The sequence below is a fragment of the Corythoichthys intestinalis genome, chromosome 4 (assembly GCF_030265065.1).
Source record: "Corythoichthys intestinalis isolate RoL2023-P3 chromosome 4, ASM3026506v1, whole genome shotgun sequence".
NCBI lineage: Eukaryota > Metazoa > Chordata > Actinopteri > Syngnathiformes > Syngnathidae > Corythoichthys > Corythoichthys intestinalis.
Genome location: NC_080398.1, coordinates 7,231,305 through 7,300,607, shown reverse-complemented (window position 1 = coordinate 7,300,607; position 69,303 = coordinate 7,231,305). Strand labels below are relative to the sequence as shown.

At 38.6% G+C, this 69,303-nt stretch overlaps 2 protein-coding genes and 1 long non-coding RNA gene across 4 annotated transcripts in view; 1 reads left to right on the top strand and 2 right to left on the bottom strand.

Annotated features, from left to right (window-relative positions):
- Window positions 1-240, bottom strand: part of LOC130915251 (uncharacterized) — a 5,199-nt gene extending 4,959 nt beyond the window's left edge. The window contains exon 1 of the long non-coding RNA XR_009063072.1: window positions 1-240. This exon is cut by the window's left edge and continues 2 nt beyond it. This is a non-coding gene — a long non-coding RNA (uncharacterized LOC130915251).
- Window positions 241-11,232: 10,992 nt separating this feature from the next.
- On the top strand, window positions 11,233-48,331 carry mtmr11 (myotubularin related protein 11). 2 transcript variants are annotated; one of them, XM_057834822.1, is made up of 17 exons: window positions 11,233-11,826; window positions 22,446-22,512; window positions 26,118-26,254; window positions 26,326-26,395; window positions 26,808-26,947; window positions 27,010-27,085; window positions 27,176-27,323; window positions 28,558-28,645; window positions 28,728-28,816; window positions 30,661-30,788; window positions 30,856-30,934; window positions 31,006-31,076; window positions 33,927-34,099; window positions 37,151-37,321; window positions 40,567-40,785; window positions 42,018-42,317; window positions 43,576-48,331. In XM_057834822.1, the coding sequence occupies exons 1-17, from the start codon at window positions 11,770-11,772 to the stop codon at window positions 43,879-43,881; spliced, it is 2,319 nt and encodes a 772-aa protein (XP_057690805.1). In that variant the 5' UTR covers window positions 11,233-11,769; the 3' UTR covers window positions 43,882-48,331. The 2 variants fall into 2 exon arrangements, with proteins under 2 accessions (XP_057690805.1, XP_057690804.1); XM_057834821.1 differs by having other exon boundaries at window positions 27,010-27,094.
- Window positions 48,332-65,615: 17,284 nt separating this feature from the next.
- The window catches only part of rpz4 (rapunzel 4), a 9,828-nt gene continuing 6,140 nt past the window's right edge, over window positions 65,616-69,303 (bottom strand). Inside the window, exon 2 of the mRNA XM_057834597.1 lies at window positions 65,616-68,849. Coding sequence (XP_057690580.1) covers window positions 67,671-68,843 — 1,173 coding nt within the window. The 5' untranslated portion in view covers window positions 68,844-68,849 and the 3' untranslated portion in view covers window positions 65,616-67,670. The remainder of the gene's footprint in view (window positions 68,850-69,303) is intronic.

Sequence of the window (69,303 nt, the reverse complement as noted above, 5' to 3'; positions counted from 1 at the left end):
GGAAGCTTCTGGAAGGTTTTTTACTGTCTAACGTTCCCGCTCCCTAGTCTGGCTGCAGCCCTGAGCCCGCCTCTCTCTCACTGTACCCTGCGCGGCTCGTCTCCAGACTCTCTTGCTCCCTCTAGGTATTTTCGCCTCCAAATGTGTGGCCACAGCTGTATGGAGGTAGATTTGCCTCCATACAGCTGCCGCACTTGTCTCCCACGGAGACAGTTATTACAGTTAAAATGCGACCACGAATTCTCGAAACTCGCGCTTGCAGCCGCCATGGTTGTTAATAGATCTTTGCACACCTCCCGGGAGGGAGGGGGGGAGTGTGTGCAAATCACGTGAATGATGGCTCGTAAGCAATATGGAAGCTTATGGAAGCCCATTCCCGCCACTTAAAACAAAAAAACAAAGTATGAATTCCCCCCCCCCCCCCCCCCCCCCCAACAAAACAAGAAGCCCATTTCCGCCTGTTGTAGTTGTTTTTTTAACTTGCTGTTGCCTGTTTTCGCCACTGGAAAGTTTTCATACATTTTTTTTGGGGGGGGAAAATGTATTTATTTATTTATTTTACTTGCTGGTGCCTGTTTCCGCCACTGAAAAGTTTTCATACTTTTTTTTTTTTTTTTTTTTTTTTTGTGGCGGGAATGGGCTTCTATGGGGAAAAAAAAATTGTTATACTTTTTTGGGGGGGGGGGCGGGAATGGGCTTCCATATCCATAGAAGCCCATTCCCGCCACAAAAAAACATGGTTGGCCAACCTTACTTCACATTTGGTCTTTAAAAAAAATAAAACTTTTTTTTCTGCTGGCGCAAATGGGCTTCTTGTTTTGTTGAAAAAAAAAAAAAGTTTTCATACTTTTTTATTTATTTATTTTTATTTATTTTATTTTTTTAGTGGCGGGAATGGGCTTCTATGGTATGATATGGAAGCTTATATGAATATGGAAGCCCATTCCCGCCACAAAAAAAAAAAAAAAAAAAAAAAAAAGTATGAAAACTTTTTTCATACTTTTACCAGCAGAAAAAAAAGGTTTTATTTTTATTTATTTATTTATCTATTTATTTATTAATGAAATTACTTCACATTAAAAAAAAAATATATCTTTTACTTTTTTACTTGCTGGTGCCCGTTTCCGCCCCTGGAATTTTTTTTTTTTTTTCTTCTTCTCGGAGTCCTTACGCGCAAGCTAAGCTAAGCTACTTGTAGGCATAGACTGAGTTTGACTTTTGGGGCAGAGTGGGCACCGCATGTTGATGACCCCAAAATGCAATGTCAGCAATAAAATTAACTATTAACTAATTAACTATATTTATAATCATAAACTGAAAATGAGCGGGGTTTTTTTCCCATCATTGTTGAGGGGAATTCTAAATCAGGCTGCTTAGGACAGCTGTACCTTTTGCCAAGATCATCCATTGAATATGGTACGCCCGCAGGTGTCTTGCCAATGTATTTACCCCAGTCAAAAATTGTATCCCTTGGGAAAAAAAAAGTCACTTAAAAAAAAAAAGTGAATGCAAAAATGAATTTGAAACTCAAAAAATGCACTTGAAAGCTATTTTTCTTTGAAAGTTTTGTTTTTTGATCAAAGTCAATTTTTTTGGTTTAGCAACTTTTTTGATTAAGGTAATGTTGTTTTGCGTCTGGGCCACATTTTGGCTAGGACATTTGGACATCATTTTTGTGTGTCATTTGTGTCTAAATCATTCAATCCCCAAAAAGGTTGGTTCAATCAAAAAATATATATATTATCAAAGAAAAAAAATCATTTGAAAAATAAAATTGCCCTCCCCTATTTTTTTTTTTTAATAATATGCAAAGCAAATGACCGTCTTATGTGCTCGTCACATGATCTGTTCAAAAAATCATTTTGACCCATTTAAAAAAAAAAAAAAATTTTTTTGTTCATTTCATTCATAGTTGTTGTTTGTTTTATTGCTTTACAGCTTTTATAAATATAGGAAAGTCAATTACATGCAATGACACTTTTTGGCCACCCTTAGACCCCCCCCCCCCCCCCCCCTTAAACTCCGCTTAAGCTTGTAGGCTCCAGCTGATGATGTAGATGTGCAGATGTTGCACTCAACGGCAACGTTGTCCGTGACTTTGTGAAGGTATCGTATACTTTTTCTGGACAAAATGAAGTAAGTAATGTGTATGATATTGTAGTTTTATTCACCCAAGCATTGTGTACAGGTGCTGTGTAGCACTTCTTGTCGCAAAGTCAAACCAGAGGAACCCACGGAATATCCAAATGGATACAGGACGACGTAGATGAAGCTCTGGGACTTTCTGTGCTGTGCGTCGTCGTGTCAACTGGAAGTGGCTATATATATGGTTGGAAATTGAATGTTTTGATCACCGACCAGCTACGAAGCGCCAATGTGGATGTACCCCGCCATACGCCTTAAAGAGCATACGACAGGAGAAAAAAAAGTCTTAAATAGCATTATTATGTGAATTCGAATCATATTTTGAGACAATTCGACTATACACAACAATTTAGCAAAGCGCAGATGACGAGAAATTAGTCTTTTAATCTGCCGGTTAGCCACGCCTACCATTATAGGGCTCTAGCATCCCCAACAAGTGGATGACATCAGCGGGAGACTGGGCTCATCGGTTTTACTTTTCAGCCCATTGAGGGGGAATTCTTCCGAACGAGGAAAACGCCACGAAGAGAGCCGTAAAATGTCATTGTTTCAGTCTCTCTACGCCAATATTTTTACAGGATATTCTTTTTATCCAAGTATTTTCCCCAACTGCTAAATAAATGGCATGGTCATGACAAATAACAGTCGTGTGCTAAATGGAATATGAAATCATAAAAATGCACTTATTCAGGACGACATGGCAAAATTACTCCATAATTAGGGTTGCCACCTGTCCCTTAAAATAAGGAACAATCAGGAATTGGGAATTAAATGTTGCATTCTATATTGATATAATACGGAATATAAATGAATAGATACATTTCCATGCATTTTAGGAGTTTTGGGGATGTCCCTTTTTTTCTCTGCCTGTACAGCATTGGGCGCGAGGGGGGCGTCCCGTATTTCTTATTTCTAAAAGGTGGCAACCCTATCCATAAAGGTCAAAACCGTCGACTTCACCTTTACTGTGGCACCTCCTGAACGATATTTTATGACACCTAAATTGGACATATGTCATTTCCCTTCCCTGGCGTCGGAGAATGTAAACAAACCAAGAGGCGTGACAGCTAGCCGACATGCTAACCCGAACTGAGTGATGTTTCAAAGTCTTCAAAGCAGAAAATCACACATAACCAGCTCGGACGTTTTGACATGACAACTGGGTTGTCGATTGTTCTCGCGGATCGGCAAACCGCCCGGCGGAGAGCAATTTACAGCTCGTTCCGCGGAGGAGGGCGGCTGCAGTTGTGCAGCTAACATGCAGCTAATGTGCATGAGGAAAGCTTTTTACATGCCTATCAATGATCAAACGTAAGTAGTCCTTTATTTAAAGAAAGTTTATAGTGTTTACTTTGTAATCGGTGTATTCGTATTTGACATAATACAAAACAGGATGTTTACTCACTTCCTCGTAAGTCCAATGGTCCCCCAGTAGTAGGGCTTGTTTTGGCCAATATCCACGGTGAATGGGAACCTTTTGAAACTCCAAAAAGGCGCATACGCCTCTCCCTCATACAGAATGATTTTTCTGCAGCCGTTTGGCTGGCGTGATGCGAAAAATAAACGTATTCATCCAAAAAATCAGCTGAATCCTTAGTCCTCATACACAACAGTAGGCTGTATAGTGAAGAGGAGTCCTTCTCCCGTACACGTCACAGCACCCTCCTCCTCAATGCAAGACCGAAGCCGGAAGTCACTCATTTTCATGGCGCGGAAGTAAAAAAAACTAAATAAATATAGCGATCACTTCCACACACATCTAAGTGGTCCATATCATTCAGCAATAAAATTAACTTACAAGAATATTTACGCCCGTCCGTGTCATGCCAATGTAGTTACCCCAGTCAAAAATTGTATCCCCTGGGCGGAGCCATATGGCAGTAGATTTGTGTCTTTATTATTCAATCAAAAAAAAGTCGCTTCAATAAAAAAAACTAATTTTTTCTGTGAATTATTGTTGGAATGGAAAGACAAGACACAAGACGGACATAAACATTCAACATACGTATGTTGAATGTATATATCCGTCTTGTGTCTTATTTTTCCATTCCAACAATAATTTACAGAAAGATATGGCATATTTTATAGATGGTTTGAATTGCGATTAATTACGATTAATTAATTTTTAAGCTGTGATTAACTCGATTAAAATTTTTAATCGTTTGATAGCCCTAATATTTATACAATTTTTTTTGGGTGAAAATTTAAATGTAATACTTAAAATGTAGTGAAAACAAAAAATACACAAAAATAAAGAGTAACAATAAAAGATACCACAAAACATTATGAAAAACAACTAAAACGTCTTTAAATATTGAAATAATAAAGTAAAAAAAAAAAAAAGCTGAAATACATACTGAAAAATATATTTTAAAAATCTAATACATATTTAAACTGCATGCTGAAATAAAATTAAAATAAAGTTTGAAATACAAAGAAAAAAAACATCGTGAAGCATATTGACATTTCAAATGGGAATATTGGGGAAAAAAACCAAAAATAATGCCAAAATATGTATATGTTGTATTTAAATGCAATTTTTAAAAAAACAAAAAAAAAAGTCATTTCATAAGTATAATTGCTAGTTGGCAGCCAAATGTGTTCTTCAGCAAACGCCGGTGGTCTCGGGACCGATCCGGGTTGCCGCCATTGTTAAAGCGTCTGGCATTTTTGTGATGAGGCTCACATGACGTCTGAGTTTTTGTTTTGTGTTGGACGGAAGAAATCCGAGAGCCTAATGTAATATTGAACGCCGACAAATCCTGACCTCGCTCTCCGTCGGAAGAGAGAGAAGGGGCCACTCTTGCTTTCGGGTCTCAGCAATTTTCAGTATTCCTGCACGGAAACGTCCGGGAGTTTCATCGGATGGCCGTGGCGCTCACGAGAAGGAGTGATGTTCTACAAAATGGCTTTTGAAAAACGGTAAAGTTTTGGGAACGTTTTTCCGAGGTGGGTGGGAAATATTTTCATGTTGAAACCGGTTGAGAAATTTGTCTTCAAAGTTGCAAACAAATATGAAATAAGGTTAACTTTCAATTAGTCAAGGGTTAATTAGGCTTAAAAATGTAGATTTTTATGGTGAATGTTTTTCCAAATTTAGGAAAAATTTTGCTGTATAAGTGAACATTTTAAATGGGTTCAAATATTGGAATTTTGCACATTTTTTGAATGCGGAAAATATTTTGTAGGTAGTCAAAGGGTTCATTTGGGTTAAAATGTAGAATTTTAGGGTGAACATTTTTCCAAAATTGGGCAAATTTTTGTTTTATCAGTTTAATTCTATTAAGAACATTTTAAATTTTGGAATTTTCACACCCAAAATGTCGGAATTTGGCCAATTTTTGGAATGCTAAAATATTTTCTAGTTTCATTGGTCAAAGGTTTATTAGGTTTAAAAATCGGATTTTTACAGTAAACATTTTTCCAAATTTGGGGAACATCTTCTTGTATGAATCAATTAAAAATATTTGAAATAGGTTCAAATATTGGAATTTGGCAAATTTTTGGAAAATATTTTGGAGTTAGTCAAAGGGTTAATTCGGGTTAAAATGTGGAATTTTAGGGTAAGCATTTTTCCAAGTTTGGGAAATATTTTGTTGTATAAATCAATTAAGAACATTTTAAATGGGTTTTGGGAACATTTTCCCGAGGTGGGTGGGAAATATTTTTATGTTGAAACCAGTTTTTATGAAAAAATAAATAAATAAAATGGAGTACGGTTCATTTTGGGAAAATATTTTCTCCTTTCAAGTAGTCAAGGGTTAATTAGGGTTAAAAATGTGGATTTTTATGGTGAATATTTTTCCAAATTTAGGGCAAATTTTGCTGTATAAATTAAGAACATTTTAAATGGGTTCAAATATTGGAATTTGGCATTAAAAAAAATTGGAATGCAGAAAATATTTTGTAGTTAGTGAAAGGTTTAATTTAGGTTAAAATGTGGAATTTTAGGGTGAAGATTTTTCCAGAATTGGGAAGAATTTTTTTTTATCAGTTTAATTTTAATAACATTTTAAATATTGGAATTTTCACACCCAAAATGTCAGAATTTGGCCAATTTTTGGAATGCGTAAAATATTTTCTAGTTTCATTTAGTCAAAGGTATAATAGGTTTAAAAATTGGATTTTTACAGTGAATATTTTTCCAAATTTGTGAAATATGTTCTTGTAGGAATAAATGAAAAATATTTTAAATGGGTTCAAATGTTGGCATTTGGCAATTTTTTGGAATGCGGAAAATATAATTTTCACACCCAAAATGTCGGAATTTGGCCAATTTCTGGAATGCGTAAAATATTAACTAGTTTCATTTAATCAAACATTAATTAGGTTTTAAAATTGGATTCTTACAGTGAACATTTTTCCAAATTTGGAAAATATTATGTTGTATGAACAAATTAGAAATATTTTAAATGGGTTCAAATATTGGCATTTGGCAAATTTTGTGAAAGGGTTTATTCGGGTTAAAATGTGGAATCTTAGGGTAAGCATTTATCCAAAATTGTGAGTTTTGAACAACAAATTTTTGGAATGCAGAAAATATTTTCTGTTTTAAATTAGTCGAGGGTTAATCAGGGTCAAAAATGTGGAATTTACAGTGAACATTTTTCCAGATTTGGGAAATATTTTGTTGTTTACATCGTTTAAGAACATTTTCACACCCAAAAATGTCGGAATTTGGCCAATTTTTAGAATGCTGACAATATTTTCTAGTTTCATTTAGTCAAGGGTTAATTGGGGTTAAAAATGTGTACTTTTACGGTGAAAATTTTTTTTTTTCCAAATTTGTGAAATATTTTGTTTGAGAATTCGATTGAGAACATTTAAAATGGGTTCAGATATTGGAATTTGGCAAATTTTTGGTGTGCGGAAATTATTTTGTAGTTAGTCAAAGTGTTCATTTGGGTTAAAATGTGGAATTCCAGGCTAAACATTTTTCTAAAATTGGGAAAATGTTGGTTTTATCAGTTTAATTCAATTAAGAACATTTTGAATGTAATTTTCACACCAAATTAGTCAGAATTTGGCCAATTTTTGGAATCCGGACAATATTTTCTACTTTCAATTAGTCAAGGGTTAATTGGGGTTAAAATGTGGAATGTTACAGTGAACATTTTTCCGAATTTGGGAAATATTTTGTTGTTTAAATCGATTAAGAACATTTTAAATGGTCCAAAATGTTGGACTTTTCGCACCCAAAATTTTGGGAATGCAGAAAATATTTTGTAATTTCATTTTGTCAAATTTTGTGGATTTTTACAGTGAATTTCTTTCCCCAAATTTGGGAAATTTGAAACATTTCAAAGGGGTTCAAATACTGGAATTTGGCAAATTTTTGGAATGCAGAAATCATTTCCTAGTTTAATTTAGTCCATTTTTTTGGATTTTTACAGTGAATATTTTTCCAAATTTGGAAAAAACATTTTTAATAGGTTCAAATATTGGAATTTTAACACCCAAAAATGTCAGAATTTGTCCAATTTTTGGAATGTGGACAATATTTTCTAGTTTCACTCAGTTAATTAGGGTTGAATTGTGCTATATAAATAAATTTGCCTTGCCTTGCCTTGAAAACGTGAAATTTTATGGTGAACATTTTTTTTTCCAAATTTGGGAAATATTTAGTTATATATATAAATCCAATGAGAACATTTTGGATGGGTTCAAATATTGGAACTTGGCACATTTTTGGAATACAAAAAATATTTTCAATTTTAAATTGATCAAAGGTTAATCAGGGTCAAAAATGTAGAATTTTACGGTGGAAATTCTTCCAAATTTGGGAAATATTTTGTTGTATAAATCTTTTAAGAACATTTAAAATATTGGAATTTTCACACCCAAAAATATTAGAATTTGGCCAATATTTGGAATGCGGACAATATTTTCTAATTTCATTTACTCAACGGTTAATTAGGGTTAAAAATGGATTTTTGTGGTAAATATTTTTCCAAATTTGGGAAATATTTTGTATGAATTGATTGAGAACATTTTATAATAAGTTCAAATATTGTAATTTTGCTTATTTTTGGAATGCGGAAAATATTTTTTTAGTTAGTGAAAGGGTTGATTAGGGTTAAAATGTGGAATTTTACAGTGAACATTTTTACAAATTTGATCAGTTTAATTCGATTATGAACATTTTAAATGAATTTAAATACTGGTATTTGGCTAATTTTCGGAATGCAGAAAATATTTTCTAATTCAAATTAGTTCAAGGTTAATTAGGGGTTAAAAATGAGGAATTTTACATTGAACATTTTTCCAGATTGGGGAAATATTTTGTTGTATAAGTCGATTAAAAACATATGAAATGGGTTGAAATATTGGAATTTTCACACCCAAAATGTCAGTATTTGGCCAATTTTTGGAATGCGGACAATGTTTTCTAGTTTCATTTAGTCAAAGATTAATTAGGGTTTAATATTTGGATTTTTACATTGAACATGTTTCCAAATTTGGGAAATATTTTGTTGTATGAGTCATTTAAATTCTAAATTGGTTCAAGTATTGGAATTTGGCAAATTTTTGGAATGCAGAAATTATTTTCTAGTTTAGTCAAATTTTACCATGAACATTTCTCCAAATGGGTTCAAATATTGAAATTTTCCCACCCAAAATGTCGGAATTTGGCCAATTTTTCGAATACGGACAATATTTTCTAAAAATATGGAATTTTACAGTGAACATTTTTCAAAATTTGGGAAATATTTTGTCGTTTAGTCAGTTTAAATCAATTAAGAAACTTGGCGTCTTAAAAAGTTTTAAAAATTCAGATTTTCACACCAAAAATGTGGAATATGGCACATTTTTCAATATGGAAAATATTTCCTAGTTTTAATCAGTCAAAAATGAAAATTTGAGTTGAAAATGTGGAAATTGACTGTGAAAATTTGGCAAACATTCAAATTTGAAATGCCTTTTATTTTTTGACCTGTTTAAATGAAGGAATGCGGTCTCTCGAAAAGGTTCAAAATATTGACTTTTTTGGGGGGGAATGTGTAAATATTTCTAAACTGGTGAATAAATGTGGGAGGTAATAACGTGAATTATAATGTACAGTGCGGAATTTTTACGAATTTGTGTCATATTTCAGAGGTGGAATGATTCTAACCTAGGCTTTAAAATGTCTGACGGTGACATTTTTCGTTTAAAAAAGTGAAACGTCAGCTGAAACGTGGAATGTGGGTCATCTGGAACTTTTCCACATGAGCTTTTATTACTTTTTAACAAGTTTTATATGAGTGAAATGTAGTAAATGTGTGATTAACCAAAACGCACTGGCTGCCAATCTCCCACTCACAATGAATTGGACGTCTCTTGCCGACAATGGCGCTCAAACAGGGGCGGACTGGGACTAAAAAGCAGCCCTGGACTTTGACTCAGCCCAGCCCATAAGAATCGCTATACGAAGGGAAACACAGACCCCATAGGGGGGTCCGGGAACATGCCCCTCCCGGGAGAATTTTTTTTTTTTTTTACATTTTATTGTAAAATGCACCAATTTCGTGCACTTTGAGAGAAAAATGAAGAAAATGTGTCTAGACTGTGACTGTCTGACTACGGGCGCTCAAAGTACTGCAAGGCTGAACTGGAGTTGGATTCATTTTCTGTACTAGCTCTATGATCAACCTGAATAAACAAATGAAAGAATTTATTTTTCAAAGCAAGTTTTACGTATCCAATTGATTATAATATATCTCTATAGATCTCTGTCTATAAAATGACTTCATTGTTTATGCCATAATTCAGTGGTCTCCAAACTATTCCACATAGGGCTGCGGCGGGCGCAGGATTTCATTCCAACAAAACAAGACAAAACCTCTGCACCAATCTGGTGTCTTACAAGTGTAATCAGTTGATTGCAGTCAGGTGCTGCTTGTTTTAGCAGAAACTTCATTGGTTAAACTGTCGGTACTCGATCGGTTAAAACAAAAACCAGGCCCCACAGCGGCCCTTGAGGACCGGTTTGGAGACCCCTGCCATAATTAATCTTGCCATACAAATAATAAATTTCAATGAAAATACAATACACATTTCAAGACAAATCCTGTATACATAAACTTCATTGGAAAGTATTAACCAGAAAACAAAACGATATATAAATGATTAATAATGTATATAACATCAATTTAACTACCTAAACTTTAAAGTAAAACCATTCATTTTATTAATATTTTGTTATATTTCTTCTGAATTAATATTGCTATGCTGCGTGTGCATACATTGTTTTACGGCTAAAATATTTTTTCTTAGGAGAGGGATAGTAGGACTAGCATACTGTAACTTGACACGATTGCAAACGGGTACATCGACTAGCTGGCACTAACCCTTTAATTGTCATTTATTTCATTTAAAATGTAGCTACCTGATGGATAACAATTGCCAGTTTACAGAGCAAGTAACCCTCTTCATCCCAATTTACTTGCCCTGCGCTTGTCTGGGGAACTTCCAACAGTTTATCGTTGCCCCCTCCCTCTTCTTTTCTCTCTCCCAGCACCGTCTGTGCACGTCAGAGCGGCTGCAGCTCCCTCTCACCATCGCCGGGAGCTGAGCTGTTGTTACCCGACGTGGCCGTTGCAGCCAGACTGCTGCTTGCGAAAATATTTGTCGATTTATGACATTTTAATGCTTCACTCTCCAGTTTCATTTAATTTTTTCTCTCTAACCTTCTCCGCGCCACCCTGCTCTTTTCAGTTTTTTTGCCACCACCATCCATATTGTGCATTAACACTCGTCGCTATTTTGCTTCCACAAGGAAGGAACCAATGAAGGCTACTCTGTGCTTTCGTCGTTCCTAGTCTATCAGATTGGCGGTGAAAAACCAGGCGCATTGCTGCCACCTGTCGGATTGGATGCGAACTGTAGATAATCAGAGGATAGGGGGGATAAAAACAGTGATGCATAATGAATGGCGGCCGCCGGCCGTCCAGGGCACCGGCCGTTCTGTGATCCTCCAGAACCCACAGATTACCAGTCCGCCCCTGCGCTCAAACATGAGTGAAAGCCAATTCCGATGCCCGCTCTCCAATGAGTTAATATTTTGCTAAGAGAAACACTGCTCCCATTGTATGACCGCGACTTCCGGGTGCGTGTCCCTTTAAGAAGCGGACTCTTCGGTTTGGCTTGCGTTCGGAAACTTTGACTCGGGAATGTTCGGAAACTCGTCGCGTTCGTCAAATAATTACAAGTTAGCAGGAATTTCCAAGGCGCTATTTAAATGTTTCGCCCTGGCTAAGAAGGCGTCGACGTTTGCCTAGCTAGCTAGCCGAGTGGGCGGCTCGGCTGGTTTGCATCAGACAGCCAGCGCGTCGTTTTTTCGCTCCTAATAACGCAACGGACTCTGTTTTGTTGCTTTTCGCGGAGGAGTCGCCAGCGTCCACGGGGATGAAAAGCGCGGTCGGCTGCACGGAAGCCGCCGGACCTGCCGGTGTCGGCGGAGGTCTAGCAATTAGTGGGAAGATGACCGTCGCCGCACTTTCGTCATTTTTCACCTCCATTCATTACCTTCGATTTTTACCTACGAGTTAACATGGAGCGAGGACGAGCCTAGCTTGATTTTTTTTTTTTTTTTTTCCGGATTTTTTTTTCTAAACGTTTTGGATTTTTTTCTTGGGGGCAACCATGTTGACTGGTTCGAAAAGCACATTCAAAGTCAGACAAATGGGACCCGACATCAAGGTAAGCGCACCAATTAGCTTCACCTGCCCTTTCAAAATATTTTTCATTTAGGTTAACCTTCGTGTTGTGTTAGCTTTCGCTTATTTTCCTCAGTGTTCGGCTCGGTTTTACCATCAAAAAACAAATGTGTATGATCCAATGTGTTCCTTCTCTCTTAGTTACCTTTTTAGGCTACTTTATTCATGGAAATTGGTTAAATATCTTTCTTGTGCCCATTTTCTTTTGATGGCATGAATCCCAAAAGATTGACATAAATAACTGAAAGTTTGTCATGCTACCAGACTATTTTTAAGGAGTATTAAAACACATCGGTTAAAGGTCCATAGTTTCTTATACAGTATATTCATTGAAATACTAACTATACAGTGATCCCTCGTTTTTCGTGGTTAATGAGGAGTGCCTCCCCCTGCGAAAATCGAAAATCCGCGAAGTAGAGGCGGAGCATATTTATAGTAAACAAAAAATTGGTGTGTTCAATATATTTATTCAGATTTAACAGCATTGGAAATATACATATGTTTTCCCCTCGCACTCAGAAATATAATTTAAAAAAAGTACAACGTATGTATATTTTAATAAATGCTTTTTAGGCACTGCAAATGTAAGAATTATTATATATATTTAAAAAATGATCTGCACATATGTACATACTTATAGCTAAACATTTTTACACAAAATACCTTTTTTGGGGGAGGGGTATGCGAGTGAGGGATCACTGTAGTTTTAGTTACAGTACATAAGATACTATAAAATATGAAAGCAAGTGACTTTAAACTCCCAACAAACAATATTTTGGACACAAATCCGTCCCAAAAAGGTGACTTAATAGGCTGAATAATGAAATAAGATCCACACTTAAAAATACAAATTCAGTGTAGCGATGTTGTTCTGTATGGGACACTTTTTGTGACTACCTATTCATTTGGATGGCAATTTTGGGTCACTTCCACTTTGTTTTTTGGGGGGGAGAATTTTATTTTATTTTTTTCATTTCTTTAAATGTGCAATGATTAAAACAAAAACAAATAATCGAAGGCAAAAAAAAATTAGAATCATCATATAGGCAATGACATTGTGAAACCATTTAGCAGAAATAATTCATGCTAACAATGGACAGTAGTTTTAAATAAAGTCAATTGCATGCTTTTGTTCAAACAGTAGAAGTTTTGCATTGCTATTCATCAGGAAATCTAGGGAAATTGTTTCTTTCAAAGTAAAAGCTGATTAAAAGCTCAATTATTATTAATTTATATTATATATTATCTACATTATTATTATGTTATTGACCCTTTATTGCCAAATGGATGACATTTGATACTTGGTCTCAAAACCATGAAATTCCAATTCACAATGTTGAATTTCTGTCTCAAAAAAAATGATGGATGCAAGCCAACACATGCATCTGAAGGTTCCATGTGGATGGAAAAAAAACAGTATTTAGCAAGGGTTATAAATATTAGAGTACTTATTATACATAATATTCATTTAGATTTATTTTTTTTAATGATTTTTCAAAATTTGACAAAAAAATGTATCTATTATCTATTACTAAGACCTTATTGTTCAAATTTTGTCATTCTCTGACAATTGCTTTAAGGGCACTTACTGCCATTATGAATTTTATTATTTTGTTTCCTTTTTATTTTTTTAAAATATTTATTCAAAATATAAAAATTTTAAAAGATTGTATTTCTGGTGGTCTGATGGTGTTTTCTTTACTGTGCAAAAGGTAAAAATAGATATTCTCTTTAATAGTTGTTTTTGTTAACTCCTACACTGCTATAAAGAATTTAGTTTCCCCTACACATAAGAGATTGTGGCGCACCGCCACACCAAAATAAAAGCCGCTAAGCCTCGCAAATCAGATGTTTTTTTTGTTTTGTTTTTACTCTTTTTTTTTTTTTTTTTTTTTTTTTTTAAGGCCGTTCAAACTAGCGACAGCCGAGTGTGAAGAGTTTAGTGGCAAGCTATTCAGTGTGTATTGTAATGTCCGCAACTTTTGCGACTCCAGACATACTGTATCAATTTGTTTTTTGGGTAAAATAAGGCTCTTTTTTTTTCATTTTGGGTTGCCGACCCCTGGACTACGAGATGTAGGTTGTACGAGAAAAAAGGCGTATTATAATGTAAGGTAACGTTGCTGTAATTAGCTACGCATTTTATGTACATGTACCACAGCTGAGAGCTACGATGTTAGCCTGGCTAATGAAATAGTTCAAATATATCTTTGATATGGTTCTTGGGGGAAAAAAACGTGAAAAAAAAAATTGCAGTGGCACGAAATGGTGAGGCTGTCTTATGCAGCCCACCACCACAGCTTCAAAAAATCCTAGGGAAAACCCCGGAATGATTTTTTTTTTTTCTTTAATAAAAAATGTATTAAAAAAATATATTTACGTTTTTTTTTTTTTTTTTTATAACTACCCCCCCACCCACAACTTTAAAAACAGTACAAAACATTTAATTAATAAATAAATAGACTATTTACTGTTCTTGAATAGCTGTGTTTTGATGTATGACATAGGATTTATTTTTTAACTTGGAGGACAAAAATGTTGTTCAAATGGATACTGCTGAGCAATTTTCATGATGAATTTCTTTTTTTGGAAAGCGAGTTGTTGAGTCATGTTAGTTTGGGAGCAGCAGCAGCAGAAGAAAAGAAGCGGGATGAGTCAGAGCCTTGAAAAAGCTAGCCGTCAAGGTTCCTTCTTTTCTTCTTCCTCTGTGGTTATTTTCAGCGTCCGCAAGGGAAATGCCGTCAGATGCTCGTGTGTGCGTTTTGTTTTTTGCGCGCGTGACGGCGAAGAAGGGGAAGAGCACATCTGGCGGTTGCCAAGGAGACGGCGGTTGAGGAATCCTTTTTTTTTTTAAGCGTCCGATTACAAAATGAGACGCGTCCGATCTGGAGCGTTCCGGATATGGTCATGTGACTGAGCTTGTGCGAAGGCGGAATTTAGCCCAGATGGTGTGTCAGAAATGCAAATGTTTAGCCTCCATCTCCATTTGGGCAGCAATTCAGGACATGATCAGTTGGTATTTTCTTTTCAATCAAAATTTGGAAGAAATGATTAAAAAGCAACACGTGCGTATTTAATCCTTTGCCTTCACAGAGCGTTGCTCATTTGTAATGGTGCCGATTGATGAATCGCTGACTTATTGTTGCCTGTGTTGCCAGGTTTCTTTTGAATGATTTTTGTCTTTTCAGGAAAAAAAATGAATGAATAAATAAATGTAGATCCCAAATAGCAAAATATCTGCCATGGCTAAGCCTGTCGCAATATGCAAGAATTCCATTTATCGCACGATAAATAAAAATGAGGGCGGTAATTTTTCCACTGCGATTTGTCGCGCACGGGCACGCGTGCGGCAGACATGCTGTTAAAAGTTCGGATTCCTTGTTACCAACTGCGCAAAATGCATCTTCGTTCCAGGTCCGGCAAAAAATAGCGCCGGAGCAAATCGTTCCCATTTTATCCTATTGTTCAACGTATACCGGGCGCGTCAGTGCTCCGGATTGACTGGCGTACCATCTCCGGCCTGCCAGTGTTGTTGACATGTGGGCGCTCCTGTCAGGGGTGATATTTCACGCAGGGCGGCTATTTTTTGGCACAACCCCGGATATGTACAACGAAGTCCGGCAAAACATTGTTACCGACTTGGCTGCTACGGACAACCTCGCTTTGACAACGGACAGCTGAATGGACATCATGAACATTGTGTGGCAAATTAAGAGCGCTGTGCTTCAAACTCGTCCTGTTTATGAAAGTCGATTGTCATATGATCATATGCTGGTGTTGTGCAGTAATGAGCAAACGTGACTGTGGCGTTTGCTAACTTTTTTTAACGCGCGCGCACACACTAGATATCATGAACAAGCAAACTAGATGTGCTACGTCCCATGCCATTGGCTACGTGAGCCCAGAGTGATTATGGGACACGTAGTCCACATACTACATCGATGAATTATAAACTGCCATGTCTGAATGAATGGAAGTTAAGAAGGCCAAATCAATCCATACCAGTGACAAATATTGTTAAGTCAGTACGTGACACAGATGGATTCGGACCACAAATAGGATGTCTTGCTCATGTAGTAAACCTAGCTGTAGCAATCAACAGTGTGCCCCGCCTCACTTTACAAACAGTAAAGATTGTTCTCAGCACTTTTATGCTAAATTTCTTCAGATCAGTAAGACGTAAGCACATAGATATTATGCACTAAAATGCATGTTTATATGAAGGCAATTTAATTTTTGCTCGTTTGCAAAAAAACAAACAAAAAAAAAACGAAACAAAAAAGTTTTTTTTTTTTTTTTCAGAGCACTAAATGTATTGAATCAGATCGAAAATTGTGTCCCCCGTATCGAAAATCGTACCGAACCGTGACTTAACTGTATTGTTGCATCCCTATGGAACACCATTGCAGAAGCTACAGTGCCTTGCAAAAGTATTCGGCCCCCTTGAACCTTGCAACCTTTCGCCACATTTCAGGGTTCAAACATAAAGATATAAAATTTTAATTTTTTGTCAAGAATCAACAACAAGTGGGACACAATCGTGAAGTGGAACAAAATTTATTGGATAATTTAAACTTTTTTAACAAATAAAAAACTGAAAAGTGGGGCGTGCAATATTATTCGGCCCCCTTGCGTTAATACTTTGTAGCGCCACCTTTTGCTCCAATTACAGCTGCAAGTCGCTTGGGGTATGTTTCTATCAGTTTTGCACATCGAGAGACTGACATTCTTGCCCATTCTTCCTTGCAAAATAGCTCGAGCTCAGTGAGGTTGGATGGAGAGTGTTTGTGAACAGCAGTCTTCAGTTCTTTCCACAGATTCTCGATTGGATTCAGGTCTGGACTTTGACTTGGCCATTCTAACACCTGGATACGTTTATTTTTGAACCATTCCTTTGTAGATTTGGCTTTATGTTTTGGATTATTGTCCTGTTGGAAGATAAATCTCCGTCCCAGTCTCAGGTCTTTTGCAGATACCAACAGGTTTTCTTCCAGAATGTTCCTGTATTTGGCTGCATCCATTTTAACCATCTTCCCTGTCCCTGCTGAAGAAAAGCAGGCCCAAACCATGATGCTGCCACCACCATGTTTGACAGTGGGGATGGTGTGTTCAGGGTGATGAGCTGTGTTGCTTTTACGCCAAACATACGGTTTTGCATTGTGGCCAAAAAGTTCAATTTTGGTTTCATCTGACCAGAGCACCTTCTTCCACATGTTTGGTGTGTCTCCCAGGTGGCTTGTGGCAAACTTTAAACGAGACTTTTTATGGATATCTTTGAGAAATGGCTTTCTTCTTGCCACTCTTCCATAAAGGCCAGATTTGTGCAGTGTACGACTGATTGTTGTCCTATGGACAGACTCTCCCACCTCAGCTGTAGATCTCTGCAGTTCATCCAGAGTGATCATGGGCCTCTTGGCTGCATCTCTGATCAGTTTTCTCCTTGTTTGAGAAGAAAGTTTGGAGGGACGGCCGGGTCTTGGTAGATTTGCAGTGGTCTGATGCTCCTTCCATTTCAATATGATGGCTTGCACAGTGCTCCTTGAGATGTTTAAAGCTCGGGAAATCTTTTTGTATCCAAATCCGACTTTAAACTTCTCCACAACAGTATCTCGGACCTGCCTGGTGTGTTTTCATAATGCTCTCTGCACTTTAAACAGAACCCTGAGACAATCACAGAGCAGGTGCATTTATACGGAGACTTGATTACACACAGGTGGATTCTATTTATCATCATCGGGCATTTAGGACAACATTGGATCATTCAGAGATCCTCACTGAACTTCTGGAGTGAGTTTGCTGCACTGAAAGTAAAGGGGCCGAATAATATTGCACGCCCCACTTTTCAGTTTTTTATTTGTTAAAAAAGTTTAAATTATCCAATAAATGTTGTTCCACTTCACGATTGTGTCCCACTTGTTGTTGATTCTTGACAAAAAAATTCAATTTCATATCTTTATGTTTGAAGCCTGAAATGTGGCGAAAGGTTGCAAGATTCAAGGGCGCCGAATACTTTTGCAAGGCACTGTATGAGGGTAAAAGTTTTCATTTGCCTACATGCTTAATTTATTAACTGCAATTGTATTTTTTTTTCTTGAAAAACACATTTTATTTATTCTGTGTTTCTGTGCGGTATTAATATTGAAAAATTCTAAAAATTTGTTATCACGACAGGCCTAGCCCTGGCCACAGCTTTCCTCGATGCGTTCTTTGAACCTCCTCTTCTTAATCTTCATCCTCCTCATAATTGCCTGAGCATCCACGCCCACCCCCACAGGACCCGGGGGTCTTTTAAGCCCAGATTGGTGGGTATTGAAGGGCGCCAGATAATGAAGCCTTGGCATAAATAAGCCCTCTGATGCTCTTCAAGAGACAATTAGCTCTCATTTTATTGGCCTGAGTAGCTCCAGTTACACTTTAGGAGCAAATTTCAAAATGATGAATTCACATTAAGCTCCCACTCATGACGGTAAACGTCCAATTTGGACATCTATGGACTGGATAACACTGTATTTGCCGCACTATAAGGTGCATTCGGAGTATAAGACACACCCTCAATGAATGGCCTATTTTGAAACTGTTCATATATAGGATGCACTGAATTATAAGGCTTAGTAGTAATAGTGGTGGTGGATGGGGTTTCGTTACGGATCCGCTGGATAGAGCTGCACTAAAGCAAATGGAGCGAGTCTTTGCTTTATTTTACAGCCCACTGACATTCAACTGGCACCCAAGTAAGTCCATGGTATTGACGGCCATGTATGCCCCCCCCCCCACTCCCCCCTTAAAAATATAAGTACAAATCTGGCTCCATGGCAGCCTTTATGTCAGGGACTTCCGGTAAGAAATTCTAGCCACTTCAGGGGTAGATGATAAGGGAAATAAAGTTGACTGTCCCCACAATCAGAACCACTGGCCCAGGTCAGTGCGTCAGTTATTGATCCCAATAATCAGGAATAGGCACGTGCCGCTATGATATTCTGACGGTATGTTAACCTTAAGCCAAAATATCACGGTTTCACGGTATTGCAATTGCAGCTCTAAAACGTGTTACTTAGAGATATCTGGGTTAGAAAAAAAAAACAAAAAACTAAAAATCCATTGAACAGGATTTTTATTTTTCAAAACATATCAGCAAATTGGAACATAAGTATAATTTTAAGTTAAAATAAATTAAAATATATATATTCTAAATAAAATAAGAATACATGCAGTTAGGTGAGCCTAAACCCACAGCTCAACATGATTACCGTCAGAACCAAAGTAATTTAATTGTTTTCCATAAAAAGCACGTGTATGACTCGGATCATGTTTATATTATATACACGCACTTTTTCTAAAAAAATTAATTAATTTAAAAAAACACATTTTCCCACCGCTAGACACACGAAACACACATTTATATTGTCAACCTCTGCACCTGTAGCTAAACGTCCAATCCTTTTGAAGAATGAATGAATGAACGAACGTTCATTCCCACTTCAAATGTCAAGTAGTGATAAACTCAGGATGTTTGGACACCACAAGGCTGGACATCTGTCGTTGTCAATGGCACTGAAACATGATTATTAACTTTTAAGCCAAAACCAACGTTATTTTTGTGTAAACCGGCAGAATTTCGACTCTCAAACCTGAACTTTTCTTTTTTTTTTTTTTTTTTTTTCCCCCGTCCCACCACCTGAGTAATCAAACAGCAGCCTCATAAATGCCAAAGTGCTTCTCGCCGGGGTTTGCCGTAAACTTGACTGGTTCCATATGTTCGGGTAGGGAGGACTTGCAGTCATAACTTTGCGGTTTTGGCATTTTCTAACTGAGAGTGCTTGTCTTTGAGCACAACAGTCTCCGTTTGATACATTGTAGCATTTCATTGAAGCTAACCTTAGCGGAAACTGAAGTGTTGCTAATCTCTAGACTGGAGCAAAATATTTCAGGTTGCCTGCTGGGTGGATTACTTGACTTTATTTGTTGTCTTTTGTTGTTTTACAAAAAAAAAAAAAAAAAAAAAAAAAAACAACAAAAATAAAAAACTATTGAAGGAGATAGTAACTTTTCGCGTAGGCACTGTCTGTTAGCATTATTCTAGCACACTTAATATAATCAATCAGGGAATAGTATCTTTCCTCATACTTACTTTTTGACTGTTTGTATTACTCTAACAAACCCAATATAAAATAAATAGCACTTATACCATACAGGGTGACCCAAAAAAAAGTTTACACTGCCATAATACAACTTAAATGCCATGTTTATTCATCTTAGAATTAGAATTTAATCACAAATTATAAATTATTGTAAAGAACATGCACAGTACACTCTATTTTTCAATGTGTCCTCCCTTAAGTGTCACAACAGCCTCCAGGCGCCTGCGGAACGCTTCTTTATGTACGATGCTGTCATCTTTTCCCAAGATCTAACAATGGACCTCTCCAAGGCTGCCACAGAAGTTTGTGGCTTCTTACAGGCACTGTACTCCACAGTTGCCCATATGCTATAATCCAGGGGATTGAGATCTGGACTCTGGGGTGGCCACATATCACCTTGTCAATCAACTTTTTGGTCCGCACAGATTGGTGCTTCCAGACCCAGGTTTTCGTGAGGCTGTTCCAGTATCTTTCAGCTTCTTTTTAACTTTGTAGACTGCACATCTGGATATTCTCAGATTTGCTGCAATCTCAGTAGGTGTCAGACCGGCACGCAGCAATTCAGGTACAGCTAAAGTTTTCTTCATTTTCAGCAGAAGCACAGGAATTGTAGAGACGAGAGATTACCAGCTGCATTGAGTGACCTTAATGAATCACTTAAGCATGACAACCTATTTAGATATGTTTCAATGGCTTTTAAACAAGCAGTCAACTGAGTGTAAACTTTTTTTTGGGTCACCCTGTAGTTTAAGGGAAACAAGTAGAATATAGGGCATAAAAAGATTCACAGCACCTTCTTATCATGGAAGCCCAACGCGTGCGTCATGCAATTGACTGAGCTAGATTGTCGGACAGTCCAGAACAAATGGCGGGACGCCCTGTCCCAACACAAGGAACACCGGAGAACGCCTGATATCCAACTGATAACACGACTGCAAGAGCCCCTTTGACGCTGAGGTGGCAAAATCCACATACCTCGTTGCCCTGACAACAGTAACTCCCGAATCCTCCAGTCCAATCCACAAACGGACAATAACCCTCAACAGCCCAATCTGCGATAAAAGATGATCCTATATACACCCTTCTTCCTGCCCACGGCCCGCAACACGAGAGCCTTCAAAAGACTTTATGTTTAACTTTAAGCGTTGCCATTTTTCTCAGGAACCTTTTGTTGATGTATGATAGGGTGACCTTGCCTCCCTGCCTGGGTCTGTTTCTGTTTGGCCGTGCCGTTTGATCGCTGTAAATTGTCAATCGTGCTTCGAAGCCTTTTTCCAGCTTTCAAAATGGAGTCGGTACAAAGGGTTAAGACTAAGGCGAACGTGCGGAGTTTGGCGTTTTGGCCGGAATGTCGGAGTCCCGCCGAATGAACAGATATCAATAGGACGTGTCCCCCAAATGTCCCCGATTCCATTGACGCATATGGAAGTCAATGCCATTGACGTCCAAATTTCCCATTTTCAGTGGCACAAAAAACAAATGTCCCCATATCAATAGGAAATGACCAGATATCAATAGGACGTATCAATGACCTGATATGACCAGGACGTGTCCCCCAAATGTCCCCAGATCAACAGATATAGTCTGAAATGTCCCCAAACCAACCTCGGCGGGGGCTAAGATCTGTATCTCTTCACAGCAAAGCCCCAGAGTAATTTCTCCAGAAATTGCAGTTCTACTGTGTAATGAATTTAATTTATTGAAATTTATTTTTATTTATTTATTTATTTTATCTTTATTCTATCAGGCAATCTCATTGAGATTAATATCTCCTTTACAAGAGAGGACGTAAATGATTTGAAATTTAATCATTTTAAATGGATTTATTAAATAGTTCTGGTTTTCCTCTTTGAAATATATTTTTTCTAATGAATGCAACTTTTAAAATGTAAAAACAAATATAAAAGAGAATAAGTACTGTTTTCTTTTCCTCTTTTATTATTTTTAAATTAAAACTAAACACTGGAAAATTACCGGTAAATACAAAACATTATGTACAGTTTTTCATTTTGTTTATATATTTCAAATAAGTTTAAAAAAAAAAAAAGTACACTAAAACAAATGGAAAAGAAATACTATGTATGAGGTTTCTCCCTTTGGCCGTTTATACTTTCTGGGAAAAAAACACATTTTTAAGGTTTTTTTTTTTTTTTTTTTTTTTTAATTTTTCCAAATATAAATTTAGAAATGTAAAATTAATCAATAAATAGAAAATACAATACATACTGTTTTCCCTTTTTATTTTAAAATTAAATATTTAAAAAAATAAATAAATGAACAAAAAGGAATGCATTCTGTTGTTTCTGTTTTATTAAAAAATGGCAAATAATAAGAAAAAAAAAATATTTTTTTTTAGCTCAATGGTACGTCAAAACAATTGATTATTAAATAGTTGTCTATTAAAATTTGATTCTTGATTAGCAGATTATTAGTCCTGCTCATTTTGTCTTTGTCTCCACCCCAGGAGAGGATGCTGAGCCAGAGCGGGATGAACGCTCGTTCCGACGTTTTGGGACTGCCGTGTCTTCCGGGTAAGCTTCTTTCTCCACACGTTTGTTAGCTGTCCCTTACAACTGAGCACATTTTCTTTAGTTCTGTATTTTTTATTGCTTGTTTTTTTTTTTTTTTGGGGGGGGTAACAGAAAAAGTGTGTTTGGAATTCAATGGAAAAAATATTTATCATAATGAATCCTTTTTATTTTTTTAAATTGGTAGTTCATTTATCTTACATGTTTTAAAAAATGATGGAAAAAATATTAAATCTTTTTTTTTTTAATTGTTATTCATTTGGATTGTTTTATTCTAAGAATTATGATGGGAATGTTAAATCATTTTTCAATTTTTAAAAAGATATTTTTATCTATATCTTATTTTTGAAATAATGCATTTCATAAAAAGATTGAATCATTTTTTAAATTATTATTCATTTTTAAAATTAAAAATAATATTACTTTTTTAATCTATTTAATATTTTTGAAATAATGCATTTTAAATTAAAAAAAAAAAGATAATTCATTTTTATTTTTTAAATTTTTATTTATTTTATTTTGGAAAAAAAATAATTTTAAAAAACGGGATAAGAGTAATGATAAAGGTAAATTTAGAAAAATTTTTGTATTTTTATTTTTATCTATTCTAAATTAAAAAATGCATTTCAACTAAAATAATAAAACTAAAAACAGGATAATCTTTTTAATTGGTTTATTTTTTTATATAGGTAATTCATTTGTATTTTTTAAACAAATTTGGAGAAAGAAAATAAAACGCTAACATCAAAAATAATGATAATCATTATGCATTTTTAAAAATTTTTATCTATTTTATATGTATTTAAAAATCATTTGAAATGAAATGGAAAAAATGACGATAGGAAATCAGTTAAGAAATATTCATTAAGGAATTTTGAAAAAAAAAAAAAATTCTTAATTTATTTTTTAATTCTCATACTGGGAAATATGTAAAGTCGAGTGAACCGAGAGAATGGCATTTTTTCAACTGGCCTCTGAGCAAAAACACGTGTGCTCGCCACTTAGCCCGCCCGGACAGAAAAACAACTGTTGTTCATTTGCAAAATGGAAAGCGCCAAAGAGGAGGAAGGCATCCTAACAAACAAAAGGCAACATTTTGTGTCCATTCTTCTCCAGTTCCTCCAGTCAGCCTTTTCCTGTCAGAGTCTTGGAATTCCCTGCCGCACGTGTGCCGGACCCGAGTGTTTATTTTTCTCTCTCCCTCTCTTTGGCTTGCGGGATCGTGTCTGACATTCCAGATGTCATTTTCACATTTTTTTAACCCATCATTTTTAAATGCTTCACTGCTATTGACGGAAAAACAATGATCCCCGTTGCCCCTCCCGGTTCAAGTTCACGTGTGGGAAAGGATACAAAACCATCACTAAACCAAACTAAACCAAAAGTCTGGATGTCCATCAATTGACAGTCAGAGAAGTTGTTTACAAATGGAGAGAGTTCAGGGCAGAATAGTTATAGAGGTAAAAAAAAGAACCCTGGAGTGTCTGCTAAAGACTTACAGAAATCTCTGGCACAGTCATAGCGGATTTTAGGAGGGGGGGCAGCCCCCCCGGTGTCCGAAAAGTGTCATTGCATGTAATTGACTTTCCTATGTATATAAAAGTTGAAAAGCCATAAAACTGCAACAAAAATTGAATGAAATGAACAAAAAAATATATTTTTTATAATGGGTCAAAATTATTTTTCGAGCACCTCAGTCATTTGCTTTGCATATAATTTTTAAAAAATTGGGGTGAGGGGGGGGGAAATATTTTTTTAAAATGACTTTTTTCTTTGATCGAAAATATTTTTTTTGATTGAAGCAACTTTTTGGGGGGAGTGAATGATTTCACAAATGACACAAATGTCCTAATCATGATATGGCCCAAACACAAAAACGATTGCTTCTATCAAAGAAAACCTTTTCAATGAAAAAAATTTCAATCTCAACCTTCAATCTCATTTTTTGCATTCATAAAAAAAAATTTTATGATTGAAATTGTTCTTTTTTTGATTAAAGCGAATTTCTTTTTGAAAATCTATATTCTTTTGAAGCAACTTATTTTTGGATTGAATAATAAAAATGTCCTAGTTAAAATGTGGCCCAAAAACAAATCAACATTACTTCAATCAAAAAAGTTGCTTCAATACAAAAAACTTGAGTTCAGTCACATTAAAAAAAACAAAGAAAAATAACTTTCACATGCATTTTTGGGGGGTGGCGGTGGGGGTCAAATTTATTTTTTGGGTTGAATAATAAAGACACAAATCTACCTCCCATGGCTCCACCCAGGGAATACAGTTTTTGACTGGGTCACTGGGGTAACTACATTGGCATGACACCGGCAGGCGTACCATATTCAATGGATGACGATCTTGGCGAAAAGTATTGCCTAAGCAGCCTGATTTAGAATTCCCCTCAAGAATGATGGGGAACAAAAAACGCTGATTGTCAACTTATTATTATGAATATTCTTGTAAGTTTATTTTATTGCTGACACTGCCTTTTGGGGTCATCAACATGTTGTGCCCCCCCTGCCCCAAAAGTCAAACTCTGCCTATGGGCACAGTCGAATATCCCTGTGGCTCAACTATATGGAAAACAATAGTGTTCGTGGGAGGACTCCACAGAGGAAGCCACTGCTGTCCAAAAAAAACAACAACATTTTTACTTGTTTATTGTACGCAAAAAGGCACTTGGACACTCCGGAGAAGTTTTCACAAAATATTTTGTGGACTGATGAAACCAAAGTTGAATTTTTTGGGAGTAACACACAGTGTCATGTGTGGATGGAAAATGGAATAGCTCACCCCCCATTGTGAAGCATGGTGAAAGGAGCATGATGATTTGGGGCTGTTTTGCTGCCCCAGGGCCTGGACAACTTGCAATCTTAATTGAAGAATTAATTCAAAAGGATGTTTTGCAGGAAAACCTGAGCCCGTCTGTCAGCCAGTTAAAGCTAAAAAGAGGATGGATGCTGGAACAAGACAATGATCCAAAACACAGAAGTAAATCAACTTCAGAATGGTTTCAGATGAACAAAATGCACATTCTGGAGTGGCCAAGTCAAAGTCCAGACTTGAACCCAATTGAGATGCTGTGGCATGACGTAAAGACAGCGATTCATGCCAGGAATCTGACTGAACTACAGCAGTTTTGTAGAGAAGACCGGGCCAAGATTAGTCCTAATCGATGTGCCGGACTGATCTGCAGCTACAGGAAGCGTCTGCTTGAAGTTATTGATGCCAAAGGAGGGGGGCACAAAATATTAAATGTGATGGTTCACTTATTTTTCCCTCTTCTGTCATCGTTTGTATATTATCCTGATTACAATATGAAAGCCTATAAACGTTTGGGTGGTTTTAGTTCAAGCAGCCACGGTTTTTTCATCTGTGTGGTTTTGAAAAAGATCAGATCACATTAAATGGCGATTTTATGCAGAAATGTGAGAAATTCCAAAGGTTTCCGATACTTTTTCATATCACTGTATATACTTTTGCCATCACATATTGGCTCCGGATACATTTCAGTATCGATACTTAGATACTTTTGACAACCTTCATTTAGCGTTGAAATTGATTTCTGTGTTAACGACCTGACTGTAAACACAAACCTTTTACGTCCGCAGGCGAGGTGGTGCTGCAGCGGGCCGTCATGGTGAGAAAGAAGTTGACGGCGAGGGAAGGCAGAGGTTGGCTGTCGGGGACGCTCTTCTGCACGCGCTTCCGAGTGGCCTTCGTACCCCAGGACGCCCCCAAACCCGACGTCAGAACAATCTTACGTTCGCCGTGTCCCAAAAAAGTCAGTAAATTTAAAAAAGGAAATTTGTGCCGCAGGATAATGCCGACCCGGTTCTTTTGGGGGACCACGACGTCGCGTTGGCGTCCATCGAGAAGGTCGTTGTCGGTGAGTGAAACTTCTGTTCGGTGTCATTCGCTGCCAGCCCTCTAACTTCAAATGGATTAGAAGTCTACTAGTTCAAGCAGAAGCATGCACACCTAACATTCCCATCAAAGTCACAGCATTGACATTAAAATGGAAGTCTTCACTAGCTTTGTTTCTCAACCTGCTAATTATTCACCTGAAAATTTGCTAAAATCAACAGAAAATAATCCCAAATTCAACAGGAAGTGACCTGGAAAATGCCTCAAAATAATGAGGAAATGCCCCCGAAATGTCCGGGAAGTGACCCAAATTCAACAGGAAGTGACCTGGAATTGCCTTAAAACCAACAGGAAATGCCCCTAAATGTACAGGAAGTGACCCAAAAGTACCCCGAAATGAACAAGGGAGATTTTTTGTGTGTGTGTGTGTTCAGTGGGCCCCAACCGGACCAAACTGGTGACCCCCAACTCATCGCTCAAGTTCACCCCGGAGGAGTTGGTGCTTTACTGCCGCGACCTGCGAGTCATCTGCTTCCTGTTTGACCGCCTCACCCCCGACGCGCAAGTCCTGGAGGTGCGCGTGCACGAACGTGCCGTCACTTCTGCTGTGTTTCTCACGCCTCTCTTTCTTTGCAGATAACGCACACCATCGCCAAAACCTACCAGCCCCTCAAACCGGGCTCCGTCTCGGCCTTCCAGAACGCCGCGCTCGGTAGTGTAGGTACGCCGTCTTTCCGACGCGAGGCAGTCCAAAGACGAGCGCGCGTGACGAGCGAACGCGGTTTGTTTTTGACGGGTGCAGAAATGAAGCAGTTTCTAAGCAACCGTCAGCGAGACGCCCACATGAACTGGCACGAGTCGGCGGCGGACTGGGAGCGCGAGCTGGAGCGCTGCGGCGCCACCGGCTGGCGAGTCAGCTCGGTCAACGACCGTTTTGAAATGTCCACCAGGTAAACGTTTTTTTTTTTTTTTCCAATTTATATTTATTGCAGCATTTTTTTGACATTATTTCAATTTTTATATGTATATTTCAGTTGTGACGTTTCATCCATTTCAAGTTTTTTCCAGTTTGTATGATTTTTTTTAACAATATTTCAATTAGTAAATTTCAACATTTATTTCAATTTTTTTTCTTGTTATCATTTTAATATTTTGATTTTCATTCATTTTACTTTCCCTATTTTTAATTTTCATTCATTTAAATGTTTATGTATTTAAGATTTTATCTATTTAAATTAAATTTATTTCAGTTTTTATTTATTCATTACAATATTTCAATGATCGTAACTCATTTTTAGATTATTGATTGTTAATAATTATTTTAATATTTTGATTTTCATTTAATTTTACTTTATGTAAACATTTATCTTTTTTTTCACTTTTTTTGATTTTGAATAATTTAAATATTTATGTATTCCAATTTTTAAGATTTTAAATTTTTATTCATTTAAATTTTTATGTATTTCAGTTTTTATCTTTCAATTTTGTCTTTCGGTTTTTATGTATTCATTTATTACAATATTTAAATTATGAATTCATTTTTTTAGCTATTTGACGTTTATTAATAATTTCAACATTTTAATATTTTGATTTTCATTAATTTTACTTTATGTGTATATCTATCCTTTTTTTTTTTTTTACTTTACATATTTTTAATGTTGATTCATTTTAATTTTTATGTGTTTCAGTTTTTAACTATTTCAATTTTATTTTTTATTTTTTATTTATACTTTTATTTTTTTAGGTATTTGATGTTTTTTATGAATTCAACATTTTAATATTTTAATTTTTATTTAATTTTGGTTTATATGAACATTTATCATTTTTTTCCTTAAATTTGATTAATTTAAATTTTTACATATTTTGGTTTTTATCAATGTGATTTTTTTTTTCTTTTTTTTTAACAGCTTTTGTTCATTTATTTTGAATTTCTGATCATTTTTCATGTATTCATTTTAACATTTATTATTTCAACATTTAATTACTTTGCGTTTGATTTGTTTATGCCACTTTGTCATCATTTAGAAATGTGTTTTTATCAATGAAACATTTCAACGTATTTTTATTTTTGACCGTAAAATGAGTTTCATATCTGTAGCTGTCAACGAAAGCTCTGTCATAAATCCTAGTGAGATATTAGAATCTTGGTTTAGAAAAGCACAGACTCCTTTTTGTTTTTTGTAGTCTTCCAAGGTACATGGCGGTTCCCCAGAAGGTTCTGGACACCGAGCTGAAGAAAATCTTCGCCCACTTCAACGACGGCCGCATCCCCGTCAGTCATTTATTAAACGGGACGAACAATTTCACGCTGAAAACCAAAATGATTCCTGACATTTTTTTTTCTTTGTTTCCAGCGCTGGTGCTGGCGACACCCGCGTGGCAGCGACCTCCTCCGCATGGCTAGCTTCCAGAACAACATCTACCACGAGAAGGACGACATCAGGTTTGCGTGTTCGGAAGCACTAGCGCTTTTATTTTGAAGTGTTCAACAGGAACTGGGGATTGTGATATGAAAGCTAACTTTACACAACAACAAAAGATCTAAACGGCGGGGAAAAAAAGAGTGGTCAGTGGAACAAAAATCCTACGTAAAACTTATTTTTCTCTTAGCTAGCTAGCTCGCAAGGTTAGCTTATGTATTTTTTCACCAATTACTAATTTTTATTAGGAGACATTCAGTCCAAGTAACCATATTTATATTGCACATATCAATATGGGAAAGATCCAGTTGAGACCCGTTTCATGTGAGGGAAAAAAATTATGCGGCTGCCGATTGGACGATGGCTTTGCTCGTCACACTCGCAAAATCATTGTTTCTTGTCAAAAATAGCTTTTCTTTGCTCCTCTTTTATTGAGAAAGTGAATTTCATTTCCGCTATGCATTCTGCCATAGTATTCAAGCAGATACTGGCTTCCCGCTTTTCCCCTGATTGGCTCGCCATCAGAAGGCGACCAACGAAGCCACAGAAAGACATTATGGTTCATGGAAGAGCAAAAAAAAACTCATTTTCCTGTCAAGAAAAGCTTTTCGAAACGTTATTTGCTTGTATTTCAAATGAGAAAATGAAGTGTACTTGCACCAACACTTGAGAAATGGAAGTAATTTGCTCTGTAACATTGTATTCAAGCAGATAGTTAGTTCCTGGTCCCGGCTCTTTTTCCTCATTGGCTGGCATCAAATGAGCGGGAAAGTGCTTGGACACTGTATGATAAATCAATGAATCAAATCCAACAAAAAGAAACTCAAAACAAATTTTAAAAATAGAATGTACATTTATTAAAAAAATCTTTTATTTCCAATAGCTTTTACCTTTTTTTACATCACTAGCTAGGATATATGGAAGAATTTGGGAAAGATCCAGTCGAGACCAGTTTCATAGAAGAAACCTTCAAAAAATACACAGCTGCTGATTAGACAATGGCTCTTCTCATCATACTTGTGAATACATAATTTCCCATTATAAAAAAGCTTTTCGTTGCTCCTTTTTTTTTTTTTTTTTTTTTAATTAGTAAATGATTTTTTTCACACAAAATTGGGGAAATAGGCCTTTCCTGGTCACGTCGGAAGCTCTCGGCTCTTTCCCCTGATTGGCACGCCACCAGAAGGCGACCAATGAAGCCACAGAATGACGTTTCAGTTCAAGTTTCAAGGGCAAATCGTTTTCATGAGCAAAAAAACCTCGATTTCCCGTCCAGTGATGCTTTTCGAGACGTTCTTTTCTCTTGTTTTAACAAGAAAATGAAGTGTATTTGCACCAACACTTGAGAAGTTAAAGTGCTTTGCCCTCAGACATTGTATTCAAGCAGATAATTAGTTCTTGATCCCGCCTCTTTCTCCTGATTGGCTGGAACATCAAATGAGCGGGAAAATGCTTGGACACTTTGCACGCTGTTCAATCAATGAATGAATCAAATCCAAAACCAAGGAACTCAAAACAAATTTTAAAAAATATATATTTACAGTATTAAAGAATATTTTTTCTGAATACCTTTTATCTGAATTTTGTGATTATGACTTTTTTTTTTTTTATTATTATTATTATGAAAGGATAAACCATATAAACCACTATTTTTAAATGGAAGTGCGAAACTTGCATCTGACATAAAGCAGTAAACAATTAAACCAACGCATGCGTGAGCAATGTGGGAAGAAAAACACTTGAATTCATAATTTTTAATCATATGCTATTAAAAAATATTCATTACCATAATATGCTTAGAGTAGTGAACGAGTGAATGTTTCCGAACGCAGCTTTCACTGGTACGCTTCTATGCTGTGTACGTTAGGAACTTGGAGATGATTTTGTTCGGCTGCCACGGGTCCCTGTGCGTGGTGGTGGAGCTGGGAGACGAACTCCCCTCGCCACCCGACGTCCAGCTGGCGCACGGCCGCTTGAGGGCGCTCTGCCTGGGAGGTTAATATCTTGGCTTAACAATTTAAAGTCATTTTGAAGTCACGTTATTTCTTTTGTTGGTGTCTAGACATCTCCACATCTGTGACCGTGCCAGATGACAAATGGCTGTCCACGCTGGAAGGAACTCGCTGGTTGGACTACACCAGGTGACCGGCGTTGCTGTCCGCCGCTGTCAACAGCAACCCGATAACGGACCTCCGTTGTCTCCCGCGTGTAGGTCGTGTCTGAAGAAAGCTTCGGAGGTGGCGTGCCTTCTCCGTGGCGGTCACATGACTGTGGCGCTGCAAGGTGAGTCACGTGACTTCTTCATTAAGCGACGTGCTGCCGCAGCAGAAGTTGGCGTATGCCCAAAATTCATTACTTTGTTATTATATATTACTTGTACATGATCAAAGTGATTTTATGTAAAACTAGGGCTGTCAAACGTGTAAAATTTTTAATTGAGTTAATTACAGCTTAAAAATGAATTAATCGTAATTAATCGCAATTTAAACCATCTATAAAATATGCCATATTTTTCTGTAAATTATTGTTGGAATGGAGAGATAAGACACAAGACGGATATATACATTCAACATACGTAACATAAGTACTGTATTTGTTTTTTATAACAATAAATCAAAAAGATGGCATGAACATTATTAACATTCTCTTAAAGTGATCCATGGATAGAAGGACTTGTTGTTCTTAAAAGATAAATGTTAGTACAAGTTATAGAAATTTTATATTAAAACCCCTTAATGTTTTCGTTTTATTAAAAGTTGGAAACTTTTCAATCAAAAAATAAACTAGTACCTCGCCATTGTTGATGTCAATAATTACACCATGCTCACTCATGGTACTAACCCATAAAATCAGTTGGACCCAAGCGCCAGCAGAGGGCGCCAAACACCAAAAAAACAAGTAACAAGCGGGCATTACACTGTACTGTCATTTTAGCCCTTAAATACCTGCAACATGAAGCAATTATCAGAGAATCCCAAAATTTGAAAAATAAGGTCTTAATGAAACCTTTTTTTTCAAATTTGTAAAAAGTCAAAATGAATATGTGTAATAAGCGCTCTGATATCTATAACCCTTGCTAAATCCTGTTTATCACATGGAACCTGCAGATGCATGTGTTGACTTGCTTACATCATTTTTTTTTTTCAAAAAGAATTGTCAAAATTCTGAATTAGTCTCAAAATCATGAAATTTTAGGCGTATCAAACGTGATACGTTTGGCAATAAAGTTAATATGTTTGAGCGGGGAATGTGCGTTAATTGCGTCAAATATTTTAACGTGATTAATTTAAAAAATTAATTACCGCCCGTTAATGTAATAATTTTGACAGCCCTATGTAAAACACATACCACCACTACTTCAATTAATATTAATTAGTTGAATATTAATGGAGAGCAAGACTAAGAGACTGCGCGTGTGTATGACTCGTATCATTATTTACACATACACACACACACACACACAAACACCCTCTCTCAACACAGAAAGTCGCCAGAGAGAAAAAACACCCCAGGGTACATTATGAAGATGGTATTTTGAACAGATGTGTGTCTACTTTCGACACGTTTTAGAACTGTTTCATCATTTAAAGATAGATTCAAGTCAAGATTTTGCTGATTTAGGAGTATTTTAGGTAAAAAGTGACTTGGGTTCGCTAGGAAGGTTCTCTACAACAGAGCTTTCCTGAGAAGTCTGCTTTAAGATGGCGGCTGTCTACTAACGCGGGCCAGTCTGTCATTTCACATCTAGTTCTATATACTGTACATGTGATATCTACCGTAGCATCATGTGGGTAGGCGCAGTTTGAAGGCTATTGGCTATAGTCAGGTATTATTGGAGCCACCGAGCATAGCGTTTGCAACCGTGTCACAACTCCCTTGCCCCCTCCCCACTCCCGCTCTGCTCTCTCTTCTCCGTGAGTCCCTGTCTCTCATTTTCTGGCGTCATTCAACCAATGTAGTAATGCACGCCTTTACATCCTTAGTAACGGTAACGGCGTTGCCAAGATGAGAGACGTAATTAATTAAAGTACTCACTACTGAAAAAATAAAGCCTTTAGTAACGCCATTATTAACAACTCTGGTAGCAGGTCACTTCCTTTTGATTTTGTAACATTATGAGCTTAGGTCCTGTTGATTTTGGGGCATTTTGGGTAACTTCATGTTGATTTTGAGGCATTCCAGGGTCACTTCCTTTTGATATCGGGTCCCTTCTTGCTGATTTGGGCTAATTTCTGGGTCACTTCCTGTTGATTTTGAGGCATACTGGGGTCACTTCCTTTTGATATCGGGTCACTTTCTGTCGCAAACAAAAGTATAACATAGCTTATGTCATGTAGCTTTAGCTATAGAAGCATAGATGAATTATAAAAGTAAACATGTATAATATATACTCATGAGTTTAAAAAAAAAATATTATTACCATATTGGCCCGAATATAAGATGGCTCTGATTATAAGACGACCCTCTCTTTTTCAAGACTCAAGTTTGAAAAAAAGACTTTTTAAACACCAAATTAATTTTTATACAGAAAATAATCACAGTACATCCGAAAAAATTGATTCTAACAATATATTTGAGAGAAAAAGCATGTTATTTTGCCTCATTCAAATCTTAATATCTGAACATTTAAATATGTGCAATCACATTCGTAAATGAATGGCTTCTGGTTTTTGAAATGTAAATAAACCAATCTATTGTGATAAAACAACAAAATTGCAAAAACTACATTAACCATCAAAGTGAAGTCTAACTGTAGTCTTGAAACAAATCTGAATAAGGAAAAACATTGCAATAAAATAATGCAAACTGGTTAAACTTGAGAGTAGCTGAGTTCTGTCATGACGGAACATCGCTTCAATGATATCTGGCGCCATCTAGCGTAGTGAACGGGTATAACGTCTAGACCGCGAATATAAGACGACCCCCACTTTTTCAGTCTTATTTCAATGCAAAAAACACAGTCTTATATTCGGGCCGATATGGTATTATTTAAATTCAACCTGGATTTTTGTCACACTTGATGGAGAGAATGTGGTATCACCCAATCACCGAAATCCACCTGCAATTTTTGCTGAGACTCGCCCAGCCCTCCAAGCGTTGTTGAATTTTATTTCATTTTTTTCCCCCCTCCAGAGGCCGAGGATCGAGACATGAGCTGCGTGGTATCCAGTCTGGTGCAGGTGATGTGCGACCCCTACTGCCGCAGCCGCCACGGCTTCCAGAGCCTGCTGCAGAAGGAGTGGGTGACGGCCGGACACCGTTTCTACAGCCGATCCAACTATCACCGCGACAACGACAAAGAGGAGGTCTCGCCTTCATTTTTCTTCTTCCAAATGGGTTGTGAGTCAAATTTGGAGTGACAAGTGACAAACTCTAGAAATAAGAACATGAATGTCTCATACGCGCTGTGAGCCCATTCGGCTAACCTGCTCACTTGGCAGCCATCTTAGGACAGAATCGGTTATTTTAGTCTTTTGAGCATGTACTTTGAAATGACTTCAGATTGTTGATTTTGAAACGGCTTGCTTTTTCATAAAAGTCAAAGATGCAGTCATTTTATTGCACACTAAAGAATAAGGGTGTAACGGTACATGTATTCGTATTGAACCGTTTCGGTACTTGGTGCTCGGTTCGGAACGGAGGCGTACCGAACGTGTTTCTGACGTCATGTAACCCTTACTTTTCGAGGCTGTGAATGGATCGGGTTAGTTTCTTTGTGTAGATTATATTTACTCCGTCTTCTCTACTTTAATGAGGACCAACACGGTAGGACAGTAAGAAACGTCAACGGCGCGACAACGTGACCGCCGCGAGAACGCAGTGAAACGCGGCCGTTAAAGTCAATCAGCCAATGCACACCACTTGCAGTGCGGCTGCGTGTTAGACGCGGCCCAGAAGCGGCTCAACGCGACGCACACGAAAAGAACGTTTATTTATTTGACACGAGATGCGGCCCTCCTGCGTCAATACTACTAGCTAGCAGACTGGGCAGACCGGAAGTCACTCGTGTAAAAATATGGTGGATCTGGTCGATTTTCAAACTAATATGCAATCCTAACCCACTTTTTGAGTCCATCAGATCTCTTGAGTGGTAGATCGGGGCACAGTTGGCTTGTCTTTGTTGATTTACTGCTGTCGTCTCTGCTATAATAATAACCAACACGGCCTTGTGTTCAATACAAAACCCTCCTACCACAACAAAACAAGTAGGAACTAATATTCACATAAGAACTAAAGTTATACAACATAAAATATACAATATAAATGAAAACTACATCACATTTGTAAAATATAAACACAAAATAAATAATAGCCCATTTCAATAAAATAAATTGAAATGAGCTAAAACAGCTGTAATTAAATTATAAGAATAATACAGATCCTGCTTACACAATTAAATGTATTATTTTCTGTGTGGCACTTTAACTTGAGAAAATCCACCAATAAAGCTTTTGAAAATCGTTCATAAGAAAAAAAAATGATTTATTGAGGCATTTCATTTGTAAAATCTTTGTCATTGGGATTGCTTTTCTCTTTAGCACAGGACTTCTTTTTTCCTCTTTCTGAAAGGCAAATTGTTGTTGGATTATTATTTTTGAAATACCCGCTACTTTTTGAGCAGAATTCTAGCTTTGTATAGACCCTACTCACCAACGTCACAGAATGACGTGTCGCTGTATCCGGCCGCCATGTTGTCCGTCATTGTTTATCCTTATTCTCAATGGTTTCAATTTGTCGTGCAATTTATAGTGCAATTCACGGAAGCCCCGGTGCTTTCAGACGCTGTAAACTCATTGGATGCGTTGCATAAAAGGCGTTATGTGGAAAAGCTTCAGTCTATCCATTCGCCAGATCCATATTTGATGCCTAAATCGATATTTTTCGACCCGCTGTCTTCGCCCTCTCTGCCTGACATCTGCTACCCTGATATCTACAACTATCTTGTCCACACAAAATCAGCCTATTCTCACGAAAGTTCGAAAAACTTAAAGGGCAGCACTCTAAGCAACATTACCCCGTGTGACCCTTTACTTCCAATTTTCTAAAATGGCGACAATCAATAAAAAAAAAAAAGTTGACTGCGATGGCCGACGCTTCAAGGATAGGTGGATATTGGACTATTTCTTCAATAAAACACACAACAACTGTGTCTGCCTCATTTGCAAAGAGACGGTCGCTGTTTTCAAAGAGTTCAATGTGACACGCTGACATGTACGACAACATTACAGGGAAGATACGCAGCGAGAAATTATAGCAACTTGAAGCTAGTTTCATTTCACAGCAGCAGTATTTCGCAAGAGCCCGAGTGTCGAAAGAGAACGCCACAAAGACGAGACTGTTGAAATTGTGAATTAAAAATAAAAATAAAGCTAATGTGACACACAGAAGGGCTTGCTAAAATTTGTTTAAATATATTGTTCTATGTAAATCAGCCAAGGTAGCCCCCCGCATTTTTACCACACCAAATCTGGCCCCCTTTGCAAAAGGTTTGGACACACCTGTTTAACTGATGATCCGTAGACGAGGCCAGGTTCTTTCACTTGGTACCAGCTAAATATTATTCAAAATGTAATGATGGTGGAAGAAATAAGCATTTTGAATTTGAAACTGTATGTTGTTGGCGATTAGCCTCGCAATGATCTTAATTGTGGTTGTCAGCCCAAAAACCTCGAAATATATATTAAACGCATCTTACCAGATATTAAATGACTACTACATAATCCGTGGTAATCGTTTGGAGCCCAGTTTTCTCGTCGAATTGCAGCACTCCATCTCGCTCTCCTCTCCGGGTCTCTCGGAATACGGTAGAACTTCAAGTCTCTCCGTCTATCTTCTCTGTTATTGCAACCAACCGCCACACACGCCTTCGCCATTTTGATTATTAATGTTAACGAGCAGAAAAACACGCCATAATAGGAGGAATTTACGTAGCAGTAATGCGTCAACACGACGAGTAGACGGACAATATGGCGCGGAGGCGTGGTTGTGATGTCATGTGAGTAGGGTCTATAGGCTAATGTTCCTATTGTTGAAAGCACAATGGTGTGTAATAATCAACTAGCACATTTATATTTTGCATTTTGTTTTCTTACTGTACCGAAAATGAACCGAACCGTGACCTCAAACCCGAGGTATGTACAGAACCGAGATTTTTGTGTACCGTTACACCCCTACTAAAGAATAATCAAATGACAATAATAACTAGTAATAATTAGCAATGATAATACAATTTGCACTGAACAATGGGGAATCGGTGATCACACAAAACCATGGCCAACTTTTCCAAAAACCATCCGACCTTCTCGCAGCACAGCAAACGGTCACTTTACGAAAGCAGTTAATTGTGGTGCGTACAGGCTCCCATCTTCCTGCTCTTCCTGGACTGCGTGTGGCAGCTGTGGTCGCAGTATCCGTCCCGCTTCCAGTTCACCGACGACTTCTTGCTAGCCCTGCACGACAGCGCCCACCTACCGCTCTTCTCCAGTTTTCTGGCCAACTCCCAACGAGAGAGATGCCGACGCACGCAGGTATTCAGCGCAATGCTGCTAACCCCACTAAAATGATCAGGGTGTGTGTTATGGTAAAATATCAATTAAAAACACCCATTAACAGCATAGCATAAGCACAAAATTTCAAATAAGATGTCAACTAGAGGAGTCCTCTGACAGAGAAGAGCTTAGCCCAAATAGGCCCAATTCAATGCATCGCCATATTCGGTAGTATGACCTTTGACTTCACGACCCCAAAACTTAATCACCTCTTCCATTTCATATGTTCAGAGCTCTTAAAGGCACATCAACAGAAATAAAATAAATTTAAGCAGTCTGGTGTGCACCAGTTTCTGGTAAACATTAGCATATAGTAGGCCTGAATGATATTGGAAAAAACTATTGCTGCGATTTTTTGGGGGGGGTTTGCGATATATTGCGATATTATATTGCGTTATGTCAAAATTTTTTATTTTTTATTTATTTATTTTTTTAAAGAAATTTTTACTAGATGACTTCAATAGCTGTTTGGAAAGACTTTGGATGACTCATCATGACCACAGTGTACAGTATTCCATCGTTTTTCGCGGTTAATAGGGACCAGAACCTGCCGCGATAAGTGAAAAACCGCGAAGTAGCGCATAGCAACCCCCCCCCCCCCCCCATTTTTGTGTGTGTGGGTGGGGGGGGGGCGTGCTCAATATATATATATATATATATATTTTTTTTTTTTAATAAATGCTTTTTAAGCACTTCAAATGTAATAATTATGATCAATTTTAAACATAGCTGTCCCACTGAATCATTTTTAAACAAGAATAAAGTACTGTAGTAGAAAAATGCTTGGCCTTATTAAATGCTTCTGTTTACCTAACATGGCTGTGACTCTTGGAGTGACCTGTAGAAATTACAAACTCCTCATAATCACTTCTGCCGTTTATTTTATAGGTCTCAAACGTCTCCACATTCTCCCCCCACAGACAAACACATTCATTCCAGCCCGCGCTTCTTTGCAGAAAGTGTTTAACAAGTTAAACGATGATTGACAGATTGCTGCTTCTTTGACCAGATCAAAGCCATCGTTAACTTTAGTAAGCAAGTGCTGCAGTGACTGAGAGCTGGGAAAGGGGGTGAGAGAGGCTGTGCGAGAGAATGAAGCAAATCAAAGGTTTGTGGATTGGGGAAAAAAACAAAAAAACTATCACACATCCTTGCGATGGGACTATCGCGCGTGCGCACATCCCGATGGCGATGTTCAAACGATATATCGTTCAGGCTTAGCATATAGCAACATATAGCATTTAAGGTAGCGGACTTTTGCTAATAGTTGCATTGTTGCAATTGGCTAACTTGCGTAGCAAAAGTCCACTAGCTTAAATGCTATATAATGCTAATGTTTGCAACAGTTGGCTAACTTGCATAGCAAAAGTGAGCTACCTTTAATGCTATATAATGCTAATGATTACAACAATTGGCTAGCTTGCATAGCAAAAGTCCGTGAGCTTAAATAGCATTTAAGCAATCCAATTGCAACAGTGCAGCAATTTGCTAACTTGCATGGAAAGTCCGCTAGTTTAAATGATATATAATGCTAATGTTTACAATAATTGGCTAACTTGCATAGCAAAAGTCTGCGATCTTAAATTCTATATAATGCTAATGTTTACAATAATTGGCTAATTTGCATAGCAAAAGTCCACTAGCTTAAATAGCATTTAAACTAGCCAATTGCAACAATTGGATAACTTGCATAGCAACAGTCCGCTAGCTTAAATGCTATATAATGTTCATGTTTACAACAATTGGCTAACTTGCATAGCAAAGGTCCACTAGCTTAAATAGCATTTAAGCTAGCTAATTGTCAATTGCAACATTGCAACAATTGACTAGATTGATTGTGGTGCGCACCAAATTACTATTTATTTTATGGCTGTCTGTCCCTTTAAGGGCTCCATACATATGACATATCCTGCAAGTTTATACATAATCACTTTATTAATTCTTGATTTATCACATAATTCTTTTTTTGACCTCTGTGACCTTTTGACCTTTTTATTCCCATCTTCACCCAGAAAATGTAATAAACCATACATTGGTTCTTGAATTACCGTGAACAGAGACAAACAAACCTCTGTGACCTTTGACCTCATGACCCCAGAATGTAATCTTCTGTTTCATATTACAAACGTATCTTGCCAGGTTAAGAATAATAATCTCATTATTCCCTCATAAATTATCTCACAACTCCTTTACCGACCTTTGATCTTTTCCCCCACCTCATCATCCGAAAATTAGGGCTGTCAAAGGATTTAAAATTTTTAATCGAGTTAATCACAGCTTAAAAATGAATCGCAATTCAAACCATCTACAAAATATGCCATATTTTTTGTAAATTATTATTGGAATGGAAAGATAAGCCACAAGACGGATATATACATTAAGTACTGTATTTGTTTATCATAACAATAAATCAACATTAACATTCTGTTAAAGCGATCCATGGATAGAAAGTCTTGTAGTTCTTAAAAGATAAATGTAAGTACAAGATATAGAACTTTTACATTAAAACCCCTCTTAATGTTTTCGTCTTAATAAAATTTGTAAAATTTTCAATCAAAAAATAAACTAGTAGCTCGCCATTGTTGATGTCAATAATTACACAATGCTCATGGTGCATAAAATCAGTCGCACCCAAGCGCCAGCAGAGGGAGACAAAAAACACAAGTAACAAGTGGACATGACACTGCTGTCATTTTTATCTGTTTGAGCGGGGCATGTGCGTAAATTGCGTCAAATATTTTAATGTGATTAATTTAAAAAATTAATTACAGCCCGTTAACGCGATAATTTTGACAGCCCTAGCGAAAATGTAATCATGTCTTCTAATTCATATTCCAAACACATCCTAAGAATTTGATAGTACTGTAATCTTATTATTTGTTCGTGATATATTGCAAAATACATTTTTTATGACCTTTGACCTTTACCCCAAAATGTAACCACCTCAACTGTTTCATAAGGAAAAAAAATATCCTACGAGTTTATTAATAATCCGAAGTTGATTAATAATCCGAAGAAATGAAGAAAGCTCTTTGACCTCATGACCCCAAAATGTAGTTACGTATGACAAACATATTGTGAGAGGTTCTTTCTCCAGTTATCTCGAACACAAACCAACGCAGGGCGTACGAAACCGAATACACGACCTTCGCTTAGGTCAAAAGTAGTTATTTGTATTGCGGTGCAGAAAGTAAGTATTGATTTGGTGGTCCGCGCCTCCCCAGAACGTGGGCCAGTGCTACACGCCGGTCAACGGCTGGCGAGAGCCGCACAGCCCGGACGGCGCCGCGGAGCCGCCCGACCCGCCGCTTCCGCCCGTGTGGGATTGGTCGCTGCAGTACAGCAAACGGCGACAGGCCGGCTTCACGCAGCCCGTCCCGCAGACGCCCGCGCCGCGCCCGCTGCTCAACGGGAACCTCAACGCTGAGACGGACGCCCGCAGGGTAAGCGGCGCCGCTGGCACCTAGTGGCCATCGAGTGACATTGACCAAAATGGATTGAAATAAAATAAAAAAAAGTTATTACTTAAAATATATTATCAAAGAATGATTTCAGTTTTGTTTTTGTTAAAAAAATGTGGGGAAAAAAGTGATAGTTTGCCAGGCTTTTGATCCTTTGTTTTATTTTTACATATTTCAAAATGACGCTTCAAATAGAAAAGAGGAATAATTATATTTTCATGAAAAAATAAAAGAAAATGTTAAGATTCTCAATGGGTGTAAGTAGATAGATATAAGTAAATTATACTTTCTTTTTTTTTTATCCAGAGGAGAGATTATTTAAAGTAATGTGATATATTTTTTCTTCTTCCAATTTTGTTTTTGTTTAAAAAATGTCAAAAAATGATCGATGTACTAGGGTTTTTTAATCTTTACTTTTATGTATTTTAAAATGGAACCTAAATAGGAGACTATTTAGTTGTTGTTGTTTTTTTTTTATTAAAAAAAACAAAAAAGTAATAAGCGTCTGGAAAGTAAACATTTAAAAGTCATTCATTTTATTTTCATTTTATTTTAATTCATTTACTATTTTAAAAACACATAAAAAATGTAATATTTTTGAGCCACTTAAAAGTAAACATTTTAAATTCCTTAATTTTATTTGTATTTATTTCAATTAAATAAATTTAATACTTTGAAAACACAAAAAAAATCTAATAAAATATTTTTGAGCCACTTAAAAGGACATTTTAAATTCATTAATGTTGTTATAATTTATTTTTATTTAATAAATTTATTTTTATTATTTAAAAATATTTTAAATTATAACAATATGTATATATACAGTACAGTATACTGTACTGTATATTACAATATATTTTATTATAAAATACAACTTTGAACATGAACATTAAGCTTGACTTTTTATTCAATAAATAAGACTAGTTTTCCTTTTAAATAAAAAAAAAGTGTTTCACTATCGACTGAATATTGTTTTCTTTTTAATTTTCAAAAAAATTGAATAAATTGAGAAACATTTACTATTAAGAGGCTGAAAAAATGAAGTATGTATTTCCATTTTTGTCTTTTTTTTTTTTTTTGAAAAATGAAACCTTAAAAAAAGGATCTTTACCGTTAATTGAGTGTTTCAGTTGATTTAGTAATAAGGCCTGCGTTTTTAAGAAAGTGGGAGCATTTTGTCCGCTGAATGAAAGTGACTTATTTTCCCCTTGCAGGCCAGCGACGCCACGCCGGGCTCGGTCTTCCTCTTCTCCCGGGGCGTCTTCTCGTGTCCCGCCAACCTGCTGCCTTGGCGCGGCGCGGCGGGCATTTCGGGCGTTTATCGCAAGAGCCACCGACGGGCGCCGTCCTCCGAGAGCGTCCCCGGGCTGGAGCGGCTGCTGAGTGTTCGCTCGCTGGCCCGGGCCCCCTCCGACCCCGATCGGGATCCCTACCGTCCCTTGCTGCCCCTCCTGATGGGGCCCTGCTTGGGTTTGTGGAGAGAGTGTTACCACCGGGGGGCGCTGCATGCTCAGGTATGGCAAATTTAGTCACATCAAGATTGATTGGTAGTTCTGTTTTGCAACGTTTATTTCTTTAGATATCCATCTTTTTTTTTGCATATGTATTTCTAATTATAACTCATTTTTAATTTCAATTGATTTCTTTAAACATTTATTTCAGCTATTAGTGCAATATTTTTTTTTTCCAGTTTTGAGTTCTTTCATTTTGTTACTTACTTCATTATTTATCCAGATTTTTATTATGTGTTTGTATTTAATTTATTGCAACATTAAAATAATTTAAAATTTTTTATGAATTTCCTATTTTTTGTTCAATTATTTCTATTTAATGCAGTTTATTTAAACAATTGTTAATTTCAATTTTTGTTGATTTTTTTTTTTTGTTTTGTTTCCTATTATTACTTTTATATATATATATATATTTTTTTGTGTTTATTTATATTATTATGATTCCTAAGGAAATCAATCAGAAATTATGCCATATACAAATTTCTAATAAATCCAAAGTCAAATGAATAAATAATTACATCATAAATATATAACAATTTAATGAATAAATAATACTTCAGTATTTGATTTCAATTTCAGTAATTTGTATTTAGTTGTAATTCATTTAATAACTGTAATTTTCAATATTTCAACATTTGCCCATTTTTTTAATATACGTGTATTTTTGTTCAGTTACTTAATTCAATTCAAAGCAACACTAGGTAATTTTTCAGTTTTGGACGATTTTAGCGACGCCGGTGGACGAAAACGGTAGTGTTTTGCCTAATGGAAAACTGCATTTTCCATGAGGACCAGCGTGCACCCGCACAGTGTCTTAAAATCATGATCACCCTGTCTCCTGCAGTTGGATTAAACGACATTTCTGTTTCCAGCGGCTATGTGAAGGATGAGTAGTAATCGGGTAATGAATCCAGTTGTGGCTAAACAATAGCATATGACGGTTAGCAACCGTGTGGCTTAACCCCCCACCCCAAACGAACTCGTCAGCGTTGACGTCTATAAAAGAGGTATCATTCAACTAGTTGTCAGTCAATATATTACATATGTTATGAAATGATTGTTTAAAGGTTGTTACCTCGTGTTGCTTCAATGTGTTAATTGAAACATTTGTTTTTCAATTGTTTTCACAAAATGAATGAAATCATTCAATGTACAAATCCAAAGTCATATGGATCAAATAAATGCATCATAAACATGTGATGTAAATGAAATAATAAGAAAGTTTGAAATGACAAGAAAAGGCCTCAACGTTGTCTTTCAGGCCTTCTCGCACCCGCTGAGCGCCGAGCACTCGCACCCGCTGGAGCTGCTGGCCCGGGAGGTGCGCGGCCTCCACCGGCGTCTGACGGCCGAGGGCCGCCCGTCCCGCGGCGCCGACATCAACCGCAACGCCGGCAACGGCACCTTCCTCTTCTCCGGCCCTCCCCCCAAAGCGCCGGCCTCTCCGGCCGCCGCCGAGGAGACGCCCAAAGAAAACGCCAACAAACACACCTTTCTTTTCGGGCGTGCCGCCGACACCCGTTCCGGCCGCTCCGACTCCAAAACGTCAGATAGCGACGCCAGTTAACGGACACGGTCAGCATTTTTAGGGGACGCCACGATGAAACCTTCCTGACATTCTTTTTAGCCCGTGAATGGAAAATTGTGTCTACATTCTAAAGGTACTTCCAGGATTTTTTTTTTTTTTTTTTTTTCCAGACGCAGATGCCTGAATTTACATGGAGCACAAAGGCATGAAAAGACATGGTCCCGAGCAAAACGGCCTATCAGCGCGGCCATCTTGGTAGGGGTGAACGTCCCATCAAACTTAATATTTTGACATTCAAATGAAGTCATTACTAGCATATTTTATTGATGTCAATGAAAGCATCTGCTATTTACTCATTGACTGCTATTGACGGCGCTAGACGTCCCATCGATTTGAAGCGGGAGGGCTGGCAGCGCTGCCACCCGCCCTCTTCAGACGTCTATTATCGTTAAACTCATTTCAATTGATAGCAGAGATGCATGAAAAGAGCTTTCATTGTCCCTACCAACTTGGCCTCTCAATGCGGCCATGTTGGTAGGGGCAACCTTCCCATCCAAACAAGGGCGTAGGTTTGCATAGGGACGGTAGGGACCAACTTTTCAGGATGCTCAAATTGTCCCCACCAACTTTTAAGCAACCTTATTTCCATTATACAATGAGTTCAGCTATAAAAGTAATTTAGATTGTCTTCCCATGTGTTGTTAGGATAGAATTGACCCTACCATGATTAAGTGAATTAATTTCATTATGTTTAGACTTACATTTACCCCTTTTCACTTGCTATTTAGTAGTGCCGGTCCATTTTTTCCCCCCTCTCAAATGCACGTTTGATTGGCTGCTGACTAGAACCCCCACATTCACACAATCCCGACAGAAATACATTTCAATATCCTGCCTCCTCTGCCCCGTTTGGAGAGGAGGGTTATTTAGTTTAGAGATGTCCCGATTGATCGGCATCCCGATCGATCGGGTCCGATCATGTCATTTTCAAAGTATCCCGATCGATCGGGTCCGATCATGTCATTTTCAAAGTATCGGAATCGGCAAAAAAATATCGGACATGCCTTTTTTAATATATATATATTTTTTAATTAAGTCGTTTTCTAATTGTATTTAACGTTACAGACATAATATGTTACACTCATCCAGAGTCTTTAGTGTAGGCTTAAGGTAGGGTTATCAAATTTATCCCGATAGCGGCGGTAATTCATTTTTAAAAAAATGCATCACGTTAAAATATTGAACGCAGTTAACACATGCACTGCACGACCCACTCACGCATTGACGCGATCAATCTGTATTGGTGCCGTTTTACCTATATAGAGAGCTAAAAGGCAGCGTAAAATGAGTAGAGTTAATTTTGGCAGCATTTGGAGCCTTGTTTTAATTGGCTAAAGCCTTACAATCCCTCTCCCTATGATTAGAAATATCATGGGAAGCACTGTGGGGAAGCAAGGTAGCAATTGATCTTTTTCTTAACACCTTATGTTATTTCCCAACGCAGAGAAGATATATCAATTGGTAGCACTACGCACAGTCATGGTTCCACTTCCCATCATGCATTTGGGCATTGCTACAGTATCATTTACTGAAAGTTCAACAAATACACTAGATGGCAATATTTAGTCACAATATACAAAGTCACATTTATCCTTTAAGAATTACAAGTCTTTCTATCACAGAAAGAATGTTAATAATGTAAATGCCATCCTGAGGATTTATTGTCATAATAAACAAATACAGTACTTATGTACTGTATGTTGAATGTATATATTCGTCCGAGTTTTATTCATTTTTTTTCTTAATGCACTGCCAAAATGTATATGATCGGGAAAAATTATCGGGAATGATTGGAATTGAATCGGGAGCAAAAAAAAAGCAATCGGATCGGGAAATATCGGGATTGGCCAGATACTCAAACAAAAAAGATTGGGAGCAAAAAAACATGATTGGAACAACCCTAATTTAGTTTTTTTTTTTTTTGGGGCCAGTAGCAGCAGCCACTGTAAGTAATGTAAAAAGATGTGGGGAACACTCCACTAAGTTTGCTACTGAATGTCTACCCTGCATCAGAGTTAGCTTAACATTAAACTGTGTGAACTTGCTAACCTGTAAAACTCAAGTAGCAAGCTGCTTAAGGAGGTGTATTCCTATGTTTTCTACTTTCAACTTCAATTCAACTGTGCATTTTGTGCATTCATTCATTAATTAAAATGTGTTTATTTACTTTTATTTGCAGCCTATGCACATTTTAAACCCCCCTCAAAAAAAACTTCAATAGCACAACCACTCTAAATTTCCTTTATATGACGCAAGCATTTTGAAAAATCCCTTTCTCACTATAAAAATGATTTTAACTTTTTTCATTTTTATGTAGGAACCAGCAAATTTTGAGAAATTTACCCAATCTGCAGGGCTGGCCCAGGCCATTTGGGGGCCCTAAGCAAAATAATGCAAAGGGGCCCATATTTTTGGCCCACCATTACGTCACAGTGTACTGTGAAACCCATACATGTAATCCAACCATTACGTCCATATTTTGTATATTAATCGAAGTTTGTTCCACTGCATACTTCAAACTTCTCATCTCAAATGATTGTCAGTACTTACAGTAGATAGCGCCAAACCTTTTTCTAAAAGAGGAAAGAAAGACGACTTTTATTTTTTTAAGCTTGTAATCAAGTATCAAAACTCACAGAAGTCAAATAAAGCAAACTGTAGTAAACAAAATAGAATATAAATTAAACAATCGCCAGATTGGGGGCCCCCTTGTGGTCAGGGGCCCTAAGCAGCTGCATAGTCTGCGTATAGGCTGGGCCGGCCCTGCCAATCTGTTTGGTCTTTCTTATTAATGTCCCGCCCCCAGCAAAAAGTGGACATGCAGGTTATGCTGTTATAACGTCCCTACCGATTTTGAGACCAAACCTACGCCCTTGCATCCAAGTCAATGCATTGACATTAAATTGAAGTGCTAACCATCTTATTTCTTTATAAGTTTATCAATGTCAAAGCATCTGCTCCCGTTAGGTGCCATTGACAACGCTAGACGTCCAATCCATTTGAAGCAGGAAGGCTGGCAGCGCCACCACCCACCCTGATTGCTCAAACGTATTGGATGTCGACTTTTATTTAGTTTTTAATAGGCTGACGATTGGACGATTGCACCCTCAATGGCAGCCAATGGGTTACAAGAGAAAAAAAACTTGGCTACCTTGTTCTACATTCTCGCTTTGTGGAATTTAGAGCATGAGAGTTATTTTGGTGTTCCAGTCTTACATAAGAAGCAGCAGCACAAGCAACCCACACACTAGCCAGCTAGCCTCATTCCCTTCTTGGATCAAGTGAAGTATTATTGTTTTTAAAGTGTTCGTTTCAATATGATTTCCACCTTTTTGGTTACCGTTTTCTGGCCAGTGTTATATGTTTAAATGGTGAAAGCTCAAAAGGGAAGAAGTTAAGATAAAAAGGCTTCAAAATGCTCATTTAAATGAGCTTGAAATGCTGCAAAATATCCATGCGCTTTCCTAGAATACGCTTGTTTTCAAAATGGATGAATTTCAGCGTTTTATGTCCTTAATTTCATATTTTAAAGTGGTAAATTTCCCATTTCAATGGGATGAATTTTGTTTGTATGTGGTAAAATGATACATTTAGTTTGAATGAGATCATTTTCATATCATGTCATAAAATTCTCATCAAATTTCATCATCCAGGCTAAAATGACAATTTTTTTTAACATTAGTTTTTTTTTATTAATTTTTTTCATATCGTAATAAATTCCACGTGTCATGTCCTAAAATTCATATTTTAATGTCCAAAATTTTACTCTCTAATGGATAAATTTTAACATGATCAATTTTACATTAACCTGATGAAATGTATGTTTCAACCTGAGAGATTTGACATTTTGCTCTGACCATTTGATGGTTCAGTGTTCATGTTCATGTTTAATTTCACCGTTGCAACATGATAAATTTCAACGCTTCAACCTGATGAATTTCAAGGTACGTGGTAAATTTCACATTTCAACATGAAATATTTTGTTCCGAATTTCCAAACTGATCAATTTCAACCTTTCAAAGTGGTAACTTCGATGGTTCAGCCTGATTAATTTTGTTTCAATGTGATAACATCCAAGTTTCAACCTGATAGATTTACATGCTTCAAACTGATCATTTCAACGTTGGAGGATAAATTTTACATTTCAACATGATACGTTTTGTTCCGAATTCCCAACGTGATAAATTTCAAACTTTCACTGAGATAACTTTTACGTTTCAGCCTGATCAATTTTGTTTCACCGTGATAACTTCCACGTTTCAACCTAATACGGTAAATTTAAAGTTACAGTGGGGCAAATAAGTATTTAGTCAACCACTAATTGTGCAAGTTCTCCCACTTGAAAATTTTAGAGAGGGAGGCCTGTAATTGTCAACATGGGTAAACCTCAACCATGAGAGACAGTATGTGGGGAAAAAAAACAGAAAATCACATTGTTTGATTTTTAAAGAATTTATTTGCAAATTGTGGTGGAAAATAAGCATTTGGTCAATACCAAAAGTTCATCTCAATACTTTGTTATGTACACTTTGTTGGTAATAACGGAGGCCAAATGTTTTATGTTACTCTTCACAAGCTTTTCACACACTGTTGCTGATATTTTGGCCCATTCCTCCATGGAGATCTCCCCTAGAGCAATGATGTTTTGAGGCTGTCGTTGGGCAACACAAACTTTCAACTCACTCCACAGATTTTCTTTGGGGTTGAGATCTGGAGACTGGCCACTCCAGGACCTTGAAATTCAGTATTCTTTTTCCTCCAAACAAGAGAACTTGTGTTTCTAACAAAAAGTTCTATTTTGGTTTCATCTGACCATAACACATTCTCCCAGTCCTCTCCTGGATCATCCAAATGCTGTCTAGCGAACCGCAGACGGGCCTGGACGTGTACTGGCTTCAGCAGAGGGGCACGTCTGGCAGTGCGGGATTGGAGTCCCTGGTGGCGCATTGTGTTACCCATAGTAGCCTTTGTTACTGTGGTCCCAGCTCTCTGTAGGTCATTCACTAGGTCCCCCTTCCATGTGTTTTTGTGATTTTTGCTTACCGTTCTTGTTATCATTTTGACGCCACGGGGTGAGATCTTGCATGGAGCCCCAGATTGATTACCAGTGGTCTTGTATGTCTTCCGTTTTCTAATAAATGCTCCCACAGTTGATTTCTTTACACCAAGCGAAGAGTGAAGAGTTACAGAAAACGTTTGACCGCCGTTATTGCCAACAAAGGGTACATAACAAAGTATTGAGGTGAACTTTTGGTATTGACCAAATGCTTATTTTCCACCATGATTTGCAAATCAATTCTTTAAAAATCAAACAATGTGATTTTCTGGGTTTCTGTCTCTCATGGTTGAGGTTTACCCATGTGTACAGTTACAGGCCTCTCTAATCTTTTCAAGTAGAATTTGCACAATTGGTGGTTGACTAAATACTTATTTGCCCCACTGTATATATCACAAAATGTATGGTAACACTTTATAATAACTATCCGTTTTACTAGTTAATAGATCATTAGTAAACTGTTGATAAATGATTTGTTGATTTGTTAACAGTTTGTTAAGCATTTACAGGGTCTTCCAATATGGTTGACCCCATTGTAAATGCCCATGCTAGCTGATGGATCGTTATAAAACTATATACACTTTATGTTGAAGGTCATAAGTTTTATTGGTTAAATATACAAAGAAAAGTACAAATATTTGTTGGTTCTATGGCAGATTTTCATAAATGTGCAACATGAGCGCTGCCTGCAAAATGCCTTTTCTTTTGAGGTGAACGGCATTTCTTAACCTGAAAAGATAGAAATGCCAAACGTTACACACAAAAACTTGAAACGTTTCTACACAAACTGTGTTTCAGGTTATGAACACCCTGTAAATGCTTAACAAACTGTTAACAAGTACTTCACAAATCAACAATCATTTATCAACAGTTTACAAATGATCTATTAACTAGTAAAACGGATAATTATAAAGTGTTACCAAATGTATCACTTTGAAATGTGATAACTTTTAACAGTTTAAACTGATCAAATTCAACCTTTAAACGTGATAACTTTGATGTTTCAACTTGATGAATTTCACCCCTTTCAAAGTGTCAATTAAGCATTTTAAGGCGGCCATTTTGTCTCTCAATGCGCTTTCATTTCCATTGCGTTTTTTTGTAATAAGAAATTGGAGTTGCGTGAAGATGACATGATTCCAGTGAAAAGGTTTGTTCACCTGTTTACGCCATTTGTATTCTGCCTTTTCTGGGTACGGATTTAGCCCATGTACATTTGAATGCTTGTTTTTCGGTGCTGAATAAAAAGCGCGACTTGTACGACACGCAGGCTTTATTGGAGTCTTTCTTGTCCAAAATATTAAGTGTCAGGGCAGGTCAGTCCCAGACAAAGTGCTCGGCTCCGAGGGACCTGCACATGGGGCAGGGGTAGTCGGCCAGGCCCTCGATGTCCCGGAAGGCCAGGTTGACGATGCGGTCGCGGCAGGCGTCGCAGTAGAGGTGTCCGCAAGACAGGCGCTTGAGGCGCGCGGCGTAGGAGACGCAGCGCTGGCAGTGGGGGGCGTCCGGGCCCAGCGACAGGGAGGCCGTCAAGGAGCTGCCGCTCTCCGGGCTGCTGGGCGGGCTGCAGGAGCTCAGCCGGGCGGGGGACCTGCATCCGTGCGAGCCCACAGATATTTCACATTTATTCGCTACCAAGCTGCAGCTATCGATTATTTAAGTAATCGATCAATCTTTGGATGAAATGATTCGTTCAAGCCAGACATGTCCCAAGTCCGGCCCGGGGGCCAAACGCGGCCCGTGGTCAAATTTCATCGGGCCCCCAGGCTCTGTCATAAAATCAATAACATCTGGCCCGCACACAGACTTAATAAATTGGTCAGCAGTACTGAAACCAGCATATGAAGTAGCTTAAACACAAAATGCTGCTCCTCATTCACCCACTAAAAGGCAGCATCACTTTAACCCTTTATTGCCAAATGTATCACATTTTAAACACCTAAAATTTCATGATTTTGAGACTAATTTAGAATTTTGACTTTTCTTTTTGGGAAAAAAAAAATGATGGATGCAAGTCAACACATGCATCTGCAGCTTCCATGAGAAAAAAAACATGATTTAGCATGGGTTATAGATATTAGAGTGCTTATTACACATATTCATTTTGATTTTCTTTTTACAAATTTGAAAAAAAGGTTTCATTAGGACCTTATTTTTCAAATTTTGGGATTCTCTGATAATTGCTTCATGTTGCAGGTATTTAAGGGCTAAGCAACATTACCCCGTGTGACCCATTACTTCCATTTTCTAAAATGGAGACAATCAACAACAACAAAAAAGTTGACTGTGACGGCCGACGCTTCAAGGATAGGTGGAAATTGGACTATTTCTTCACTAAAATACGCAACAACTGTGTCTGCCTCATTTGCAAAGAGACAGTCGCTGTTTTTAAAGATTTCAATGTTAGCCTATATTACCAAACAAGACACGCTGACATGTACAACAACATTACAGGGAAGATTCGCAGCGGGAAATTGAAGCAACTTGAAGCTAGTTTAATTTCACAGCAGCAGTATTTCACAAGAGCCCGAGAGTCGAAAGAGAACACCACAAAGGCTAGTTGTAAGATTGTTGAAATTATTCAATTTAAAAAATAATAAAGCAAATGTGACACACTGAATGGCTTGCTAAAATTTGTTTAAATATATTGCTCTACGTAAAGGACATCAGCCAAGGTCAGCCCCCACATTTTTACCACACCAAATCTGGCCCCCTTTGCAAAAGTTTGAACACTGCTGGTTTAAGCGATTAATCGGATGACAAACATTTAATGTATTGCAGAATAATTTTAGGAGTTGTAAAGTGTGTTGTGTATCCTATGTTGACGCGCAAAGATCCAGTGGTGGAATGTACAGTTGTGGTCAAAAGTTTAAATACATTTGTGAAGAAAATAATGTCAAGGCTCTCTTGAGTTTCCAGTTATTTCTACAACTCTGATTTGTCTCCGATAGAGTGATTGGAACAGATACTTCTTTGTCACAAAAAAACATTCATGAAATTTGGTTCTTTTATGACTTTATTATGGGTTAACAGAAAAAGTGATCAAATCTGCTGGGTCAAAAATATACATACATGGATCTGAAAGAACGAATCATTGACTTGAACAAGTCAGGAAAGTCACTTGGAGCCATTTCAAAGCAGCTGCAGGTCCCAAGAGCAACAGTGCAAACAATTGTTTGTAAGTATAAAGTGCATGGCACTGTTTTGTCACTGTCACGATCAGGAAGAAAACGCAAGCTATCACCTGCTGCTGAGAGAAAATTGGTCAGGAGGGTGAAGATTCAACCGAGAATCACCAAAAAGCAGATCTGCCAAGAATTAGAAGCTGCTGGAACACAGGTGTGAGTGTCCACAGTCAAGCGTGTTTTGCATCTCCATGGATTGAGAGGCTGCCGTGCAAGAAGGAAGCCCTTGCTCCAACAGCGGCACCTTAAGGCTCGACTGAAGTTTGCTGCTGATCACATGGACAAAGATAAGACCTTCTGGAGGAAAGTTCTGTGGTCAGACAAAACAAAAATCGAGCTGTTTGGCCACATTGCCCAGCAATATGTTTGGAGGAGAAAAGGTGAGGCCTTTAACCCCAAGTACACCATGCCTACTATCAAGCACGGTGGTGTTAGTATTATGCTGTGGGCTGTTTTGCTACCAGTGGAACTGGTGCTTTACAGAGGGTAAATGGGATAGTGAAGAAGGAGGATTACCTTCAAATTCTTCAAGATAACCTAACGTCATCAGCCCGAAGATTGGGTCTTGGGCACAGTTGGGTGTTCCGACAGGACAATGACCCTAAACACACACATCAAAAGTGGTAATGGAATGGCTAAATCAGGCTAGAATGAAGGTTTTCGAATGGCCTTCCCAAAACCCCATTGAGAACTTGTGGACAACGCTGAAGAAACAAGTCCATGTCAGAAAGCCATCAAATTGAACTGAACTGCACCAATTCTGTCAAGAGGAGTGGTCAAAGATTCAACCAGAAGCTTGTGGATGGCTACCAAAAGCGCCTAATTGAAGTGAAAATGGCCAAGGGACATGTTAGCAAATATTAGCGCTGCTGTATGTATATTTTTGACCCAGCAGATTTGATCACTTTTTTTCTGTTCACCCATAATAAAGTCATAAAAGAAGCAAACTTCATGAAATTTTTTGTGACAAAGAAGTATCTGTTCCAATCACTCTATCAGAGAAAAATCTGAGTTGTAGAAATAACTGGAAACTCAAGAGAGCCATGACATTATGTTCTTCACAAGTGTATGTAAACTTTTGACCACAACTGTACGTACTGTAATTTTCAAACTACTGTATAAGTCGCTACTTTTTTCCCCTCATTTTGCATCCTGCGGCTTATACAACCCCTAGCAAAAAGTATGGAATCACCCTTCTCAGACGAGCACTCAGACATTTTATTATGTAGAACAAACTCCGATAAAAAGCTTGAAAAAAAATAATTCCTTCAAAAGTGCAACTCTTTAGCATTGAGAAACACTAAAAGAAAGGAATAAAAACACTGCGACGGTTAGTAAATGTTACTTTTATAGAGCAAGTGCATGGAAAAACATGGACTCACTTCTGAGGAAAAAAATAAGGAATCATTCCATTTTGAGTAGAAAATGCAGACACACCCAGTCAATTTCCTTTACTTGACTGGGGCCCTGCCTCAGATTAGGTCTGCTCATTGGTCAGCAGTTAAAAACAGTGCAGTTATCACACCTTGGAGGGCTGCTGGACCAATTGGATTCATAAGAATCATGGCTCCGACAAGAGGGATGTCTCTTGAGACCAAGAAGAGAATTATCAAACGTCTTGAATGTAACGCTACACATATGGTTGCTGTTCACAGTCAGCTGTATCAAAAATCTGGACCAAGTACAAACAGCATGGCAAGGTTGTTAAAGTTAAGCGTACTGGTAGACCGAGGAAGACATCCAAACAACTAAAGGCCATATGTCTTGAAAACAGAAGATGTACAACAAGACAAATGACGAAATGGGAGGAACCTGGAGTCAAGGTATGTGACAGAACTGTGCAAAATTGCCTAAGGGAAATGTGATTTTCATACAGGAAAGCTAAAAGGAAACCATTGTTGACAATTAAACAGAAAAGAACAAGGCTGCAATGGGCTAAGGTAAATGGTGTTATACTTGTATAGCGCTTTTCCACCTTTCAAGGTGCTCAAAGCTCTTTACACTACATTGCCATCTACCTACTGGTGATGCAGCACCAGGAGCAATGTGGGGTTCAGTATCTTGCTCAAGGATACTTAGGCGAGTTCATCAGGGCAGAGAATCGAACCCACAACCTTGTGTTGGGGGACAACTACTCTACCACTGAGCCACGCCACCCCAGAAGAGGCAATCTTGGACTGTGAATGACTGGATGAAGGTTATTTTCAGTGATGAGTCAAGAATCTGCATTGGACCAGATGATGCTGGAACTTTTGTTTGGTGCCGTTCCAGTGAGATTTACAAAGATGACTGCCTGAAGTAAACATTAAAATTCCCTCAGTCCTTGATGATATGGGGCTGCGTGTCAGGCAAAAGCACTGGGGAGATGGCTGTGGTTAAATCTTCAAAAAAATGCCCAAGTTTACATTGAAATTTCAGACAGCTTTCTAATCCCTTCAATTGAAAATATGTTTGTCTTTTTCCAAGATGACAATGCATCCTGCCACAGAGCTAAAACTGTTAAAGCATTCCTTGGACAAAGACTCATCCGGTCAATGTGATGGCCTGCAAATAGCCCAGATCTCAACCCTATTGAAAAACTGTGGTGGAAATTGAAAAAAAATGGTCCCGACCTGCAAGGATGATCTGACAACTGCAATCAAAGGGAGTTGACAATTCATCAATTTGGTGCCAAGTCCATGCCTCAGAGACTGCAATCTGTCATAAAAGCCAGAGGTGGTGCTACTGAATACTAGAGATGAGTTTTGATTGATTTGATTTCTTTGTTTGTTTCTCAAGATTCTATATTTTTTTCTTCACAATGGAGTGATTCTATTTTTCCCTGCACTTGCTCTATAAAAGTAACATTTACTTACCACCACAATGTCTTTTATTAATTTCTCTTAGTGTTTCTGAATGCCAAGGAGTTGCACGTCTGAACTTATTCATTATGTTTTCAAGCTTTTTATCGGAGTTTGTTCTACATAATAAAATGTCTGAGTGAGTGCTTGTCCGGGACTGGTGATCCCATACTTTTTGCTAGGGGTTGTATCAGGCACATGGGTATAAGGCGCGCTGTCAGCTTTTGAGAAAATTGATGGCTTTCAGGTGCGCCTTATAGTGTGGAAAATACGGTAGTCATGAAGGCTCATTGTGAATTTGTACCCAACTTAGTCATTTTGATAGTAGTATAATCAGGGGTGAAAGTGGGCCAGAATGGTCAGGAACGCAGTTCCGGTATAAGATTCGGGGCCGGAACGCAGTTCCTGTATACCAGGGGTCGGGAACCTTTTTGGCTGAGAGAGCCATGAACACCACATATTTTTAAATGTAATTCTGTGAGAGCCATACAATATGTTTAAAAATAAAGTAATATCTGCATTTTATGTAATTTCAACACTTTTAAAGTACAGTAAGTCTCTGAATTCTTTTTAATAACTTATGTAAATGATAAAATAATAATTATTACATAATATTTAAATATTTTAATCCACAGATACTGTTGTACTTACGGTTTTAAACCAGCAGGGGGGAGGCGTTCGCTACGTGGCGTGCACGGGCAATAAATGTTCGTATTATATTCATTTCCTTATGATTTAAAAAAGTCAATATTTGCGCGATCTTCAAAATATATTCCGTTTCACTCTGCATAATATGTCATTTGTACTTATTTTTCTGAATCTTTATGTTACTTATATCTAAAGATGTCCGATCGATCGGGATGCCGATTGATCGGGTCCGATCACGTCATTTTCAAAGTATCGGAATCGGCAAAAAAATATCGGACATGCCTTTTTTTTATATATATTTTTTTTTAAATTTAAATTGTTTTCTAATTGTAAATAACGTTACAGACAAAATGTCTTACACTCATCCAGAGTAGTTATGGCAAAGTAGGGCTATCAAATTTATTGCATTAACGGCGGTAATTATTTTTTCTTAATTAATCACGTTAAATAATTAAGGCATGCGCTGGACGACCCACTCATGCATTGTCGCGTACAATCCATAAAGGCGCCGTTTTACCAATATATAGACCAGGGGTCTCAAACCGATTCCACAAAGGGCCGCAGTGGGTCCTGGTCTTTGTTCCAACAGATCCAAAACAGACAGTTCAACCAATGAGGTTTCTGCTAAAGTAAGCAGCACCTGACTGCAATTAACTGATTACACTTGTTAGACACCAGATTGGTGAAAAGGGATTGTTCTCGTTTGGTTGGAATGAAATCCAGTACCCACTGCGGCCCTTTGAGGACCGGTTTGAGACCACTGATATAGACCCTACCCATGTGACGTCACAACTCCTTCCTCCTGACTGGTGCCGCCCAATTGTCCGTCCACACATCGTGTTTACCTGTTACGGCTACGTACATTCCACCTATTTACGACGTGTTTTTCTGCTCGTTAACATTAATAATCAAAATGGTGAAGGCGTGTGTGGCGGTCGGTTGCAATAACAGAGAAGATAGACGGAGAGACTTGAAGTTCTACCGGATTCCGAGAGACCCGGAGAGGAGAGAGCGAGATGGGCTGCTGCAATTCGACGAGAAAACTGGGCTCCAAACGATTACCACAGATTATGTAGTAGTCATTTTATATCTCGTAAGATGCATTTAAAATATATTTAGAGGGTTTTGGGCTGACAACCACAATTAAGATCATTGCTAGGCTAATCGCCGACAACATACACGTATGTGTGTAGTGAGAGTGCTATCGCTACACCATATAAACATTAAAAGCCCTAACTCCATTGACAAACGACATGAAATACATTAGACTTGACAGTGGATGTTAGCAATAACAAAAGATTTTGAATTGAACATTTCGTAACTCACCTTTCCAAGCACAAGATAGATTCCTGCCGAATTTTCGTGGACGAGGACCTGTTTCACCCAACCGGCAACGAAGTATTTATAAGCCTCCAAGCTCTTAAAGTTTTTCAAACTTTCGTGAGAATAGGCTGATTTTGTGTGGACAAGATAGTTGTACATATCAGGGTAGCTAGCAGATGTCAGGCAAATACGGCGGACACAGCGGGTCGAAAAACATCGATTTAGGCATCAAATATGGATCTGGCGAATGGATAAACTGAAGCTTTTCCACATAACGCCTTTTATGCAACGCATCAAGTGAGTTTACGGCATCCGAAAGCACCGGGTCTTCCATGAAATGGATTATAAATTGCTCGATCAATTGAGACCATTGATAATACAGACACAAAATGACGGACAAGGGGGCGGAACCATACAGCGATCACGTGGTTTTGTGACGTCGGTGGGTAGGGTCTATATCAGGGGTCCCCAACCTATTCCACAAAGGCCCACTGTGGGTGCAGGATTTCATTCCTACCAAACACCATGACAACACTTTTTCCTCAATCTGGTGTTTTACAAGTGCAATCAGTTGATTGCAGTCAGGTGTGGCTTGTTTTAGCAGAAGCCCCATTGGCTCAACTGTCTCTGCTCGATCGGCTGGAACAAAAACCAGGACCCACAGTGGGCCTTGAGGACTGGGTTGGAGACCCCTGGTCTATATAGAGCTAAACGCAGCGTATAATGAGTAGAGAGAATTTTGACAGCCTTTGGAGGCTTTTTTTATTTAGCTAAAGCTTTACATTCCTCTCTCAGCAATTAAAATTAACATGGGAGGCAATGTGGGAAAGAAAGGTAGTAGTTGATCATTTTCTTAACACCCTATGTTCATTTCCAACGCAGAGAAGATGGTTGCACTTCCCATCATACATTTGGGTTGAATGGCTGCAGTATCATTTACTGAAAGCTCAACAAATACACTAGATGGCAATATTTAGCTACAATATACAAAGTCACATTTATCCTTTAAGAATTACAAGTCTTTCTATCTGTGGATCCCTATCACAGAAAGAATGTTAATAATGTAAATGCCATCTTGAGGATTTATTGTCATAATAAACAAATACAGTACTTATGTACTGTATGTTGAATGTATAAATTTGTCCGAGTTTTATTCATTTTTTTCTTAATGCATTGTCAAAATGTATATGATCAGGAAAAATTATTGGGAATGATTGGAATTGAATTGGGAGTAAAAAAAAGCAATCGGATCGGAATATATCGGGATCGGCAGATACTCAAACTAAAACGATCGGGATCGGATCGGGAGCAAAAAAACATGATCGGAACAACCCTACTTATATCTTTATGTTAAAAAAAAACATAAAGTAAATGTTTACATTCCTATGTTCTTAAGTAGCTAAAATTGAGATTTGGCATTTAATATGTGAGGAAATGAGGGAAAATAAAAATTAGGAGATGGAGGTTGGGGTTATAGCTGTTTTTGTTTTATTTTGCTAATCATTGAACAAATACAATTTTGAATGAAAATCAATTTTGTGTTATAGAAATAACCGACCAAAACAGTTTTCTTTGCATTTCAGTAATTTGATAAAAATTTCTGGCTCCATGGCGACCATCATGTTGGGGAGTTCCGGCAAGAAATTCGAACCACTTTCCCCCCTGAGTATAATATACTCAACATACATTTTGAAAAAAGGATGCAAACTATTAAAAAAGCAGGTTGATACGAGCACGAAATCACGAGCAGAGCTGTCTAAACTACTCCCATTATTTAAAACAAGATGTAAAATACTACCAAGTAGTGTCCAAACATTAAAAGGAAACATGCCACGCTGAAGCTAATGCTAACGTGAATGCCATGCCATGCCATGCTAACATCCACATGTCACACATTGACAAAAACTATCGCATCTTTTCACATTGCGGTCACCCAAGACCTGTCACTTCGTCATGAAAAATAGGTTTGTCCACAAAATATTTTCGTTAGTGTAACTGTTGACGAAAAAAAAGCTACCAATCCTCCCACTTTGAATAGATTGGACGTCTTGCGCCGACAATGGCAGCCACCCGGTTCAAAAATAAAATTTCTTCCTCCTCTGTCCACGATGCACCCTCCGCCAATGAGTGATCACTAGTAGACGTTCAATTCATCGGAAGCGGGAGCCTGGCGGCGAATCGACATTTGTTTATTTGCTGGCGACCCTCCCGCTGCAAGTGGACTGGCCATCTAGCATCGTCAATGGCAGACAATGGGTTAAACAGAAGACGAGCAAATAATAGCTGCACTGTGACGTGACGCAGGCATGCGCGTGCGCGCGGCGACGAACACAAATGAGATGCGAAATGTGGCTGTTGATGATGAAGATGAGGAGGAAGAAGGGGAGCGACCTGCTGCTGGACGATTTGAAGCAATCGAAGCTGAAAGCGGCCACGATCCTCCAAAGAAGCTCCATCATCACGTCCACCTGCTGTCATGGTGACGAGCCCCCATCTTCATTGTCGTCAGCGTCGTCGCGCAGAGCTTCCGACTGAGCGACTTCGGCCACCAGGGGGAGCGCGACGTGAGCGTGGCTCGGAATACAACGTCGGGAGAGAGGACGAGCACACGCCCCCACTAGCTTAACTGCGTGGCTATGCCTTAGCTAGTAGGGGCAAAGGGAGACTTGATTTGTCGTTGGGAATCTCGCCCCGACCAACATGGCCGCCACCTTGGCTCGTACAGTTAACAAACAGCTGCTGCTGGGGAGTAGGGGCAAAGGCAGACCTTTTGCCACCTAACCTCACCTCTATCAACGTGGCAAGTCACAGTTAACAGAGCTACTGCTGGCTAGTAGGGGCAAAAGCAGACTTCATTCGCAGTTGTGGGAACCTTGCCCCTACCAATATGGCTGCCACTTAGGCTCGTTTCAGTTTTGGCTAGTAGGGGCAAAGGCAGACGTAATTCGCCGTTTTAAGCCTTTCTTTTTCTTTAAATAAATAAAGACCACGTAGCTAAAGTAAGGCTTTTTTTCATATATAGTAAGGCGTTTATTTTTTCTAGTGTTCGCCCATCCCCCCTCCCACTTTAAATGAACTGGACCTATATCTTTTTCAATAAATAATGATGAAATAAAATAGAAATAAATCTACTTTGGAGTGTTATTGTGGATAATAACCAGGGAATATTTGCCGAATGTACAATGTTTTTTGTATTAACATTTTTTTTAAATTTAGATTTTATTTTATTTGTAAAAATGCAATAATTAATTATTAAAATGGAACACTGTTATAATGTTTTACGATTTTTCATGATAGTTTATAATTTTGTTTTTGAATTTTTTTTTTTAGTTTTAGTATTAGTTATAATTAGTTCCTGACGTTATTTTGCTCATTTTAAATATTCATGAAATATTAACTTACATGGATTGGACCTTTAGCGCCATCAATGACAAATTATGAGTTAATATCTTGGCCCAGATAGACCAAAAATGGGATGTCCGCATACGTTATGTAGAAAGCAGGTGAAGTTAAGCTTTTTTTTTTCAATTACAAAAATAGTCACGTGTGGTTAACTGTGAATTTCCAGCTCAAAAAAAAAAAAAAAAGTAATGCACAACCGTCAGTAGATGGCAGTGTTGCACCGTTTCAATTTGGGTTTATACTATTGGTTACTAAAAAATTGAAAAATGTAGAATTTAACATTTTTATCAACAAAAGAAGAGTGTAATCTTTCATTTGGTAGCTTTGGTGTATGTTTCATCAAAGAGCACAATATTTGTTGGCTCATGAACGATTAACTTACATGGATTGGACCTTTAGCGCCATCTATGACAAATTATGAGTTATCTTGGCCCAGATTGACCAAAAATGGGATGTCCACATACAGTATGTATAAATCAGGTGAAGTTAAGCTTTTTTTTTTTTTTTTTCAATTACAAAAATAGTCACGTGTGGTTAACTGTGAATCTCCAGCTCAAAAAAAAAGTAATGCACAGCCGTCAGTAGATGGCAGTGTTGCACCGTTTCAACTTGGCCTTCTTATACTGCTGGTTACTAAAAAAATGAAAAATGTAGAATTTAACATTTTTATCAACAAAAGAAGAGTGTAATCTTTCATTTGGTTGCTTTGGTGTATGTTTCATCAAAGAGCACAATATTTGTTGGCTCTTGAAAACTTTTAAACCTTCTAAGACACCGACCGGCATTCACGATTTGGCTGGTGTGAAAATGCCAAATACTTCCATCAGTTAAAGATTAAAATTTTCTAAACATTATCGTTAAAAACAACTGAATTGTACTGAAAAAAAAATGTCTAGTATGGGATAGGAACAACAAATCTTCTGAAACATAAATTAAGCGATTCTTTCATGCACCACTAGAGGGAGCCGCGTTTTGAGAATCACCTCATTCCAACAGAAGTTATTGGCCTCTCCTATGTCCCGACCCCCTGACAACGGAGCCAAAAAGGCTGCCAGTAAAAGCGAAAGAGCCGAGTCGGAAAAAGCCGAAGCGGGCGATTCCTCGTGATGTTTGTCCGCGTTCCTACGGTCACCTGACGACTAACGGCGCTTCAATGCGGCGACTGTGCCCTCAAATGGAAAACATCACGGCACCTATTCAACGTCCCCAATGTCCACTTTGTTACGGCCGGAGGAAAAAGCAGCGAGCCGAGTCAGAAAAATGTCTTGACTCCGACAAGTTCTATGGACACGAAATCGGGCACGAGTGTACGAAAAACAAACCACGAAGTCCGGGATTTTTTTCCTAATGTGCAATTTTAGTCTCCAAATTGTTTTGTTTGCATCTTAAATGGAGGGCAGAGCTTGTCGGTGGTGACACCAGAAAATTGCAAGTCATTATGATCTGAGTCACAAGTGCCAAGTCTTACCTGTTGTGAGAAAGTAAATCGAGTTGAGTCTCGAGGTCATGTCGTGTTAAGTCTAGTCTCAAAGTCATGTCGAGCCGAGTCTGGAGGGTATATCGAGTCGAGTCTCGGGATAGAGTCGAGTCTGGAGGTCGAGCAGAGTCTGGAGTCATGTTGAGCTGAGTCCCGAGCCGAGACTCGAGGTCATGTCGAGTCAAGTCGCGAGGTCATGTTGAGTCCGGAGGTCATGTCGAGTCCCAAGGTCATGACGAGCAGAGTCTCAAGGTCATGTCGAGTCCGGAGGTCATGTCGGATCCGGAGGTCATGTGGAGTCGAATCTCGAGGTCATGTCGAGTCAAGCCGAGTCCCAAGGTCATCTCAAGCAGTCTCGAGGTCATGTCGAGTCTGGAGGTCATTTTAAGCCAAGTCTCCAGGTCATGTTGAGTCTGGAGTCATGTTGAGCCGGGTCCCGAGTCGAGTCTCGAGGTCATGTCGAGTCCCAAGGTCATGTTGAGCAGAGACTCGAGGTCATGTCGAGTCCGAAGGTCATGTCGAGCCGAGACTCCGATGTCATGTCGAGTCGAATCTCGAGGTCATGTCGAGTCAAGCCGAGTCCCGAGGTCATCTCAAGCCGAGTCTCGAGGTCATGTCGAGTCCGGAGGTCATGTCGAGCCAAGTCTCGAGGTCATGTTGAGTATGGAGTCATGTCGAGCCGAGTCCCGAGCAGAGACTCGAGGTCATGCCGACTCGAGACTCGAAGTCATGTCGACTCGAGGTCATGTTGAGTCCGGAGGTCATGTCGAGTCCCAAGGTCATGTTGAGCAGAGACTCGAGGTCATGTCGAGCCCGGAGGTCGTGTCGAGTCCGGAGGTCATGTCGAGCCGAGACTCCGATGTCACTTCGAGTCGAATCTCGAGGTCGAGTCAAGCCGAGTCCCAAGGTCATCTCAATCAGAGTCTTGAGGTCATGTCGAGTCCGTAGGTCATGTCGAGCCAAGACTCGAGGTCATGTCGAGTCTTGAGGTCAAGTCGAGTCCGGAGGTCAAGTCGACTCGAGCTGAGTCACAAGGTAGTAAAGATGAGTTGCGTCAAGTCAAAAGGTTGTCGTGTCACAGGTTATTCAAGGCCACTAGTCAAAGAGCCTCAAGTCATTGTCTCACAAGTCCAGTCGCGTCTCGGGCCCACCCAGCTCAAGCGAGTCAAGTCCGAGTCTGCGTTTTGTCTTCAACTCCGAGTCGAGTTGTGAATCATCAAATTTGCGACAATGTTTTATATCAGGCCAAAGTAGGTTGTCTTTTTTCCCCATTAGCCTCAATGTAGCAATGCTAACGTTTACAGGGTTTAATATCAATGTGTTTCCTTATTTTGTACGTCTGAACTTTAATTTTACGGTGTGTTGGTGACCAATTAACATATGTTAAAGGAACTGGAGTCTCATATGCCATCAGCACACATGCACAAATGTATGCCCGCACGAGCCGTGAGAATTACCACCCATTTTTATTTACCGTACAATAAACGGACTCATTGCATATCGCGACAGGCTTAGCAACTTCAATAAAACATGTCGCTAGTTAGTTCAAGATGGACTGCCAGCTTGTAATTGTCTCCTGTCGTCTTCCAAAATTACAACTGGGTGACGGCGCTTTAGATGTTAATTCATGGCCAACCTGCAGCCAAGCTTGGCATTGAGGAGACAGGACACAACAGTTTGTTTCGTTGAAATAAGTCCATGTTTTGGCCACTCTGGTGTGCTTTTTTGGCTTTGTGCCGCTTTCCCCGCTTGCAAACTAAATGTCCGACATTTTAAAAAAAAATCCCCCGACCCCCGACCCCCCTTAAAAATGTTCTCCTCGGATCTACACAATTCACGTAGGTCACCTTTTTGACTTCAAAACGGCGAATTTCGTCGAATGGTGAGAGATTTTCATGCGTGCAACGATCATGTTTTGGTGTCTGTTGAGTTAATTATCGAGGGTTGATTGAATATTTGCTTGTGCTCATATATACCAAATACATACATAATACATATTGCCATATTTTCTCTTATTTGATATAACCAGTAAATGATTATTGCTTGCTATACTAGGTATAATGTTTAAGTGTTACAAAGTGTTAAAAAGGGTCGGGGTGACAACTGCCTTGCTTCATGGCCGCAACATCGCATTACTAGACCTTCTAGGACATCTTCAGCATCTTACGTCTGGACTTTCGTCTAGACTTTCGAGGACAATCTTCCAGTCGAGGACATCTTACATGGCCGCAGCGTTGCATAACTGAAGTGTCTGGGTCATTCTGACCACTTTACCAAAGTGCCCTTGCTTACACACGTGTATTTAGTTAGTTCCACCTACATGCTCACACATAGCCAACCAAAATCAGATGGGTGTCTCCAGCTTGCTTTCCCCCTCCCTTTAGGGCGGCACCCTTCTGTGTCAGGACAAACCCCTAATAAAAGAAAGAGCAAGGGTTTTTTTTTTTAGATCAATTTTGGTGACTATACAGCGTAATCTAGCATTTCTCTGTCTAGTCCCTCCTTGCTCTCCTTGGCCAAGAAAACTGAGTGTCTTCTCTCCTTATTTTTGGGTAATTTTACGAATGTCTACCTAAGGATCTATTTTTGAACTTGACAGTGTCAATGACCAACATTAGGATTCATAGATTATTCGCAGTTTTTAGGGGTCGTCAGATGAATATCAAATTCAGCGATTGATCACAAAATTATTTGACAGACTAATCATTACCTGCCAATGATCATGTTTCATTGCCATTGACGGCGATCGATGTCCAATCCATTCAAACTGTGAGGCATGGCAGTGACGATTGGACGTCAATCGTTGTCAATGACGGTTGAAAACATTTTCAAAGGAACTAAAATGCATATAATTATCAATAAACACATTTTATACCGTACGTGTACTATAAACATTTGGGTGGCAACGGGTCTGATGTCTGTCGCTGTCAATGGCAGCGAAGGAGTTACAATGCCGCCTGTTTGGGTGACAAAGATAGAAGAGCCGCAACCACGTGATTATAGGGTTGCGGAGGGTGTTCCCACTTACGCTGAAATATCCCTTCCTCCGTGATTCAAATCCACCACAGCTGTAAAAATGTTTTTTAAAAAAACACCAAAAAATAACTTTCATTTTGAAAGTTTATTTCTATTCTTTTCTCATAAAATGTTCAGATGAATTCATTCAGTAATGTCTTTCGCAATACATTTTCATCGTAGTGGTTAGTAAAAGTACATACATTCAGAAAGTAGAGAATACACATTTGTGAAAGGCGTCCCATAGTGTTAGTTGTGTGTTAAACATGTCAAAACGAGACAAAAGAGTTGCTTATGTTTTAGGGGAAGTTATTGAGTAAATAACTCTCCAATTTAAAAGCAATTGGAAAGAAACGAAGGGTGAGTGGGTCTACAGAAATGGACAAAACTAGCATGAAACGGCCGCTTCCAACCAAAATGGCTGGCTTCTCGAAGCTTTTAGGGGATGGCTTCATGAGACTTTTTTGTAGGTCTGAGCTTGAAAGACGTTCCAACAAAATTCTGTGTTTCTAAGTCAAACTGGCTCCAAGGGCTACATTTTTAAACATATCTAGGATATGTTTCAAATAGCAACTAAATGGCCAAATTCATCAGAAGGTAGCAACTTCAAGACAAAATGGCCGACTGCCTGTGTCTTTTTGGGTATTACTCTATGAGACTTTTTTTGTAGGTCTAAGCTTGATAGACTTTCCTGCCAAATTGTGTGCTCCTAGGTCTAACCAGCTTAAGGGGCTGAATTTTTAAACATATCTAGGATTAGTTTGAAGTTGGAACGAAATAGCCCATTTTTTTTAGAAGATGGCCACTTAAAGACAAAATGGCTGACTTTTTTTGGAATGGTGTCTCGAGACTTTTTTGTGGGTCTACTCACGATTGGCATTTCTAACAAATTTCATGGTGTTGAGTGAAACCAACTTTGGGGGCTGAATTTTCAAAAATCAGTTGCAAAGAAAACGCCAAATTGAGCTTGTATTTCCCAGAATATATTAGCGGACTTCCTGACTCTTTTTTTGGCATGGTGTCAAGAGGCTTTTTTGTAGAGCTTCTCCTGATAGATGGCCCTGCCAAATTCTGTGTTTTTAAGATAAACTGGCTTAAGCAGTTGAATTTTTATGTTAGAACGAAATGGCCAAATCCATTGGAAGATGGCCAATTTAAGACAAAATGGCTGACTTTTTGGAGTGGTGTCTGGAGAATTTTTGGTGGGTCTACGCACGATTGACAGATCTAACAAATTTCATGATGTTGAGTAAAACCAACTTTGGGGACTGAATTTTCAAAAATCAGTTGCAAAGAAAATGCCAAACTGAGCTTGTATTTCCCGGAATATTTTGGCTGACTTCCTGAGTCTTGTTTGGTATAGTGTCAAGAGGCTTTTTTGTAGATCTATACATGATAGATGTTCCTACCAAAGTCTACATTTCTGAGCCAAACTGGGTTTGGGGCGGAATTTTCAAAAATTGTGAAAAAAAGGCCAAAATGAGGTTGTACTGGCCACTTAAAATAAAATGGCTGACTTCCTGTGTCTTTTTTGGCATGGTGTCTTGAATTTTTTTGTAGATCTACACATTATAGACATTCCTACCAAATACTGTGTTTTTCAGCCAAACTGACTTGAGGGGCTGAATTTTCCAAAATCAATCGTGAAAAAAAGGCCAAATTGAGGTTGTCCTGGCCACTTAAAATAAAATGGCTGACTTCCTGAGTCTTTTTTGGCATGGTGCCTAGAGGCTTTTTTGTAGATCTACACGTAATAGATGTTCCAACCAAATTCTGTGTTTCTAGACCAAACTGGCTTCAGGGGCTGAATATTCAAAAATTAGTTGCTAAGAAAAGGCCAAATTGAGCATTTAGTGTCCACTTAAACTAATATGGCTGACTTCCAGAGTCTTTTTTGGCATGGTGTCTAGAGACATTTTTGTAGATCTAAACATGATAGATGTTCCTACCAAATATTGTTTTTCAGCCAAACTGGCTAGAATGGCTGAATTTTCAAAAATCACTCACAAAGTAAAGGCCAAATTGAGCTTGTACTGGCTAATTAAAATAAAATGGCTGACTTTCTAAACCTTTTATGGCATGGCGTCTAGAGGCTTTTTTTTTGTAGATCTACACATTATAGATGTTCCTACCAAATTCTGTGTTTCTCAGCCAGTCTGGGTTTGGGGGCTAAATTTTCAAATATCTGTCTTAAAGGAGAGGCCAAAATGAGCTTGTACTGACCAGTAAACCAAAATGGCTGACTTCCTGGGTCTTTTTTGGTGTGGTCACTAGAGGCTTTTTTGTAGATCTACACATGATAGATGTTCCTCCCAAACTCTGCGTTTCTAAGCCAAACTGGGTTCGTGGGCTGAATTTTCAAATATCAGTCTAAAAAAAAAGAGGCCAAATTGAGCTTGTACTTGCCACTAAAAATAAAATGGCTGACTTCCTGAGTCTTTTTTAGCATGGTGTCTAGCTCTTTTGTAGATCTACACATGATAGGTGTTCCTCCCAAAATCTGTGCTTCAAAGCCAAACTGGCTTTAGAGGCTGAATTTTCAAATATCGGTCACAAGGAAAAGGCCAAATTGAGCGTGTACTGGCCACTTAAACTAAAATGGCTGACTTCCTGAGTCTCTTTTGTAGACCTACACATGATAGGTGTTCCTACCAAGTTCTGTGTTTCTAAGTCAAACTGGCTCTAGGGGTTGAATTTTCAAATAGTTTGTACACTTTCTGAGATTTTAGGGAAGGCTTGGCGTGTCTTACGAAAACGTTCAAGAGCATCCGGTGAAAAGTGTCACAGTACGTCAGTGCCAAAGTCAAGAAGCGGGCAACCCGTCACGCCGAGTGAAGGCAGACGTACAAGTTCTTGTGCTCCTCCCAGTAGTGCAGCTCGTCGGCGAAGCTCCAGGCGCAGACCAGGTCCTTGCTAGCCCTGACGGCGTGGACGGCGCACTGGCCGGGAACCTGCTCGAAGAGCATCTCCGCCACGGCCGTGACCTTGGGCTTGTTGTGGCTCTGGACGAGCTGGCGGACGCGGGCGTGGTCCACCGGCTCGGGCGAGGAACTGAAGGACACCAGCACGTTGAGTTTGTCGTCCGGCGCCGGCACCCGGAAGCGGCTCTTCCCGGCGGGGCAGTGGTACTTCTTGGGGGCGAAGAGGCCCGTGGGCGTCTTGAAGACGCGCACCGACCAGCCCACCCAATCGTACTTCTTCTTCAGGTGGGCCACCAGGGCGTCGGCCACCTGTTGGTTGGTCCAACCCGGGTTGTCTCTCAGGAGCCGCCGGGCGTCCTGCTCGGCCTGCTGCGGGAAGTCGTCTATGCAGACCTGAATGACGGTATTCATCTTCTCCTGTATCTCCTTCATCTTCTCGCCCCAGTCCTTGAGAAATGCGTCTTCCTCGTCGTAGCCCTTCAGGGCGGCGTGTCCCAGCAGAGCGATGAGTCCCAGGCAGAAGAGCTTCTTCAGCCGGGCGCAAAAGTCCTCCAAGGTTCGGCGGCTTTTCTCCTCGTAGTTGAGGACGATGTCCAGCACCGACTCGCCCGAGAAATTCTCGCCCGTGGTGGCGTTGTAGAGCACGTGCAGGTTCTTGTCGCCGCCGGTCTTCTCGAAATGCTCCAGGAACAGCTTCTTCTTGACTTCCCGGAACTTGGGCTTGGCGTTGAGGATGTCCATATACTTGCGGAACTGGTTGGTGATGTTCTCTTCCACCGAGAAGTAGGTGGCGTCCATGCCGCTCTTCTTGATCTCCTCGTGGATACGGCGCATCTGGTCGGATATGGCGTCCAGGCGGTCCCGCACCTTCTGGAACTGCTCTTTCATGAAGACCGCCTCCTTGCTCTCCACGTTCTCCAGAGCCAGTTGGACGATGGGCGCGGCAATGGAGAAGATGGGGAAGAAGTCGCCGGCGAAGCTGGCCACCACCTCGGCGCCCTTCTCGAAGGTCTCCATCACCACCTCCACCATGTCCTTCTTCTCCGACACCAACCTTTGAAGCTGCTCCGCCATCTCGCACTTGAAAAGATTAAAATGAACCTTCAGTTTTCATCTGCCAGATTGAATTCTTTCAGTGCCATCGAGGATTAGGGGTGGGAACCTCTGGGTTGCTCACGATACGACACGATTTGTGATACGTGGCTCACGATGATCTCACGATATGGCGATACAATTATACATGCCTCCCACTTTAAATGGTTTGGACATCTATGACAGTCAGTGGCAACGAGTTTGTTTTGGGGCATTTCATGTCATTTCCTGTTGTTTATCGGTCACTTCCTGTTAATATTTGGGGGCATTTACGGGTCACTTCTTTTTGTTATTTGGCAGCTGTTTACAGGTCATTTCCTGTCGACATTTCGGGGTGCTACGGGTCACTTCCTGTTGATATGTGGTAGCATTTACATGTCACTTCCTGTTGATATTAGGGGGCATTTATGGGTCGCTTCTTGTTGAAATTTTGATATTTGGG

What these genes read in the sequence shown, in the direction of transcription:
- mtmr11 (XM_057834821.1), top strand. Translation starts at nt 11,770, where the DNA reads ATGTTGACTGGTTCGAAAAGCACATTCAAAGTCAGACAAATGGGACCC. An exon ending in AGGACGCCCCCAAACCCGAC is followed by an intron (nt 26,255 to 26,325) that starts GTCAGAACAATC and finishes TTTGTGCCGCAG; the next exon opens with GATAATGCCGACCCGGTTCT. An exon ending in CGTTTTGAAATGTCCACCAG is followed by an intron (nt 27,324 to 28,557) that starts GTAAACGTTTTT and finishes TGTTTTTTGTAG; the next exon opens with TCTTCCAAGGTACATGGCGG.